Raw genomic sequence first — 63,032 nt, 5'->3', positions numbered from 1 at the left:
TTGTCAAACTAGTTTGATAGTGTAGACAGAGCTGTGGTGGTGGTGAGGATGATGTGTTGATGTAAAGTTTAAGCGGATGATGTGGTGTTGATGTTAGTGCCACCGTGAGACAACCAGATGTAACATCGAGTTGGTTTTTTACTTCCACATTATTGGTATTTTCGTTAAATTAAAAGTCCGTTGACTTCGTTGGAACACCGTGCATGGTGGTGGTGCGACGACCATGATTACTTCTACGTCACCGTGCATGGTTGTGGTGCGACGACCATGATGACTTATACGTCACCGTAAACGGTGGTGATGCGACGACCATGATTACTTCTACGTCACCGTGCATGGTTGTGGTGCGACGACCATGATGACTTATACGTCACCGTAAACGGTGGTGGTGCGACGACCATGATTACTTCTACGTCACCGTGCATGGTTGTGGTGCGACGACCATGATGACTAATACGTCACCGTAAACGGTGGTGGTGCGACGACCATGATTACTTCTACGTCACCGTGCATGGTTGTGGTGCGACGACCATGATGACTTATACGTCACCGTAAACGGTGGTGATGCGACGACCATGATTACTTCTACGTCACCGTGCATGGTTGTGGTGCGACGACCATGATGACTTATACGTCACCGTAAACGGTGGTGATGCGACGACCATGATTACTGCTACGTCACCGTGCATGGTGGTGGTGCGACGACCATGATGACTTATACGTCACCTTAAACGGTGGTGATGCGAAGACCATGATTACTTCTACGTCACCGTGCATGGTTGTGGTGCGACGACCATGATGACTTCTACGTCATTGATGATGTCGTAGGAGTTAGTTCCATGTCACCACCGTGCATGGTGGTGGTGCGATGCCCCATCGTAGATCTTGATTTAGTACGCCGAACGCAAACACAAGGACGTAACGCAACGTAAGTTATTTGACCAATTCATTCTAACTGTCGCTTGTCATTGGTCACAACTCGCTACGTACATGCGTTGCGTCTAGTGGGAACCAAACTGTATAAGTACGGTAGTTAATGATGACGAAAAAGCAATGGAACTAAAGATAGCATACAGCAATAATTTTCTTTTGGTTGTCTGAATTTTCGCGAAAACTGATGAAGCCATCCACATGAACTGATGACGTGACGACAGTCGTCATCATCATCACAACACCTAAGACCGATAACTGCGATGAGGGGGATGGGGGACAGACAATCTGCGAATGTGTTGTGATAGGACGATCGTCGTGGAGGTGGGTTAATTTAAAGAAATTACACCCGATATCTTAATTATAACAGAATATATTTACAATGAAAACGACGTATGACGTTTTTATGACGAATCCGTTAACTTGTTGAAAATCCATTTTTAAAATTCTTATTTATTAGGCCTATGTTTATAAATAAATATATGGAGAATTCAAGAACTTTTACGTAATATCTTTTATTACTTTAACAGACTTTAGTTATAAATATTCTGGGTTAAGTACGGTAGTACATAGTTCGGAGGTATTCGTAAATGTCATCGCCATATCGCAAAAAAAACCCCGCAAAATGGAGACCCTAAATTTATTAATCATACAAGAAAATGCCGCGTAAGACGCCGATGCTGTTTCCTGCAATATATTTCGTTTAGGGATCATGTCAGAATGATTCTACCGCAGATACTGCAGTAATTAGGCATAGGCCTACATCGTTACTGCAAAACTTGGTAGACGTATGCGGCAGTCGTTGCAATACACAGTGTGTATGATGATTACCCACAGAATACTTGCTTATAAATAATACAATAATAATAATAATAAAGAGATAAACAAACTGTAGGCCTAGTTACTACCGGTATATTAACTGCAGTAGAATAATTTTGACATGGTTCCTTATAATTATCAATTCAATGTCTATTTAGTCAAATTTCAACAGCTAAAGTTCGAGTGACAGTGTACTGCATCTATCAAAAGAACTGCAAACCACCACCCAGCGGCAATTCTAAATTCTAAGAAAAATATTTAGTGATGTTCTCCATTTTCCTGGGCTATGTAAAGACATCATGACGTTTAGTCAAATAGTAAAATGTCCTCTCCTATCCTCACCCAGCCCAGTAAACATTTTACATTGACTAAATGTTCTTAATATGAAAACATTATTTTGTCATAATATTATTAGCTCAAAACGTTGAGCCTCCCACACGGTCCAATATTTTCGGAGGGGTATACATTTTCAATCCTAACCCCATTGACGTCATCGTCACCATTACAGTAGTGACAACTGGAACTGACTATTGGATGTAATGATTGGCGGGTAAAATTAGATTGAGATTTTTTATCAATCTTTGATTGATAGCTAACTTGTAAATTGACCAATAGTATTGATCTGCTTATCAGTGGATCCATCCAATCAGAGGTCCCCGTTCATGAATGGACGACAAGCATATCGGAACCACACTTGCTACATGCTTAGCGAAATAGACCTAAGCAGGCGATACAGGTAGCCACTGTAGAGGTACATCCAGCCTACAGATTCACTAAATAATACCGGCTTTCATGTTATCATAGCCGGTTCAGGACTTCAACACTAGTTTTCTGGTGAATATATTTGGAACCTAGGTGTTGAAGATAGGACTGACAACTCGTGGGCGTACGACGGTAAGTAAAGTTCGTAACTTGTTGTTATCAGGTTTGTTGGCGTGTAGGTTTCTTTAACTGGGTATCATCGGCTCCCGAAGCTAGCCGGTCTGCGGGAGGTCCCATTTACCGTGTTTGCCAGTTATTTAGGCAGAAGGGAAGTGCAATTTCCTCGCTACTGTAATACCTTTGATTCTGTTATTACTGAAATTGAAGTAAAATCACATATCGGTGATTTATTCACTGTGAAAGTCAAGTCGTTCAATAAGATGAATATTTTCCCTAGTGAGCACGATAAAGCATGTTGCCGTCGTTTGTAAGACCTTTTTATAACTAATGAGAGAAGCTGCACGTTGAAATGTTCATTCTATGAACTATTGGTCAGATTTGGATAGCTACTTGTCAGCTGTGTTTATGTGTGAGGAAATTGCTATAGTCTAACAAGATTTCAGTCTAAAATTATACACATACATAGCTTAAAAATCTAAAGCTTCAATGTTATACGATAAGCTCTGTATTAAAGAAAACATATTCTGTAATCCGAATAAAAATAGTATTTTTTTCAATAATATATGAATATATGCATGCTGCATGAATATTTTATTTGCCATCGCATAACCTGTATCATAACGTCTTGGTTAAATTTGCACAGTACAGGATAATTATATGTGAGATTGTAAGAGAATTAAGAATATCCCTATTCAACCCCACCAAGTTTTATCGCAGGAGTAAGAACAAGGGTACACTAAACAATATACAACATACTGCAAGTTTAAATCATTCAACTCCATGGCAAATCAAGGCTACTAAATGCTCTGGTCACTCGCAAACATCCTGCATATAAACAGCAAGGAGTTTGAGAAATAGTTGAATACGCCTCTGAGCTGAATTAGCCATGAGATGCTATAAATTGGCGAAACTTCTTATAAATAAATTGAGGGGGTAACTTCATAAATAGTAATGATTGAATAGAAAGATTTATCTATTTTAATTTAACTTTTAAAAAGAATTGGTGTTTATAAATGTTTTTCACTTTTCCTTTACTGTTAAAACTTGTGACAATTTTTATGTCATTTATAACTTGTCACAGTTTTTGTCATTTACAACTTGTCACAGTGTTTATTTGTTGTGTCAACAGTAAAAGGAAGTTGCACTTTAACAACATAATCGATTTTGTTAAACTTAAAGTTTATTGGTTTAGTTGTCACCCAGTGATCTTATTACAGTTAATAAATTATTTTTACAAAAACAAATGAGAAGACAGTTAGGCTCTTTTAGCACTATTTTGCAATGTTATTGGTTTTCTAGGCCTATGTGCACTTTCTGACTAAGCCTAGATAAAATTGCTGATAGCTGTACAGTAGACATAAAAATCCTTCAGAAATCTGTTTAAATAATAAAATTTGGTGCTTAAACTGTAATACTGTAATGCTTTTTATCAAAGCGTTTCACAGTATAATGTGTTGCAGCTACGAAGTGCAGTAGATTATATGATATCATAACTTCATCTCCCCAAAGCGTCTATTTGTGTCGAGCTTCCACAATGTTCATTCGTTGACGACGGGCTGACCTGGACTAGAGGGTACATCCCCCTTCTTTTCAGATTCACCACACGGTAGTAACTGACTATAATTTCCAATGCAACATAACTGACATTTTTACTGTTTGTCGTCATTTCAGGTAAGGCTTACAACATTCATGTAGCCTAGCTTATGATGGAAGACCAAAGTGATGGATTTTATGATCAGCAAGTACCTTACCTAGTTCCACAGGTAAAATATTATGCATTCATTATTTTTAAATTATCAACTAATGGTAACTGTATCTTGGTTTGTTACTTGCTTTCCTACCCCAGTTCTTGGTTCAAGTCTAGTTGTACTGTAGTCAGATTTCAAGGTTTTTAACATGTTGGACACAGTTTCACTACAGTATAATATACTATTGGACTTTAAAAGCATGAAATGTTTAGGCATGATTTACCGCATTTATACACGATTTTGAGGCAGCCTTGGACTGACCCTAGGTCGGCAAATGATGTGTAAACTCTGATACTGCTTGACCTACTGTACAGTACTGCAGGTCAAACAATGATGATCAAGCTTAAAAAGGATACTGTTGACATTTCCATGTTAGTAATATTATAATGTTAATACACTAATTTACATTCCGACATAGTAGCATTATTTGATCATGCATAATACTGTACTATAAATTCACCTTGTTCAATTAAAATCCTTTTCAAAGAAGCCTATTGGATTATTTACCCACTTTTTCAAAATAATCAAGTACTGTACATTTAAAATTGTTAGTATCCTAAGATTTCAATTATGTTTTTATGTCTCCTGTAGTAAATCTCCTTGTACAAGTCAAAAGGTAGTAGTATTAACATTATGCCTGTCCTTAGTAATACAGTAGTTATCCTAAACGATGAACTTGTTAAGGAGTATAATTGTAATGTGTGTTTACAGTCATGGTTACTAAATCCAAATGTACTTGTAGGCTGCTTGAGACTCTAAACCTCTTATTGTAAGACTGTATAATACACTTTTTTTTTTATAAATTACTGTAGAAATCGACAAAAAAAAAACATTAAGAAAGAATTGGGTATTAAGATCAATTTTAACACAAATCATATAGTACAAAACAAAACCTATATTAGAAATACAAATAACAAATAGTAACAGCATCTGTTATTAAACCCTAATGATAGAATATGTGTACTGTAGACTTACAGTACTGTACTTCGCTAAGACTTTGCAATAGAATATTTATGTATTTTCTAGTAAAAAATTAATAGATATGTAATTATTGATTTTTATTTGCGAGGTTCAGAGAGCTTTTTATTATAAATGGATCTTATTATTTATTGCTTTAAAATTTACAACAAAATACGATGATTTATAGACTACTGTACTGTACCATTCCATTTGAATCTGTTTATTAATAAACAAACATTTGTATTTGAAGTACTATTGCACACATACGGAGCTGTCAACAATGTAGTTAAATTCCGTAGAATCTATTGTATATACAGTAGTGTGCTCAGATGTCCTAAATTCTGGTAGTGAGATTTGTACTAATAGTTTTTGCAATAAATATTAATATTAAACCACTTTTACTGTACAATGATCAAATTCGAGCCAGTGACCAGAAAAGTGTTCACATCAAAAATGCCGTTGAGATTCTGCAGGTTAAAGTTAACATACATTACAGCACCCACAAATATACAGTACAGTAGTCTGGATTCATATACAGTAGTACTCACCACTCAATCAATTCTGGGCTTGTATACAGTAGTAGTGTGCTGTATACTACAGTATATTTTTCATATACTGTATATATAGTGACTCGAGCGACTTAACATCATGGTGAGGAATATTGAAAAAGCAACTTTTGATCTGTAAAACTGTATATAGTACATTAGCGAAGCATTTATATGTCTTGTTTACCAGGATATTTTTTATAATAATATGCTTTAGATTTGCGAAATAAAGTTTAAAATGCAGTAGTATTGTACTAGTATTACTACTGGTCAGTAAAAAGTATTGATGAGGGACAAGATAGATTACTTTAATGCAATTTGAATTAAATGATTTAGACCTCCTACCAAGAGTCCTTGTCATTGCAAGTGTTCCGCATCACTGCATGTGTACTGTACCTTACAGTATGTTCAGACACAAGGCGTTGTTGAGGTGTAGAAATGTAACCAGCATTGTACAGTATGTCGACGATATGTAGTACGGCCTCTATTCCTGTTTAAGTTAATATCTTCTGGTGGATATTACAGAAATAAAGATATTTCTAAAGAGTTAGAACAATGTCATTACATTGTAAACTATATAGATTGCATCAAAATCTACTGTACAATACGTAACTGTATAGAATCATGACATAAAATTAATAGAATACAGTACAACTTAATTAATAAGCAAAGACACTTAAACATATTTAAATTGGTTAAATCATTAAATTCTTTATTTTGCTTTACATATTTCTGTATGTTGCTCATCTTTTTATTTTTGTGAGTTGATACTTGGTACCTTGATATTGCAGGTGTGCTGAAATAATAAAAATAGGCCTTAGTGTTAAAGGTAATTCTGTTACACTAAGATTGTATCAACTCTGGCACATTTTGTTTTAAAAAATGCTTATATTTATCCACAATACAGTACTCCTCTCATAAGATAGGATACTGTACATTTACCACCAAAAAAAAGATTTAGTTGAGTACCTGGGTTAATGGTCTCGTCCACAATCAGTGGCCTCCTGTGGCAACCATCCCATACCTCTACTGTTGCCAATTCTTTCTGTATTACTATATACTATATTTCAGGTAGAGAAATTAACCTGTGTATAAGGTTCAATTTAGAAAATATTACAAAAACAGTAATATTTAGTTTTTATTCTTGTATTTTTAGATTGTACCTGATGTGGATAGCAGTTTAAGTGACAGAGATCTCTGCTTTGGACAATGCAAGTTTGAAAGTGGTTACAAAAAACTCTTCAAAGAAGACTTCTGTGATTCAGCTGGTAAGTTTTAAAGTCTAGTTGATAACTGATGGTTGAAGAGTTTATTTGACCCACCTTGTAATGCGGTTTTGTTATTTATATCTACATTCAATTGACGTCATACCATACATTTGTAAAGAGAATTTATTATTATATAATCACAATGGTCCCATGGTTTCCCTGTAGAATTAAGGGTGTAATGTACATGTTTAGTAATTAATGTCAAATGATGGTCTATTTTTGTATTACCAAAAACACATATTCATGCAAACATTTACTTTTTATTGTTTTTAAGAATACAATAAAAACAATTCAAAATTTTGTCTTGAGAGTCAATAGAGTGGTATTGGATTGACAACCTATTAATGACACATTACCCTAATTAAATTCAAACAATTAATTACCTTTCAGAGAGTATCTGATAACAAGACTTATCTCTATGCATTAGTTCTTTTTCAAGGAAATTCCTTTCCTATGTCATTATAAGACTATTTAAAGGGAATTTCCAACTTGTCGTCATATACTGTAAATAAAATAAGGTGATTATAGTTTGATAAAGACAGGTTAAAAATCACCCTTTACAAACTTGCTTTTGTTAGATTTCAAAAGAAAGGAAATGAAAGATTATAGCTTCTTTTCTGTCTTACATCATGCTTGGTTACACAGCTTGAACACTTTTTAACTCTGCCACCAACTTTATTGTTTTGCGAACAAAATGGCTCATCTATGGGTTTATTGTTAAGACATGCACAGAAAGAAAAATTGTATGGATAATATCTAAATATAAAGTTTGTTTACTTTCCAGATGAGTTCAGATTGAAAACTTCAAAGAAATTAATATTAAGTAAAGTATTAGTGATATAATTGGGGGCTTAATCTGCCCACTTCTGTAATTTATCTGAACATTTTAAAATTACATAACCCACAATATTAATTGCATCCATATATTAAATAACCCGGCAGAAGTTTCTAATGAATAGCCATAGATACTAATGAATCAAGTTATAGACACACAGCATTACCTAATTACGAACCATCTTTTCAAACAGTATCATATTTAACTTATTATAGAAATGCCTTCACAGTATGATATTCCAACATTTGTTCACTTCATCAAGCGACGAGCGATCTTTTCAAAACACTGTTGGTAAAACCTTTCTGAATATAACTTTACTGTACAATTCACTAGTATAATACTTTATGAATTTTTGATAGTTACTGTACTATACTATACTATTTTGTGCCCAGCTTTACCTGGATAAGCATAGCAAAGTTATACATAGACTATTATAATAATAAAAACTGCCATCATTCAGATAATAACAAAACGAATACCTACTGTAACGAAACATAATAATGGACAGAATTAACGAAAATCTATAACCCTGCATTTAAACTTACATGTGTCGCTTCAGGATTGAGTCCACATTTAAATGTTTTCCCAAGCCATTGCACATACTGTAGGTCACTTCATTTAATGTCATCCCAACTAAATTGTTTATCAAGTACAGAACATTATTTATTTTAGTTTTTAAAATGTTTTACTGTTGGTGAATCACAAACGGTACCGATACAAATTAAAGGAAAACTTGGATTATTAAAACATCAAGGTGTCTAAACAAGTATTCAATTTCATAAATTATCAGTTAGTTTTAAGGTCTATAAAAAGGTTTTACTCGGTCTGTGTTTCTCTTGCAATTAAATAATGACGACAACAGTGATATTACTAACTGAAACCTCAAATCTATGCAAATGTCACATATTCAGTTAAAATTGCTTCATTTCCCTTGAATATTTCTTAATTTTTCTTGTCCAATAAACTTAGCTATGTCATCTTTACAAGGTGTTTATTGTACAAGACAATAACACCCTGAATTGTATAATACAGTTTTAATTTTTTTAATTTACAAATAATTATTCTTTTAAATTTTAATTGCATATTGAAACTTTATCCTAAGTTGCAATCAATATTTAATAACTCTGTAATGTAGTGTTTTATGTTTTTTTTATCAGAAAATTAACAATAATTATTTTAGATATTCCTGGGAATTGAAATGTAATTACTATTTTTTTGTCATTTATATTGTATACTGTATCTAATCATTTTACCAGATTATTTAATACAACTATTTATGGTACAGTACATTTAGAATCATTAATATGAAATCAGAATGGGATGGGAGCCTTTTTGAGAAAGAAACATGAACAGTATACCATGATGATACAAATTGAAGGTGTCTTTTTAAAGACAAGTCATTCAGGTCTCATTGTTAAATTACATGTTATGTTTTTAGTGTCCAGTGGCCAAGCAGTTTAGGCAGGGCTCTGCAAACTGTAGTTGTAATATTGGCACAAGTTGCAAGACTTTCCTCAGTCACAGTTTAGGTGGTAGTACTGTAGAACAAGTCTTAAGTTTGTTTCATCTTTTAATGGGTTTACCCCAGCGTGTTCTGGTACATCTTGTCAGAAGAGTGAGTGTGACCTGTGAGCCTTACAATGACAAGATATGAATTAACATCCTCTCGGATACATCTTATAGAATCTGTATAATACTGTTATAACATGCCGTCATAACAATGAATTTTAACTTCAGAGTTCAGATTGAAAACTTGAAACAAATCAATATTAATTAAATGTAAACCAACCAACCAACTTTGATTTGTACCTCATTAATTAATCATCCCATTCTTTTTGTTAACACTATACTATGCTCCTACTAAATATGAATATAGTTCTGAACATGCATAAAATAAATATGTTGGTGTTATACGCGTAACATTAACAAACTTTAGTTCAGTAAATAACTGTAGGAAACTGAACTTTAAATCTATCCTTAATGATTTTTCAATCATTCTATAAAACATCTGGCACTGTCAACAAAAATTGGAATGACAATTACCCCTCGCCCACAAGTACAGTAATAATTTAAAAGACAATTAATTATAAAATACACAGCAGAAACACCTCCTTTGGGATACCACATATTCAGAGGACACCCCTATTAAAAGGAAACTTTCCGTGAAATAAACGAGAGGACACCCTTCTAAAAGAACATTTTTTGGGTGGTCCTGAAGGTGGCCCCTTAATTGGTGTTCTACTGTAGGTAATATTCTTTCATAGTGTCCAGCCATTATCAATTTACTGATTACCACACTGTATGCGTTACTTTAATTTGTATAACAATAGCTAACCCAACAATTCCATACAGTACGATATACAGTAAATATTGATTGAACTTTATGTGTTATAGAATAATACATGGTAGTTTAGCATATTTGATAGTTTTATAGACATATATGGAAATTCTATGTAATCTTGGAATAAACTGATCACAAAAATACTTAATAAATAGATAGAAAGACATTGAAGAATTTATCAAATCAAGTTATTACATAGTCAAGTTCTTTGATTATTTGATGTACAGTAATAATACATTTGGTGTTCTTCGATATACAACAGGGATGTATGTATGTAAGATATCTAACAAGATTACCACCACATGGAGATCATAAGAAAAGGGTGGATTCTACTTAAAAACTAAAGCTGGGTCCAATAGTGTACATTGACTCCGCCCAGAAAATACTGTACAGTAAATACCCACCAGTGTTTTCACGTTATATTCTAAAGAAAACATTTTTTTTTTCATTATAAGATTATGAAAATAAAATGAGGAAAGTATCTCAAATTCATAAACTCTATATATGATAGGATTTACTGTTAATATGTTTATAATATACAGTGCTAATTAATAACTTAGTTCTTCAATTTTTGATAATTTTGTTGTAGTTAGAAATGAAATTTCATCCTGTTCGGAAGACTAGGAAATGAAAATGTTCCTGACTATGTCGTGGGTACTTTCAATATAAAGTTTTGACATTTCTGAAAATGGACATTTTAAGTCAATGTTTCCCCTTTGTGCACAATGAAAAGCTTTTCTTTTTAACTTTATCAAAGGTAGTGTTAATGGGTACTTAAGTTTGCCATTTTGACTCTTTTTATCAATGTGTTAAGAACTCTTACTAAGCTCAAGGACACTTTTACTGCCATTGTCAAGTTTAACTCATAAAATTTCCAGCAATTTAATATTTAGAAATACTTAATTCATTGGAAGAAAGTGACTGCTTATTACGTATATTGCTATTTAAAGTGTCTGTCTTAACTAAGCACACAGTATCAGTAGTTGGCTATTACAAACTAGAAATCTAGAGTCCATATTTGTAACTAAATAGAAAGAAAACTATTTTTTATGTCCTGAATAGTTTATTACAGACTTTTACTGTATTTGTAATTGTTTAATAAACTTACTCAAAATTCATATTTAATATTTCAACTTTGGTGTTAAAATTGAATTGTTTCCTCAAAATCTACAACATTTAACATGTGTTGCTTTACTTTATCTTTTAAACTTGTTGGTATTACAAGTTCTGGCCCAGATTGAGTAATTTAATACTTCCACAAGCAAGCCAATAAATCACACAAGAAATGCCTGCAAGCTTACAAAACATTCTCAAACAAGTCCCTAGGGTCAAAGTTCAGGTGACCTCAATTTCCTAAAGTTGACCTGCTGCCTGATTCGTTGATGTATACTGGCTTTTCATATCCTATTTCAGTCCCATACAGTTGCCTATAGAAAACGAGAAGCTATTGGCTATGTGCCAATATAAAAATGCACTGGTAGTGATTTTAAGAATCAACCATTATCCATTGAAATAGATCAATCCAATATTATTTCATTACTTGTTGAATGTTGGAAAAGTGAAACTACCATTTAAACGGGCATTTATTACAAACAATTATGTTTTTTTTTTTAAAAGACTATAGAATTTACAATTTAAAACTATAATTTTACTAAACTTTTTATGGCAAGACTTGTTTTTTACGATATACCGGTGTGCCCAACTTTAAGTTATAATATGGTGAAATTCACCAAGTGAAAATCTGTGTTCGTACTTGATACGATTTCTCTTCCTAAGTTCCTGTTTAGTTTTCTCTTACTAAGGTCTCGGTAAGATTTCAACCTCAGCAGAATGACTAGCTTAAAAACATTGAATGACATGTGTTTAAAATAAATTAAATTGCCTAATTAAAAAGTATAGTCTATAGTTATAGTAAGAAAAATTAAAATGACAATTTAGACTACTTCTTTGGTTGGACAACATAAAAGTTCAAAAACATAAAAATCATGATTGACTGATGGTATACTCATGAGAATGCGGTAATATTTTGTCACACCATATTATAATCATCGTTTCTTAGCCAATAGTTTTTCAGTTTGCCCTATCGCGAATCATGTAGTTGTTAGTTCAGTCATTCGACCATATTCCCCTCTGGCTGAATATCAAAGTTCATATTTTGTTATTTTCTTTTAACTCCAAATATTTATGTTTCAAAATTCAGGTTAAAAAATGTCAATCTGAAATCGTAATCAGTAGAAGAAGAGTCTGCTATAATAAATATGTTTTAATCGAACATTTTAAGCTCATTAATGGATAGGGTAGGATGTTTTATTTTACACTCAGACTTTGTTAATTACAGCAAACTCTGCTGGCTGTTTGCCAGCCTGTATTTTAACTATTTCAAACAACAGGATAACAACAATATCCAATTTTCTTTCTTTTAACCAACTTCCTATAATCTTAAATGTTCTTATTCATGGCTGACATAACACTACTGTATTTCATAACCAAATACAGGAACATGTTTTATGTGATTTTGAACTGTTGGGCCAACAGTAGGATTGTATTATAAAAGCTTATTGACAATGATTAAACTATGTTTCAGGAATTTTATCATAAAAAGAGTTCATTAATTCTTAAATTTTGTTTCTAGTTTGTGCTTTAACTTACCTAGAAAAGGCCGCCAATAGCCTATTCTTTCAAAGAGTGAGATATAATCCTATATATTTTCAGTATTTTGCCTTTGGATTTATTTATACACACAGCTTCACAATAATTGAAAAAAATTCATGAAAATAAAGCATAAACAATAAATTGTTTTTTAAAATGTATACTGTGTATTAAATCAACGCTGAACCATGAGGGACAAGGGACTACCAATAATTAAGTTTACTTAGCCTCTAACTATAAGTCAGAAATTCATAAAAATTATTTATTCATTTATTAATTTTTCATAATAATATCGTTTTCTAAATCTTTGCTAATAAATCTAAAAAATAATCAAATTTTCCTTTTTTTTGTTTTTTCTAGAGTTATTTCAAGACCTTGACCAATTACAAGATGAATGGTTTCCAGATGGTATGTACCATTTATCACTACAGGGGTGTTTTGTTTTTTAGTTTAATAAAATATAATCAAAACTTATTAGAAATCACTGATGATTGACCAGGAATTTGAAAATCATATCGCTTATCTAGGAGGTGGGGTGAAGTAAATTACTATGGGATGGGATGATTGTGGTCAGGTTGCGGTACTGTCAGGTTGCGGTATTGTCAGGTTGCGGTGTTGTCAGGTTGCGGTACTGTTATGTTGTGGTACAGCGTAGGCCTATACAAAAGTAGGCCTATATATAATTGTGGAGTCCTGCTGTATATAGTTTTTATAGAATTGACGTTTATACTTTAATTTGTACATTGTATTATAAAGGTAAATGCCATGCTTTCTATGGGTTGTTATCATTTTATTTTTACAGTCATTTATAGCTATAAATGTCACTTAATTTAATGTTTAACACAGAAGAGCTATCTTTTATATTATCCATTATTAAATGAAACACCTTGAGTTTTTGATTTTTATCATCTTTCTTTCAATCAATTATTATCCTTCTCCTACATATCAATGTAAGGTAACAGTCGTTTTATGGTCGACTATTCAAATATATAAATGAAGTGTTTAAAAGTCCAAAGGTCAGTCTGATACATGTTATAATGAGGTGATTTTGGCTGATATTTCTGAAGTATAAACCCAGCCTAGCCACTAAATTGTGGTTATGGATAATTGCCTTTCCATATTTGGTCATGTTGATTTTCAACGATTTGATTGGACACATTGGTAGCATGTTTACTTTGCAGTAAGTAATTCATTCACAATAAGTTTGCTTTGCAAACAATGGCCATTCAGGTAATTTTGCTAACTTTCAAACTATAACAATGGACATTTGTACTTGAACTGCCAGAAGTATTTTATTGATCCTTTTTGCTAACTGTCAATAAGTTTTAAAAAATGTTTGAAATTTATAATAACAGCAACTCAAATTAAGATTGTAAAAGATAATATTATTTTCAAAAATTTATGAAAATGTGATCTATTCGCACATTTATCTGATAAAACTAATAAAACATTTGATGAAATGAGTGTATTTAAAACACTTGACATTTCAGACTCTTACTGATTGACGTTGCTCAAATCAAACTGAAATATTTATATAAAAATAAATTCTAAATTCTGATGCAATAATGTCTTCAGTGGTATATACAAGATCTTTAGAATGAGGATGCTGACTGATTGTAATACGCTCATCTCATATCACCATGCCAGTTCTGAGATTAAAACTCTGATCCAAATGACATTTTCATACTTGAAATTGAGTTTGTTATGCACAGTGTTTGAATTCTTATAAAATCAATACAAATTGGGCTTTCTTGAGTGGAAAATCAACTCCTCATACCAAAACCTCACTAATTGTCGTACTGCATAATTTAAAATACCTAAAATTATTATATTAAGTCTATTCAATGCCTATGTTAACTGGATAAAACCAACATAGGCTTTTAACCCTATGAGGAGAGAACATAATTTATTACTGTTTCAACATCTCAAAATAAAAACGAAGGATGCAAGAGATAGTGTTTCCCGAGGAGAGGGGGTGGGGGAGAAATTGAGGTAAAGTTGTACCTGGTTAATAACTTAATGGAGAAAAGGTCTGTCGGTTTATTCAACTAAGCAGCACTATTCAGCTATTGATTAAGTTCAGTTATCTGAAAACTGGCTAAAATTCTCTCATGGCTAAATTAGTCCAATGGTTACTTTACTGACCACTACCTGCTCGGTAAAACTAACCATGCAGTCCACAATCGAACGTGCGTGTGAACACATGACCTTCACCAATTCGTCAATCATAGTTTTAATTTCAGAGTTCAATTTTGGTAAAAATATAGTAAAACTGTCTACATGGTGTGAACAACGGTCACATTTACCATTTTCAAGTCCAGTGTGAACAGGGCTATAAACTACTAGTACCAACAATGCATCTGGTTTGTGTAATTTCTTCAAAACAAAAAGATTATTCAAGCTCTTTCAAAAATGTTTTTATACAACAAAATTTCATATTTATGAAAATTACAAAATCATTGATCATTTCATTAAGTTGAGGTGACAAATGGAATGATAACAACCTTGAAAACATTAGATATTTAATGTACAATATAATCCAACCAATTATAAATGGATTGTATACATTCTTATCATTATGTTTACACAATTAAAAAATACACCCTTAGCACTTAACATTATTATAATATGCTTATACTACTATTTAATTTTATTAATTTACTATTATTAATATTACATAATTTATCCCAATTATAGCTATTTGTTTATACAATAATATTTTTAGTTACTGTGGCATTGTGTATCCTACAGCCAATAGGCTTACATTACTTACACATTTAATAATTGTTATGGTATTGTCAGTAAACCTACACGAAATAAAAATTTTTTTTATACATGAAGATTTCTCAAAAGGTATCCAATGTCTTGATCGAACTGGACTTAATTTGTACAGTAGCCGTCCAAAGCCTATTTTGTATGGAACCCCTTCTGCTTGTTTTACATGAAGATTTATCAAAGTTATCCAATGCCTTGATCGAACTGGACTTAATTTGTAGCAATGCAAAGCCTATTATTTTGTAGTCACATTAGTTTCATAATCATCTAATGGGAAAGTTATATCATTTTTACTTATAATTAAAACAATTTTGTATTATTGAAAAAAATGGAAAAGTTTAGGAATTAATTATGACAAGATTATAGCACTAGAAGTCAATCAACTTAAAATCTTACTAAACATGATGAAAAATGCAAATTTTCAATATTTATACATTAATTATGTAATCCTTTTTATATACTTTTCACTGTATTTAATCATAATTTGAGCAAAGATTATCAAAGACTCTTTATTATTATATATTACTCCATACAAAATATTGAATTTTAATTCTGATTTTGGCTATTTTTGAATTAATTACTTTAAATCATTATTAATATTTTTACTTAAAGTTAAATGTATTCTTCCTGTAGTTTTGTCATATTCATAGATTTCTAAATTAAAATTTGGCAGTATTACATATAGACATATACATTTAATGGTATAGCAAAAAATTCAATTAAAAACTATGTTTCTTAATCCAGATTGATCAGGAATTATGGCTATTCCTAATCTTTTTAAGGAAAATGTTCGGCCATGCTTTTCTGTTAACCTGGACCAAGCAGAACCGGACCGCTACTGAATTATCAATTTTAGTTTCTCTTTAATTTTTTTTTGCACATGGTATTTACATTTCAACATTTTCTTGGTACCTTGTTACCAATTTATTTTATTTATTTTTTAAATTTTTTTTTTTCATCAAGACCAAACGCAACAAAAGTTGCCACTTAAAAAGGTATGAAACAGAAAACAGATACGATAAATACCATATGAGGCAAACTTAAATAAAAATATGTTAAATAGTAAAAATTAGCCTATTGAGCACAATTATTTTTAAAAAGTATACAATGAGTCTTAAATAAAGGATAAGTACTGTACGTTATTATTATTATTCAGGAATAATTGTAGAAACCCATTTTAGCGCCTTAAATCTACTACAGAATCATATCATTTTGTTAAAGGATAGTTTATCTTGATATATCCGTTAGGAAGCCTTTACTTTCCTTAACCGCAACCTTTGAATGGTTATCCTGTTTCTGGTTTCCTCTTTAAAGTTCATTCAGGAATTGTAGTTCAAAAAGCAATAGCTTCTACACTGGTACATTACAACATTTTTTCGAAAAGCTTTTTATCATTTGTTATATTAATATTTTAAAGGTGAATTGAAATACTCTGAACCAGATTATGCAGTAAATATGATAAATAATAAAATATGAAACATTGAAGATTTAAAAAGTATGCGTGAGTGTGATAAGCCAACATCGACATTCAGATTGTTTGCTTGATATGCCAATGCCCTCCATTACACTACTGGGGCTTTTATATTAAAATTATCAAAACTATATACAAATGATAGATTGATAGTTGAAAACTACAAAAAGAAATCACAAATTTTAAAAGTTTTCTTGTTTCCAATGTTTTATTTTGATGCAGGAAATATCCAACTTTTAAGTTCTAAAGTTTTTTTTAAATTACAGAAATAGTATTTACAGGACATGTGCACATGCATATATATCCTTATTTATTATTAGTAACTGCAGTTTGCTGTTCAATCTGCACTTTAGGTACAAGCCTATTGTTAAGCTCTGTCTACACTATCAAACTAGTTTGACAAGAAAAGTGTGATGTGCCCAAATATGGTATTGAAATGCTCAAATATGGTAGTGATATGACATGTCCATATACATGGACACATCACATCAAGTTTGATAGTGTAGACAGAGCTTTACATTAAAACACTTTATACAGTAATCACACAGAACACTTATATATTACTATTTACTGTAGTCATTACTTAATTTGTATACTTTTATTATGTTGTAGATCATAGGTTAGATTTTTTACTATCATATTGGGATTGATAACTGCTGCTGTTACCACTATGTCTATGTTTGTGTTCATGTAACCATGGAATCAAGTCAGCATCAGGTCCCATGATCTCAGAGGAACATCTAATGAACTCTGATTACAGTAGTTTATTTATAGACTCTTACATATTGTATTGATGATCTGATGATACTTCAGATTTACTATTTAAACCATGATTATGACCAAAAACTCTGCTGGCATTTATGTGAGATTACACCATTCTTTTCTTTTTTACCAACAGTAACTTACTAAAGAAAATATGTACTTTAGACTTTCTGATAACACGCGTGATCGTAATTCTATAGGCCTAATTATGTGCCAATATATAGTAGGGATATGCGCAAATATGGTAGTGCCATGACATCATCATGTCCATGGGCACATCACATTTCTTTGTCACATAAAGTTTGATAATGTAGCTTAAGGTATGATTAATATTCAGTACTATATTGATAGTAATAGATTGTACTATAGAAATATATTAGGTTATTAATTAAAACAAATAGCAGATAATGAAATAGCTAGTTATGCAGTAAAGTATTGCATCATTATCAATTGTATCAAAATCGTTGTTTTATCTGTCAACAGTGGCCATACATTATTGATAAGAGAATCTGATAACACGTGTATATTATCACAGAATATGAAAAGTGTATGTTCTAATAATTTTATTGAAAGGTGTTTACTTACTTTTACTACTATCAGTATTTATTATTATTTAATTATTGATAGAAATTCTAAACTGTAAAGATTGCTTAAAGAAAACTGTATTCCAAGCAAGATTTAACTCATACACTTCTGCTTGAATTTGTAGTGCTTAAATATTTTATTTTCGTAATGTATTCCACTCTTTGGAGAGAGAGAGGCTATTGTTGGTTTGTCCAGATAAGCTCACACTACGTGGAATTCACAAAGACTATAGGGTCTAAAATATCTCCAATTGTCAATTTTAGGGGAAAAAAACATTTTTATAGTGGAATGTCAAACTTATTTCCGTTTTGAATAGTTAGAAAGTACTAATACCAAATTTCTTTAGGATAGACTTTGGCCTACTTAACAAAACAAGACAAACAAATGCAACAATGGCCAGATAATAGATTGCTTCCTTTTTGCCATCTCATGAATAATTCATGAGTTTACGGACAAACAATCTGTTGATTGTGATAGCATGGTTGTTGATAGTGTAGACTCGGTGGTGACAAATATGAGGAAACCATTCACTACCAAACCATGCACCACTGCATAGGTACAATTGATGATTAAATGCATTACTGCTCAAAAATACAGAGAAGGTTGAATTTAAAAGCATCTTTTGGAATTTCATCTCATCTACCTGAACCATTGACACCATACCTCAAATTGTAATGTGCTATTGATATGTTAGAATAAATATTTTGTTAGAAACTTGGTATTCTGTGTTATACTTTCTATTCTAAAAAGTGTTACAACTCTTCGTTTCAAAATTTATAAACTTTAAAAAAGATAGGACATTTTTGTTTGGAAACACACACACAAGTGACACACTTTGTAAGAGTGTCTAAATACTCAAAATTGTTCTTATTTCATTCTTCACCACCTCATTCCCACCTCCCCCAAATTATTATATTACAGTAAATAACTCTTATAGCAGCATTGTCAATTATCCTTTTGTAACTTTATATTTTTTGTAATAATAAATTACACAATAAATGAATGAAGACAGTTTTCCTAGCAATTCTTAAAACACTATTTAGGATATCACACATGTTGCCATATTTAATTATTAAAACATAAATTTAAATCATCAACAGTTTGCGAAAATGATGAAAACAAAAGCAGTTTTTCTGTATGCATTAAATCATTTATTAATTGAATTTGACATATTTGATGCAGATAATTTGATACTAAATGATGAAAGTAATAGATTTTGTAAGGTATAGTAAATTGTCAATGCCATGTGATTTGGATAAGATTTAAGATTGTCAGTTTCATTGTTTTGCTCATCCTCCGGGGAACATTTCAAATCTAATAAAAATATTGTAAAAATAATATACGTTGTAGGCTTGAAATGGATTTATATCCTAATGCGTCTAAAGTCTGTAAATTCCTTGGAATTTGATGGATTTAAGCAAGAAGATGAAGCATTTTTACTGGCAACTAATCCTAAAGATGTGATATATATTTTTATTGTTTTGAAGACTATGTTAGCATCTATATTTGACCTACATGTTGGATGTTTCTAATGCTTCTTAAAAGACGTATAACCGATTAAAGGGATTGAATTTAAAACTCTCTACAAGCATTATAATTTATTCAGTTTAAAACAAAAAATACTGAGTAAAATATAAATAAGTATTAACCTTCTCTAAGTTCATTTTCCTTGTAGTGTTTAGATAGAATGATTTGTACTTGTTATCCATGTTTCAACCTATATGGCTTGCTGCCTTTTGCTTAGAAGCCATTCCATTTTAGTAAAGTTCATTTTTTCTGAATTATTCTAAACGGAAATATGGTTAAGAAAATTTCTATTTCAGTTGTTCACTGATGTGATGCGCAATAAAGATCTTTTAAAAAAAAAATGTTTTTTAATATTATTGGAAAGGATCGTTCGATGGTTTGGTCAATGATAGGATGGGTCACTAAAAGGATTGGACACCAAACCAAAATGATTTTCACCTCGGCTACTTTTTATCTAAGTTCTACCAAGGCAGGATGCTGAGCTCTGGAGATCAAAGGGTTTATCTATGTCTGCGACATGGTCAGTTCCATGCCCTCTAAACAGGCACCGCGCCAAATCAGTGCATAGTATAGTACTGTTGGTATTTGTCGCAGCCAGACATAAGATCAAAGGACTGTTACGGGTTCCTATCTTGGCAAGGCGAGCTCAGCGTCATGTTGTTAGATTGCCTTGGTTCTACCACCTAAATTATTTTCATTTGACACACATCCACCGTTTCAGAGAAATTTGTTTAACTTCCTACTTTAGTATTGTATATTTAAGGTCCACCAGCAAGCTTTTGGTTAACTATATCCCTGATAGCTTTAGATTTTTTTAAATCTTTTTATCTAATTTTGATTGATGCAGGTGAATGATTCTGGTAGTTGACCCTTCATAGTTCATGGCACTCCTTCTATTAAAGGAAGATACTCCAAAATCTTATATCCTCTTATCTTTGCATTTTGTAGATTCATTTTCTTATCAATCATAATCATATTTTTTTTTTATTAATCTGGGTTTAGATATTCATTTTTTTAATCTTGAATATTTATATAACATGTAATCTGGGACTTTGTTCAAAAGCGAATATTGATATGGAGTTTACTGTAGAACAAAGATTGCAAGAGTATTGTTTTGTTAAAATGTAATATGTTAATTCCTTTGATCTAACTATTTTAGGGTTACAAAACTTGATTGCTTATTTAAAACTGGTAAGAATAAAGATAAATTTGATTAAATATTCTTTGTAATTTTGTCTGCAGGGATTAATAATTAATTAATGGAAGCTTGATATGGTAGATTGTCTTACCTAATCATATGATTTAGCAGAGCCCTAATATAGTAATACAAAGTATTTAAATATTTGTTTTATCCTATCATCTCTAAAGCTCTTTCTACACTATCAAACTTTATGTGACAAAAAATATTGTGTGCCCACTTTTGGACATGATGATGTCTTGGGCTGGCCTAATTATACTGTATGTTCTATTTTCCAACAATGTTCATATTCTCAATGTTTTTTTGATGGTACAAAATAATGTAGGAGTTTTTGGACCTTCAAGAAAAGTCTAGTTTTCAAAAAAAAAAGTTGACAGTACTTATTCCACTGCACCCTGTATTAAACCCACCACTTTATAACTTGTAGACAGTTAGTAATTCTATGCTTTGATGATACCAACATTCACAGTGATGTTAGTCACGAGAAATAAAGTGGTGCGATTTTCGCGAGGTAACAATCTCTGTTCAAGCCACTTCAAAGGCCTCTCTGAATTCATTTGGTTTTGTAAGTTTTTTGTGCAAGTACTCAAAGAATATGTATTGTTTACCGTTGGAAAAGCTTTGGATAAGTTTAATTAAGAAACAGGTGGATGACAATCATTACAGTTAAATCTATTTCCTGTTTTTATTGATTATATTAAGAAAGTTTAGTTGTTTTGAAGTATACATGTGCCGTCGTATCGATTCGAAATTACAGTCTAGTAAACAAATTTTCTTGTTTCCTCCCAAGAACAATATTCTTTGATCAAACTCATTGGAGTTTAACACACTCCAAGACATCCGTTTTTCTTTTGTCTTCGTCAAATTGGTAATAATAAATCTATAAGCATGATCGTTGGGTATTGATTACTGTTGTATTGGCTGGTGGCCTCATACAGGTTCATTAACATAATTAGTTACGTCATTAACTTGGTGGTTATGGTGGTGTTGGGTTCAAATCCTGACTGATATTGCAAGATGATTTAGGTCAAGACTATCTTAAAGTGGTATCCTTGAAAGAGGACAGTTATATAGTCCCGGACTAATCCTATACTATACTGTATGTTTATGTAGAGAGAGTGAATGAATTCAGTTATGGTTATCCTTGGCAAAACAAAGCTAATATTTTTATAATTTTGTATTAGGAATGTTTATTCACATGAAAATATTTTAATTGGATTTTAACAGAACTGTATGTCAAAACAAAATGGATTCTGTTTTGGAAATTAATGTTTGAATAGAATTGGTGATGTCATAGTTATATTGTTGTTGATTGTATCGGGTGATGTCATGACGTTCTTTATCTATTGTGAAAGTTCATCCGAGTGAATATTAATTGTAACTGATATTATGATGAATTAATAATAATTATGTAATAGGTAGATAGACCTCCCTAGGCTATGAGTTTGCATAGTGTTTTTTGTGTAATTAGCTCAATACTAAATTGTGTTAATGATTATTGTTAGCTAATTAGTAGTTAGAATGTTATTGTACAGATATTACATTAATATATATGTATGGTAATTGTTAATGACATTAACATACTGTAACATGTTATACATATTGACTATACGTTATATGTTAATTTCGAAGTGATAAAGATGTACACGGAAAATTAGCAAGCTTTTCTGTATACAATATATATTATTAAAACGTTATAAATTACAGAGTAACCTTAATTGATAATTCCTAATATAAGTATAACATTCTAAAATATTAAGTAAATTATTTAAAATCCACCACTGTTTGTCCGATTTATTATGTAAAAACCAACTTTTTCTCATGTTCATGATATTCATTAATGTAGGCTTGTTTTTCGAAAATGAATGTTTTGACTATATTTATTTATATTAATTGTTTTTAATATTTGTTTCTTTACTATTAGGTTTATACAGCGACCATGAAGCAGAACAGTTTGTACCAGATCAAGCTGATAACTGTAAGTATTTTATTTTTTTAATTTAAAAGGAGGGGAGGGGGTTGTGTGAATTCTCAATGTTTTTTCATACATGTAAGCCAGAAAATAGTGTGGTTGTTATACAGAAGGTAAGTTTGAGGTAACTGGTAAAGCCTAGCGTGAAATGAGAGAGAGTTAGAATTTAAAACTATGCTGTTTATCCAGATAAATAATAATAATTTATCTATTTAGTAAAATTCACCTTGTATTGTTAATTACTTTCAATAGATTATCTATGTTTATATATAATCATCCTTGATTCATTGGAAAACCTGATAGAATAGACAGACCTGTTAAAGAAGGTGCACGCACACAAACAGCTAACGACAACAAAAAACAAATTAGCGAATACCTCCTAGAATGATGTTAATGACATGAAATTCTTTCTTGGATGTTAACTTTCTTAAATTTGCCCTTTCCCCAATACCCCAATAGCAGCGCCAACATGTCTAGTAGAAATCGCCTTCACATCCTGCTTTTAATATTATATAACTACTCTATTACTGTATTTGTTATTTTTATTTCTTATTATGACCTTTTATGCTTCCTAAATTCATAATATTACAGTGGTCTGCTGGTAAACTTGCTTTGAAATCACAATTGCTGGGTTCAACTCTTATACAGATATTGATAATAACAGCAACAGTATTTAATATGTTTGTGTTGTTTAAATGAACTTTTAAATCTATACTAACTTATTCACTAATACAGAACTTTGTAGAACTCTGTAATATAAAAAAAAACAGAGATTAAAGTAAAGTGCCTAAGAGTAAAAATTTATGAGCCAGTGTGCGGAAGTAATGTGTGTTTTGCACGTGTGTGCAATGTTCATAAAAACACATTCCACAGAAATCATTTAAAAAGTTTTGTTATTACGTGATGATTTTATGACTCATAATTTGCATAAAGTTTAATGTCATTTTCTAATCTTCTTTCTTTGTTTTTTCATACTTCTTTGAAAATATAAGCAAAATTCAGAGTTACTTGAATACATTTTGCTTTTCTTTTCAAAGAAGAATAAAATAATATAGTGTTCTATATATATATTCTATTTTATGCAACAGCACAACTTTTCCAGAAATTGATGTGAAGAGTTTAAGCTCATCTAATAGTTACACACAAACAATACATTTTACTTAAGTAGAAATGTCATACCTATTTTCATTATGTAATATTAAATAAACTTTCTGAAGAATTTGTAAAACAACTGTTTTAACAGTTTTTTTTGTAAACAGCAAGAAACTGTGTCAGTTGCCTGCACGAGGGAGTTCTTTAAACTCCAACGGAAGCAAAGAAATGTTGGTGAATTATTACCCAACATATTGAACAATAAAAAGATTTAAACAAAAATTCCCTCTCTAATGGTTATATGAATACAATTGCCGTGGTAACACATCACAATCATGTTCGTTCACAATATTTCATTACCTCCTTCTTTGTTACAACCTGCAGGACTTCCAAGTTTAATTTTCTTTTTTTTTTTTCGCCCTTGACTAAATTTATAACTTTACATATGGGACACAACCTATATGTAACTTGTTTGTTGGTAACTTTACATATGGGACAGTAAAAGCTATATGTAATACAATGTCTCTTGTAATCTTTAGGATAAACTTTGCCAAGTTCTAATAATTGGGATTCAGAATAAGTTTCTTCATCTTCATCACTTTTTTATCTTACTTTTTGTCACTTTGTTTCATTTAGTTTAGTTTTTATTTTAAATTTTCAAGAGTAGATGTCATAAAAATAATGATCTTGTACATGAATGAATCATTCACGATGTCCGTCATCCACGCTGAAATAAGCCCTTGGATACTTCATAGCAACAGTAATTAATTAATATTAATTATTTATTTTAAGACTACATTATGTCTATTCATGTAATGATATCATAAGTAGATTTAAGATGAACATACTTAGTCTGTTTTGATACAGTAAGAATTAAGTTAATGTTCCTAATTACAGTATAATAGCATCCTATAAAACAAAACAGTAACATGGAAATTAACTTATAAAGCTTTTATACTTAAACTAAACCCTATAAACTAAAGATGTTATAGCAGTACATTGCCTAATGTTCAGTTTTGGTCTATAGTACTGGAGTATATAACATTAATTGGTAACCATCTTGAATGTACTGTATTGAATCTGCTTGCCACACCAGGGGTCTGACTAACAGGGTCATCGCAAAAGGCATCGTGACATGAAAAACTTAATGGACTCTGAAACTAAGATATTGAATAAGATAGAAAATTTACTATAACATTATGTTCAACACAAGAGAACGGTTTGTTATTTATACTCTCAACAGGTTATTGTTAATCTAGTTCAACATAGAAATTAAAAGCCTTCATAAGAACAACGCATTTACTAAGAACATGCTTACTTATCTGTCAAGTTAGCTAATCTACATGATTTGCCATAGACGTAAATATTGAACCATCAATAAGCCCTCAAGCTGATTGTGATTAATTTATAAGTATGTAGATGTTATGTATATTTAATTGTTACCACATCATGCAAGACATTAGCACTAATAAAACATTTATCTGTAAACACGTTTGTAGATGATTCCACTGAATATATGTGATCCTATGCATATTGATTGTTTAATCTCATGAGTAAAACATGTTCAATTAGTTTACAAATGCATTCAAGTTAGTTATTACAAGTTAGTCTCTATTAACTGTTTAATTGTACACTTTATAATAACAGTGTAGAAATTTGTGTTGATAGTGATAGGCATATAAAAAAACACTTTGAAAATTGGTTAAAAATCTAAAAATAAATTGAATAGCAATTGTAAAATTAAAAATTCTATATATAAAAAAATCTTTTATACTTCATAATCTCTTGGTTTTAGATATTTAGGCTTAATATTCATAAAAGAACAATATTTTGGTATATATGGCATGTCAAAAAAAATAAAAGCTGATGCTGGTGATATTCAGGTACGTAAAAAGAAAGTGCTTCAAGTTTAATGCTAGTATTCTTGTAATAAGTTACTGAGATCAGTTCGAGAACGAGTATCCACCAATGTTATGTAAAATTAAATCAATGATCAATATTGATGGAATTAAAGCAACACTTAATCTTTTTATGGCAGTTACAAATGAAAAGGATTATAATACCTGACCCTAAACGTGTTAAAGGTTGGCCTTACACTTCATGATTTCAATAAGGAGTCAACAGTGCTAAACATTGAGATAAGTTTATCAAGTTACGATTATTATGATTAATATTATGCATGAAAGTCCTTGGAAATTGATATAGGCCCAGCTAGGGTAGAGTGCTTAAAATATTTTAATGACTTGTTAAAATTCATGCCAGATTTTTAAGAGTTTATCAATGCCGAAAGCATATAAGCGTAAGAAAAATTGAAATTATTTTCGACTGGGAAGATTTTACATGCTAAACGTCGAAGGGAAACAGACCTACTAATGATTTTAGCCGTCAACCAAACATTGCTATGATTTGTGTCCTTTTAGAAAAATGAGTGATACTCTAAAGGTTTTTTGCTCAAAGCCAATTCATTTCCATCTTGTTTCCCCCAATTTTCTTCTTGACTTTTGGTTATTTGTATAAAATGTTTAACTGTTATTAAATAATGTATACCTGTCAAGAATTTATATACAGGCAGGTATAAATGTATAAATATGATTCATAAATTCACTTAAAGTATTTGCCTGAAGGTATCTAGGTTTCTTGCTGCCGGCCAACTCATTTCAATCTGGTTGCCCCCAATTTCTCTGTTGTTTTTTTAATGACTTAATTACATGTAATATAAATATTTGATACAATATTTAATATCTGATAGCCAACAGGCATGGTATACTTCCTTTTGTGTAACAGAAACATCGTTAAATAAGGTATGTAGAAAAATCAACTTCCGTTGTTCACTTAAAAAGTACAGACATTTCAACATTGCTATATGCTTTAAGTATCCATAGGATATAGCCAGCTTAGGATATTGTGACGGATTGTGACTCAAAATTGATTAAAATTTGTATTCTTTTGAGTCAAGATGTGATTTTATAGAATTGATTGCGTATATCAATTTCTTAAGTGCTTTTATGTTTCTGAATGTAGTTAAAGAAAACACTTGGTGAAATAGAATGGTTCATTGATTATACTTGGTGAATTCCCCAGTGTTTTTGGGATTTAAGGTTGTGATTTATGGAGTTTTAAAGCCAAAAATGAATTCAACACTTGAAATGATATTAAGTGATGCTTGTGAAGCGATAATTTATTGATTTTATTGCAAGAGTTATTGTATGGCTATCTGGGGAGTCGGTTACTTTAAGTTCTTTACTCACTAAAAGTATTTCACAACAAATCACACCAATAAATTAGCAAAATGATTGTGAATAGAATTGTACGATACAAATTAGGTAGAAGTTTCATATCAAATCAGAAGTTTGTTTCTAATTTCTTTGATTACTTCAAAGTTACAAAATGAATTTGAATTTCCATTTCTATTATTCCTTGATTGAAGTTACATAACCATCATCGTTGGTTCTTTAACTCTCCTTTATTCTAGAGAATTGAATATGGCTGCCGGATTCTGATTCCCTCATTTCAGGAAAAGTTGAAATGCGGATGTATTAAAAGGATTAAAATTTAATTCAATTTATTCAAAATTACCCCCAAAACAAGGAAAAGATATATAAATTAATTCAAAATCATAAAAGTTTCCAATATATAGTAATCCCATTAGATAACTAGTTTGAGCATGTTATAATTATTAAAGAAGATTTCACTGATTTTATTTTGAGAAATAAAATAATTGAATTGAAATGTTTTTTGGTTTCTTGAAGTATTTGTTTAATGAACAGTATTGTTACTTGTAGTATATATATATCCTAAGAATCTGGCTATGAGGTAGTTCTGAAGGCTTTCTTTTCACCAATTAGCACTATACAAGGGTTCATTAACATGTTCAAGGGCATCTACACACTCTGAAATAAAAAAACAATGCCTTTAGGTGTTGTATTTCCAACCAAACAAGTTACAAGTCACAATAATCGCCTATGACCCTAAAGTACATTATTACAATTAATATATTTAAGAAACAATATTGGCATTTATTTACCACCTTTACTTTAGTCTACTCCTTAAAATGTTTACATACTGTATGGAGTTTACAGCTTATGTTTGGAGCTTAACATTTCCTGTCTGAGAAAAAATAATTAGTAATTAGTTCCACAGTAGTATGTACTATATACCTTACTCTCAGTGAACTATATGCTTTTAAATTATGCATTGGTTTGTTTGTTAATAATTTAGTTGTGATGATAACAAGTAATAATTAATGTTACTTTCCATAATTTTTTATTTATTTATAAAGTTTTCTAATGAAAACCAAATATTATTTGCAACACTTTAAAGATATAAATTTGTTGTTGGATAAGCCAGTTTTAACATCTTATATTTGTTCCTTTGACCAAACCTTTGATTTATAAACAACAATTTACCTGGTAAAACTATATAAAGAAAAGAAAACTAGAAATCAATGGGTTTTTGGTTAAATTTAACTGTTTATTTTAGTTTTTTTCAATGAAATCATTATTTTTGGATGCAAAGGTGAATAACTTTCAAAACTACAAAATTGCCTATTCAAAGTTATAATTGATTCAACTTTATTTTTCATACATTTTCAATTATTTTATTTCGGAAGTCAATAAATACACTTTGAAATAATGAGGGGAACAGTACACCAAAAATAATCACACAGTAAGATATAAACGGATACATTGAGAATATAATATTTCATTACAATGATACACCTATTAGTTAAAAAGTAAGATATATTGTTATCACATATGACTTATATTTAAGGTCGGTGATGAAATGATTGCAAACAAATAAAAGACTATAAAAAGGTGAGTTGGAGCAGAAGAACTATGCCCTTAGGTGAGGGAAACATTTATTCAACATATTGTGTTTGCACGATGAACCCATAAGTAAGAGGTCTATGCGATTGCTGTATAAAAACACTGAACAATAGAACAAGCAACGTTCCAATGCACACGTAAACGTATTGGAATTAATTAGTATTATACAAATTTCTTGGAGTATACTTGCCAATAGTTGATATAGATCGATAGTTTTTAATTGTCATTTATTTAAATATTCCTTTTTATGATATATTTATACTAAAATTACATATTTACTTAATACTTATTTACTTATTAGTTTCGTGTGTGTATTTTTTTTTATTGATAGTGTAGTTGTAGAAACAAAAAAGGAAAATATCTATACTGTAGGTAATTAATTGATTTGCTATCTTCTTTTTACTTGAAGTATACCGTACATTGTAAGCTAGTTGATAAAGATCGATATTTTTTATTGTTGTTTACTTAAATTTTTCGCTTTCTGATATATTTACACTCAAATTACAGCACATATGAAAAGACTATTTAACTTTATTACTTCCTGTCATAGTAAGTAAGTAGATTTGTTTTTTTGTTGTTTGTTATTGCTGAAGAAAAAATAAGGAAACTATGAGAATCAGGTAATTGGAAGTGTTATCTTCCTTTTACTGCCTATTCAAGTTTTTGTCATCCTCTGTTTTGAGTAAATCCTTCCTTTTAGCGCTAATATCAAAGTGTTGATTTTATTGATTCTAGTAATACTAGTTTTCATTACAAAATAATATTGAATTATTAACCTAAGGACCTCTGCATATTTTACCATATATATTTGAACACATTTAACAGACTTAATAATTATATATACTTTATAGTTTATGAATAATTAAGTATTCACTTCCACGTTATATCTTTATAGACTGTTAAATCAATGCTATATTTTATCATATTGTCTCATAATTAAAACCTTTTTGTTGCAATTCTAAAATTATACAAATTGGTCTCGGTCTTGTTTCCACACATAGCCGAAATGTCTAATTTCAGATTTCCCATTTTTCACATTAAAAAAAAAATGTTTACCTTAATACTAATAGAAAATATCTTCCTTAAATGTAATTAAATTTAACAAAATAAATAAACACATTCATTTACTTGATAAATTATTTTTAAATGTCAATGAAAAGTACCAACATGTTTAAATTTGACTGCAGTTTGTAGAAAATTGTACTTTAGTATTTAAACATATTAAAACACTAAAGTTAACAATGATACTGTAGTACTGTGAGTGGGAACAAGTAATTCCAACGAAAATTTAAACATTCGCACTCAATATTTTTAATTCATTTTTCAATGCATGTTAACTTGTTGTATATTATTAACTATTTTTAACCTTGAATAAATTAATAGTTTATTATTCTAAAGAGCACACTTAAAATTTGTTGAAGTGCATTCTTTTTAAATGAATATATTTAAAATTTGTGAATAATTAACATTAATTTGAGGATATGATATAAAGTGATAATAACAAACAAACAACTTAAGTTTAAAAAAAAAAATATTTTGTAAAAATCTTAACTTAGTAATAAATATCGCAAGATTTGCGTCATACACGATTGCATGTGTGAAGCTGTGACTTGATCTAATGACTTAATAAGTGAATAATTTACTTATGTCATCTAACATAATAAGTTGAACATTGACATAACAACAACTTGTCTGTACGTATTGAAAATAATTAACATCAAATAATGGGCAAGGAATTTTATTTATACTGATTTACAGGGCCATAGCCAGCATGAGGCAGACGAGGCACTCACCTAGTCTGAAATTTTCACCAACAACCCCAATTCCCCAGCACAGATCATACTTTGTATTGATACTTATATTTAAATCATCTTTGCCTCATCTGTTTTTAACCTCTTGTTTCCTCCTTGATTTACCATTCTCTTTGGTTACCAATTTCTTGATTGTTAGTAAATGCTGATGATTCATGAAGTGTGTTAAATGGAATATTTTTAAAATTATTAAGTAAATAACGATTTAATATCCTGTCCTGATTATTTATCCGTATTTAATACCATTACACTTATATTCGTTTATTTACTACATTCTGTAAGCCGAGAGCAAGATTTAACCTGGATGATGTCGCAATTTGGCAACGGTTTTAATCCAATATCAAAATAAGGAATTGTACAAGAGATTACTAAGGTGCCAATTAAATTATCGCAATGTCTTGATAGAAAACAGGGCAAATATTGACGATTAACTAAACTAGCTGGATATGTTTAGAAATTAAGACTATTATATACGCTACTCAGTGTAAGAGACGAGCTCTATAGTACTACTAAAAAAAACTTGTTAAAATACCAACCATTATTCACTTTAATAAAATACAAATTGAGATTGCAACATTTTTAATTTTTTTTTTATCTATATTTGTATTTGTAGTAACCATGCATTTTTTATATAAAAAAAAGGAATAAACACTTACAGTATTTTAAAAATAACTCTCATGTCAATAAAATTGAATTGAAAATTTTTGTTTCAACTTGCACAAAATTAGTACAAAAACCCTACAAATGGTACAATTAATACAATTGTATGTTGTGAATTATCTTTATTTTAAAGAAGTTTTGAACATATTAAATTAAACCTTGGTTGTTCATCTGTTGGATTTTGAATAAATCCACTCTGTGGTAACCATTAGACAATAAGTCTTAAAATCTTAATTGAAGTCTGTCTTAAATATTCTAAGAATCAGTTGTTTTTATCTGTCATTTCCTCCCTATTTCTTTGGAATAAATGCAATGCTTTTTTATTTATCTTTATATTAAAGAACACTTTGAAATCCAAGAAAAATACTGTAAATAACAATTACTAAGAAAATATGACATTTTGTGAAAATGTTTAGTCTTACCAATACAAAACATACTGGTTCACCCCTGTATTTAATTGTATAGGCCCTCCATCAACTCTTTTTATTATAATTATAATAGGACAAAATGTATTGACACTTGAATTGTACTTTCATGTTCCCCTTTAACTAAATGGTTTAACCCATAAAGTTAACCGAGAATATTGTTAAAGTCATTTATGAGATCCCCTGGGGTCACAGCTACAGTATTTGCCAATAAACTCTATCTGCAAGTTCAATTTTAAAATGTCTGTTGTAAGAAATATTCAAGTACTTTAAACTATAATGAATATAGTACTTGAAAAGTGTTCTATACCTTTCACTATGAAGACATTTTGTATGAAATGCAAACTGTTTATTATTGTTTCAATATTCTTGTTTGTTCATTCAAGTTTAAAAAAAATTAAAAGCGATAAAAAGAATTATGTTGTTGTAATAGCTTTGAAAGTTTGCCAACGAAGCTTTAAGGGACCTCCTGCTTCACTTAGCTTATGCGTTGAGTTGCGGTCGGTCGTTGGCTAGTAGGACAGATAATTATCGGGAAGCATTCACTTTCATGGCCTTGGGCTGCCAAACAAATCAGCTTGCTTCTGGAAGTTTTCACTTAATAAGATCATACAATGGTATGCCTATACACTGTGGCTTGTTACTAATGATAACAAGAGGAATGTAAAGACTCAAGTTTTAGTGGTGTAGTTACTGCTTTGTGTTAACCACATCATACAGTTCTATTTCAGGGTTTACCCAGCTACCCATCCCACAACCCACATGTTTATTTGATACCCATAATGTATTTTACTTGACAAATTTATTGCGTATTATTATTTAGTCTAGTAAAAACTAGGTCTATGATGATTGTTAGCATTAATTCTTGTCAGGAATCCCTCACAGATCCCAGTAAATAAATGATGTGATTTCATTATTGTGTAATTGTTGTTATTTGAGTAAATCTCTTATAAATAATGTTTTTTAACACTTTTCGTTGTCGTTTTCCACTTTATTTTTTTGAAGTAAAACAATTTGGTATGTTCTATTGTATTGAAAATTCAGCAATACAATTTCCTTTTTTTAAACATTTTGTTATTTATTTATTGAACCTCTGTGTATATGTACTATTTTGTACTACCATACTTTGTACTACTATACTTTGTTCACTAAGATTTATAAATGTAAGTCAAATCGCCTGTCCGATGCAACCTATAGGACAATTATGGCCTGGAAACGTCCATAACTACAAAATATAATTTTAGCTGGTACTGTACAGTAGCCATTTGATTAAATGCAGCGATGACTAACAGCATTGTAGGCCCAAGGATTCCATTTTTTAAACTATAGAGGGCAGTATTAATATTCTGCTAAAAGTATTTAAAAAATTAGTTAAACATGATAATATGGTTACACATATTTTTTAATTAGTATCACCGACGTCGTGTCAATTTTCTCGCATTTTTTTTCGCCTTGGTTTCAGCACTTTTGAATTAAAATATTTTTTAAAAAACGAAAGAAAGAATAAATAAGTTTATTTAAAGTTATTATATATTATAATTTAATCACTATTTGTTTGCCATGTATTATTTAATTATTATTTTTAAAAACGTTAATGTTTCACAATACATGTATATTATACATTTGATATACATTAAATGTATGTATCCTCATGCCACATTCTAATGTCTGTTTTATTGTTTGATACTGTCAAATAAGGATGTAATAATAGTAATGTATTTATGATGACCTACAATAGTGGCATATTTACATGATAAAGACATATGTTATTAAATGTGCAGGTACTTAAAATAAAAGTACAGTATTTTTGTTCACCCATTGCATACTGCACAAACTTCAAGTTTATCAAAATTATAATACCAAATTGTACCATTTTCTTAAAGTTTATTGATTTCCAATTAAAATATTCTAAACACAGATTAAAATTACAGAAGATCCAAATATGAATACCTGTTTATTACAGAAATCGGAAAAAGCTTGTTGGAAGCTTAGTATATTTTATAAAATAATTTAATTGTATTCTAGGATAATCCACAGTATAAACTTGACCTCAGTAACTTTGATATTGTTTTATTTTGAGATTTAATGTTTTTAACTTTGCAATATATCTTTTATTATTTCCTTTTTTGGCTGCAAGTTGTCTTTTAGTAATTTTTCTTGTATTGACGATTGCTATAAAATATAATAGGCCTATACTGTATCATACAGTATTGTCTTTGTTATTATTATAATAGATAGGTATTTATAATAGGTTTTACAGAATATACCTGCTGTGTAAGAAACATTGAAAATACGATTAGGTTTAAGAAGTCTTTGCTCTGCTTAGAGAGAATATTAGAATAAATGAATTTGTCCATTAATGTTTTGTGTAGATAAATATATATATACACAACAGGCAAAGAACATTAATTCTAAACCGCCCGGTGATATACTGAAAATTAATCAATTAATTTGAAACGATAAGATGAGTAAATCTGTGAGATTGAGAAAAAGTTGGCCCATGTCTTTTCTTTATATGAATATAGTATGGATAATATCTTAAATAAAAGAGTGAATGAATAACACTAAGCAAATGAATACGGATATATAACGTTTGCTTGAATCAACAGATATTGAGTTTCATCTCATCATTTAATTACTACCAAAAATGTATTCTCCCAGATGGCCAGAAATTCCATGTTGCTAGAATAACTTAGCAGATATTCAATGAAAATTGGTTGATAAATTGAATTATAGGACGTAACCCAGGCTAAGGTGTACTGTCAAGTGTTGATATGTACAAGAATAGGTAGCATTATAGATCTATGTTTTATAACAGAATAAATATAAAATGAAGACGTTTGTTTCCATATTCATACCATGGTTGTTTCTATATTCATATTCATTTTTTAAACAAAATCACCAGCTTATTTTTTTGTCATCATTTAGTCATTTAATTTGCTTAATTTCATTCCAGACAAATAAGGAGTGAAATGTATCTATGCATTAATGTTAAGTTGCTAAATAAGATACATTACATTATGCCATTTCAAAAGTATAAAAGTGAGTTTCTTCATTCTTCTGCAAATCAAGTTGTTAGATTTACAGATACATTGAAGATATTCCAGTATAGTAATTATAATATGTAGCTTTTTTTGTTGATAAATACATTTTCAAGTTACTGTAAATACACAAATCTTCTATACTATATTTTGGTTGTTGTCACAGATTAGTACGACTTCATATATTATCCATTATTTAAAGTAATTTCTTCATGAAATTCATTATTTAGTAGTAATAAAAACCAATGGAATAATGTTGCATTAATTAATATCTTACAGTGCTTGCTAGTATCAAGATCAAACCTGAACCAAGAAGCCCATTTTGTCAGAAGCCATGCTCTCACATGAAAACTCCTAAATTTACATTTGATAACAAGTTTGAATTTGGTGAAAAAGCATTTGTGACCAAACCAGCATCTGAAAATCACAATGTGCCTGCAATGGTACCCCAACAACAGACGCAGCCACAGACCCAACCACTTCCACAGAGTAACCCAATGGTGTCGCCCCCAATACTACGACAATCTACAACGCCGCTGCCGCCATCGGTACCTGACGTCAACTACAATTTCATGATGAAAGATAACATGCATCAACAGACAATGAAAGATCAACAATTTATGACACCGATGGGCACACCAAATTATAGAGATAAAAGGTATGTTTTTGCAAAATCATTGTAATAATAATATTGATGGGTAGAAGCTATTATAAAAAAAGCAGATGATTTTTAAATCATAGCTACCTAATAACAATGATAACATCATTACAAGAATATGGTATTTTAGCATTTAGACAAAACAAAACAACAATTGAACTCCTTTAAAAGATAAATACTGAATACTGAAATTTTTATTTTTAGATATTTATTTATTCACAATTTTTTGTGGTCTAATCAGTCAAAAAGACTGAACTCTTTTAAGACCTTGGCTACAATTAGTACATATAAATATCAAAGTAACCATATTTATTAAATTTTATAAGAAATTATTAGGTGCCCAAGGAATAAAAATAATGTGTAAGTCATTGATTTATTTAAGGGTAGTGCCTACCATGATGCTACCCCCATTTCTTACTTTGACACACCCATCTTACAATTCTACTACAATGTGTCATTATATAACATACAATGCTACCCTGGGTGAAAGAAAAAAGTCAACAATGGTTAAGAACAATAGGACAATCTATGATTGGTGCAAATTAATAAGGTGTATCCAAATTAGATAAACAGTTTCTACCTATAAAACTTTGAGAACTTCTGGATAGTTTCAGTTGTGTTTTAGCTTTTGCTATCAAGGTTGTTAAAGAAATAAACTTTGCAAGTTAACATAATGTATTTTTCTAGATTACTTCGTCAATCTACTGAGCCCTGTTTCAGCCCTCCTCTTAACATCGACCAGCGCCAGTTTAGACGACAGAATTCTGAGCCAGTATTTATGAAGTCGGATTCCTTGGATTGTCAGTACAACAACCAACATTTCATGAACTTTGACATCAAGCAGGAGCCACAGGATTTTGGTTATGAATCAGGTAAGTGTTTTTTTTATATTAGTGCAGTTTATTTTACATTTTTTGAGAACACATTTATTGAAATTTTATAAGTCAACTCTCTTAAACACCCTTAGCATTGGTGACAAGTATCTGGAGATGCAATATCTGCTTTTCATAATGTATTTTACAAATAGCAAGAAATAATTCTGAAACTGGTTTTGGGAATGTTATAAGTTTTCTGGGTGTTTGTTGCCTTACCGTATTATCACCCATAATTGAAATATTTCCCTTAAATTCCATGTAATTTCACTTATATTTAAGGATTTCAAAATCTTATAGGTTAGCATTTCCCATAGCCTATTTAAAAGGGAAGGAATCCAAAATGAAATATGGCCACTGGTTTTGTGACCAAATTTCATATGGATGCTGGGCTGGTGAATTGGTAGGCTTCAGGGCTTAGTATGGGACTTAGAAACTTGAAAATATCATAATAAATAGTTGATTACTAATAAATGTATATTTCTTTGTTGTAGATGCATCTTCAAAGTCAGGATGTTACAGAAGAATGGAAAATCATTACACAATGCCAACAACTAACAAAAATGAAGGTAAGACATGGAATCTAAAAAATCTATATTCCCCAACATATCTCTATCATGTTTTTAAGCATTATCTATAAATAACATATTATATACTTATTCTTTGGTAAATGAATTTTAATCTGAATATATTATATTGTTCATTAGGTCAAATTAAGTCGCTACGAATGAAACTTAAAAATCTCTTTCAATTCTCAACTGTACTTTGTTTACTAATATATAGAAACATATGGTGTAGTCCAAACCTTCCTGTGCTAGTCTTTATCGGCCATGCAAACATTTAAACTATATTGCTCTTTACATTCTTAATGAGCGGGTATATTTAAAAAAAATCCCAATTGTAACGACATAGTTTTTTCAAATAATGGTTTATACTTGCATGGCAAAGAATGTAGCAGAAAGAAAATTTGCATAATGAACAATTTCAATATGTCATCATAACATATATTAATATTTACTACATATTGAGTGCATTTTTGCTGGTTTTATGTACTAATGTAATATTGTTTTTTTGTTGACAATAGTAGGGTACTAGTAGTAAACCTACTAACTAGCCCACATGACTTCCTAGCCAAACTTTATACTCATCTATCAGCCTATTACAGACCTGGTATTGTTAAATGAGTTGCTTATTTTTCATGTCACTATCCCACAGAGATTCTGTTTTACATATCGTGCTAGTACAGTAATATATCAATTGTATAATCAATTAAGATTAATCAAAATATTTATTTGATCCATGTGAAAAATATAGCAATTTATGATGGAAAAATTTTGAGATTACCAAATAGATAGCAGTCACTAGTTAATTACTGCTCGTTCTTCTTTCTGTTAAATTCCGTATTCCGGAAGATGCTTTTATGTCTTATTATACTCATTAATATCATCACCTTAATGATGTGTATTCAGTGATCTGTAAGCTAGATATTTATTAATTGTTGACTATTGTTTATGTGACTTAGTTGCACAGTACAGTGTCCATAGTGTTATTTTTGGTAGAAGCCCTGGTCCTAATTATTAGTTGTTATCAACTATTAAAAGGCTGTCTTAATTAGATATTCTTCATTTGTGGAAGACCTGCACATTTATCTATATTTGTTCACTACATATCATAATTAATTTTTTTCATTCATCATTGCAGGTCAATTTGAGAACTGTAGCCCAAGATCGAGTATCAGTCCTAGATCAACTTTTGAAGATGCTGCAGTACCGGAGAAACTCGCCCCTGTCAAGACTCATTTACCTGGTAAGAAAGGAGACTAAGCATGTTACCTTGTAACAATAACAAACCAGATGATTGCTAAAACATACATAAAACCCTTCAAACAATGTTGCTAGACAGTTTCTAAAATGCTCAACAAATTTCATCCAAAAACTGCAATCATACTGTTTTTTCATCTAAATCTTTCAATATTTTTTTAAAAATAGTGAAACCCAAGACAGAGCCGTTTACAGGACCTCCATATCAGCGACGTGGATCTCTCCAGTTGTGGCAGTTTCTGGTGACACTTTTAGAAGATCCAGCTAATTCAGGTTACATCACTTGGACTGGTCGTGGACTTGAGTTTAAACTCATTGACCCTGAAGAGGTAAATAAAGAACTAAAACAAAAATTTTTAACATTAGTGGGTTATTACATGTTATTACACATTACATGTGTTACTATTAGTACTACTACTACTACCAGATTGTGAATTAAATAAGAAGCACACACAAATAATGTGTATATTCGTTTTCTATCTTCATATTGCATGCTGTTCAATATAAGTTCTATTGCACGTTAAAAGTTCTGTTACATGGTAGCTTTTTGTAAAAATTCTGCTCTATTTTTCTCAGCTTTTTAAATAGTAGGCCAGAAGTTAACGACCTTAAAACAAATTTTTACAACAAGCATACTATCTTTATTAATTTAAAAGTTAGGAAATAGGTCTACCTAATCAATTTGTATAATATTTTTCTTAATGAAAATTGTTTTGTTTTTTAGGTGGCAAGGAGATGGGGAATACAAAAAAACCGACCAGCAATGAACTATGACAAACTGTCGAGGTCTTTGCGATACTATTACGAGAAAGGCATCATGCAGAAAGTAGCTGGTGAGCGATACGTTTACAAATTCGTCTGCGACCCCGAAGCACTTTTTATCATGGCGTTTCCAGATGGTGTTCGACATTACACAAGACATAGCCTTGTCTCGCAGCCGCCTCCTCCGGTAATTAAAGAGGAAAATGGCGTGGTACCGTTAATGCAGTATGATCAACGTTTATACTCACATGAAATGGTTAACACACAGCCATGTCAGCCTCAGTACCATTGTCTTTATTAAGAGACTTAATGATATACTTGTAAATAGCATTGATAAATAGAAAATTCATTATATTGATCAGAAAGAAAGTTATTTTTTTGCATTTTGTGTTTTTAAGTATTTTAATTTTTCAAGCGGTTGTTCGTTTTCTGCGCTTTGTGTTTAAGATTACATTTAATAGGTTTAATGCTATACCAATCTCATTTTACATATTTGTTCTTTGTAGCGCCAGAAACAATGTTGTCTAAACCTATCATGTTCTTGTAATTTACGTGCATCAAATTGATTATATAATATTACTGGTAGATGGGTTGAACTGAGCAATACCTTTAGATAAAAACTGGTACATCCTAAAAAAAAAATTACTTAATTAAGAATCTTAATACGTTATTACAATATGTTAAATTCAATCTCAATTAATCAATATATTAATTAGTTATATTCACTAATTAATATATTATAAAAAGTAAAAGTATAATATTCAAGTGTAACTAAGTTACTATTTTTGGAAATGCCTATTAAAAGACAAAATTATTTGTAAAAGCAACGTTTTGTTTATTATTCAAATGTTTAAATTTTTATCATTTCGAAAACAAAATGAAAATTGTTAATAATATCTCACATCAAGAATTAAGAACAGTTCTTAGCTATTCTTTTAACTACTTAGTCTTCAATGTTTGTAAGGCCAGATACACATTTCACCTAGTACTGAAATCTGTTCATGTTTTCATTATGTTGTGGGATCCTTTGAAAGGGCAGGGTTTCTCTGACAAGAGAACTAACTAAGAACAATTCCAAAATTGTAAAACTATACTATACTATCAAAGATAGTGCATTACACGAAGTTTAATGAATTTTTCATAAATAAATTTCCCAGAATTATAGTCATAAATGATAATTATGTTAAAGTACAATCACGTGTGTAAATTATGTGAAGAGCCCGGTGTAGTCTCATATTGACTGATCAAATGCATGCTTAGAATTGAATCTGCGAACGTTTTTTGAGAAAAAAAACCTAAGATGCGAACATAAAATGTTACAGTGCTGTTTATTGGTTTTAACATTGTGGGTGAAAGGTCATGGCATATACAATTTTATTATATAGTTTACTTGGAAAATTATAATGGAGAATGTGTTAGTCCTGTACATTTATTATATTAAACGTAACATGGCTGAAATAATGCGTCACTGTAATATAGAGGTAATTGCGGAGAAATATAAATATATCATTAGATACTACCAGCTGTATAAAGATTGCAACCAGCCATCTTCGTACCTGATGTATGAAGATAAGTGGTTGCAGTATGTAAAATAACATTTATCATGTGGGATTGTTTGGGTATGAATGCATGACTGGTTTTATACATTACAATAGAGAAAGTATCTCAGGGGACGGATCCAGGATTTTTTAAGGGGGTGGAGAGTGTTGGGCTGACATTATTATATTACCGGTAGTAGTAAAAAATAGATATCAAAAAGTAGTTCATAATTTCATAATATCCCTGGATCCGCCCCTGTCTCTTAAGCTCTGTCTACACTATCAAACTAGTTTGCCAAAAAAGTGTGATGTGCCCAAATATGGTAGTGATATGACATCATCATGTCCATATATGGGGACATCACATTTTCTTCACATAAAGTTTGATAGTGTAGACTGAGCTTTAAACAAGAAATAATAACAAATATATAATAGAAAGAATGTAAGATATGTTTTAGTTCAGCATTGTGTACACAGTTATATTATCCTTACTATGTAACATCAGTTACAATAACAAAAAATGTTTCCCAATCAGCGAACTAATAGAATTTAATGTAAAATGTACTGCTGGTACGTTACTCATTAAAATATATATATTTTTTATTTTAATCTTAGTACAACCTTTGCTTAGATTTAAGTTTGAACTGAATTGCAAAAAAAAGACAATCACAATATATATAGCATAATTAAGCTATATGTCAAATTATATAATGTCATATATACAAGGGAAAAATCACTTAATTGGGGAGATTGACAGTTAGATCATATACTGTATTGCCCTGGTTCGTTTCACAGGGAAGCATCCCCTTAATAGGGTTGTTCCCTGAATAGGGGTTTCTCAAATGAGTTGTTATACTGTATAATTTCTGTAATGAATACTTTACTGTTTTTTCTTTATTTTGTTAGTACTGTAAATTGTGATGGTATGTTATGTGTTTTATCATACCAGATTCTCAGAAATATAATATCAGATTATTAACTGTTTCAACCTATGACCTTAAAGTCAGCACAACTTCATTTTAGTATTTTTATATATTTTTTTGTTCAATTCATTTTGCATTTGTTTCAAGTATATGTCCATTACCTATATTATGCTGCAGTATTGTCTCTGTTACTGCAGTACAATTTCTAAATCATGAATTCTGTAATAGTAAGCCTAAAATAGAAAGTGTTGAGTGTAAAACTGAATCTTGTAGATACTTCATCTACATCTTTTGTGTTTTTAAACAGTGCTTGGTACTGTTATTTTATTGTTTTCTTCAATTTTAACAAGTAACATTTATTAATTCTACTTAGTTCACTCATAAGATTTGGTAACACATCTGATCTCGGTTTTCTAACAATAATAATTATTTTTCAAAAATGTATTTATTGTTTTAATTCAAGTTATTACAAACAATCATTAATTAACACTTTCTTCATTTTAACATTGACATTATTTCTATTTCAACCGCTGATAAGAATGGTAACATCTGCTCTCAGTTTTCTAACACTATTCCAATAGTATATTTTGTTTATTTAAATTTTATCTTTTAAGCATCAATTTTAGGCAGGGAAGAGTGAAATTTCACTCTCCCTGATTTTAGGTTAACATTGTGGAATTGTATTATAAATAAATCAGTAATTAGACATAAATAATAATTGAGATTTAATCCTTATAAGACAATCAGTTTACCAGCAAATGTATTCCGAATGTTTAGAACAAAATCATGTTATATTTCTAATTAAGATGGTATGTTATCGTGATATTTTGTAAATGGTGGAAATGGGTAGATGTTGACCGCTAGTTCTTCCGTGGTAACAATTTAGGCTGTTTTTGTGGCTACATTGGTAATATGGTCAACTTTCTATGTTTAAGGTTTTTGTATCACATGACCCCGCTGTTTCAATAAACTGTTTTGTATATAAATTATTTGTCTTTACGTTAATTTTTGACGGAAAATAATAGGGTCGACGACGATTATGATATGGGATGATAATGCAGTTGGCGTTATGATGATGATGATCGTTGATGCGTTGGATGTGACGATTTATATGATGATGAAAGTGATTCGCAATGACGGTCGCGTGACGATGCGAAAATAATATTGTTTGGCATAACATGCGAAAGCAACTTTCATGCAGTGATTTCACAGATAATTTTACATTTTCTATAGTCTATCTAGGCCTATTGTAATATGTTTTTGTTTTAAAAGGCTGTGTAATGTTTTCCGTTTTTGCTGTGTAGAGAGAGAATGAGATTGATTTCTAGGTGGCGCTATAATACTGGCGTTCCCAGAGCCATATATGGCTCTGGGCGTTCCTGTATATTGAACCAATCAGAACATACAGATGGAACTAAGCAAGTCATGTGGCGCGGAATGTAACAGCAACAATTCTAACATGGCAGACGATTATACTGGAATAATTTAACTAAACAAATGTAATGGAAGGGGCATCGATGTTTGTCAACACTAATTCTGGGAAGTTAAGCAGGTATTGTATTCACCCCGTTTAACAAAGTGCACCAGATACTCACCTATCTGGGAACTTCTTCCCGCTTGGGGCAAATCCAATTGATATATATAAATCCTCTGGTAATACTGCTAAAAGCCGTAATATCCTTCTAACCACGGCAAACTCCGTGGCTAACTGCCCCGATTCTTGGTCTGCTCCAACCGTCTGCGCATGACGCCCAGCCGTCTATACGTCACAAGCACTAGAACCAGGCGCCCGCAGACGGTTGGTAGGTTCGGGCCATTCATTTAGCGGCCACCCCCTTACGGTCGATACTACACTCCCCCCGGTTTTGAAAAAGAGGTAGTCCCCGGGGTCACCTGGCCAGCGTTGCAGCCCAGTCCCTGAGACTGGGTTCAATGAATCGCTAACTGGTGATCCGAAACGTAGCACCCGGCCGTGGGCCTGGTGCAAATTACAACTAAACGAGCTTCTGTTAACTGAACTAAAAATAACCGTACTCTTCTTTTAATCTTATTAATAAACCAACAAAAACACTTCTGGGCCCCTTGGCGGAGCAAGACTATTCCGGGATCAGATCCCGGCCATTCTTCCAGGTGAGGTCCAGAACCTCACTGGCCTCCATCCCCGTAATCTTCCCCAGGGCTTCGGCGGCGAAGCCGATGAGGTAGGGAGAGCCTACCCGGTGGCCCGCCGGACGAAAGTGAGGGGCGTCCGTCTCCAGTAGGACCCGGCGCTCCGACTGGTACATGAGGTATCTGCAGGCCTCCTGCACAGCTGGGCACGCTCGCCCTACCCCCAAATTGAAACTGAAATAGGTCATTGGGAAGAATCTCAGGAATTCCTCCACAATGAATACCGATGACGAGAAACTGTGCAAAATCAGTTTCTGTCCACGGGGTACCCCCACCAGCCGAAGAAGGTCCAGCCCCCGGAGGTAGCATTCCTCCCCCGTTGGGTCAGTCGCCGCACCCCGCAGGTGCAGGGTCAGCACGTGATGACGCTGGGGGCAGAAACATTCCCGCAAGATCCGCTCCAGGAGCCGATCTTGTCGGGGCCAGTCGGTGATGGAACGGTTGTGGTCCAGACCCACCTCTCCCAGCGCCCGAACACTCAGGTTCTGGGCCAACCCCCGAAAAGTCGCAAACTCCCGCGCCGACACCATGCGCGTGGGGTGCAGCCCAACGGAAACATGGTTGTACGGCGGCGACTGCATCAGGTTTATCTCCCTGAGGGATGGATAAGTGGGCGGATCGCAGAAAACCGCGATTGCCCCTAGAACGGTGACCCTTGGGTCTCCTGGCTTTACAGGGTCTGCATCCCTCACCCGACGTATCTGATAGATTGGGGACAGCCCTAGGGCCGAAAATAAACGATCCGGGTGAAAATGTGCGTCAAAAGCGCACGGCGGAGGCGGGGTTTCCGGCACAGGGCCAGGACCCCGAGAGCCCTCCGTCGGCGCACGCCGCTTCCTCCCCCTTCTGTCAGCCGGCGTCTGGGAAGGCACTGGGACCTTCGCCTCCGCCCGTTCAGCAACTGCCATAAACGTAACCACCCCCACGAGTTTGGCCATGGCGGCCAGTGCTCGGTAATGTATTAGGAAAGCGGGGTGATTATCAACCCGTGTACACAGGTCCTCCTCCCTCCCCTTAAAAACCCCGTTCAGTTTGAGCATTGCTCCCTGGGTTTTAGGGTCCAAGGCTTCCCAGGACACATCCATGGGAAGAAGTTTCATTTCTTGCAGGCTCCTCAACAAATCGTGTGGTTCTTGTCGTCCACCAGGTCGGACAATAATGTGCGCCAGCTCGCTCAGGGCTTGGGCCTGAACTTGCGCACGGCGCCCCGTACTCCGGGATTGTGGCCGGAAACAAGGTGGAAAATGCCGGGCCTGCATATGTGCTCTTAGATGACGAATACCCGTAGCATCGCATCCAGGAAAGCTGCACGACACCCCCTCGGTCGATGGTGCTGGTTCTTCGTCCATGACCACTACCACTCGGCTAGGAGCACCTCGGTCCTCCACTGGCGCCTCCCTCGCGCCCGGGTCACTGGAAAGCGAAGCATCATCGGCTTGGCCCGTCTTCCCCTCTGGTTTTGGGTCACTCATTATTAACTCTGAAACGATAGAAAAATACAAGCAATTAAAATTGAATTGATTATTAGATAGTAGGCGCCGCCGAGACTATAGCTGGCTCTCGGCAAGCGGCACATTTGTAACGGTCAATATTGAGCGCATCTAGCTGCGAAATATTGACACACACCCCGTGGTACCAGATGTCACAATAATCACATTGGATCATAAAAGCCCCACCCCAGGGCCGTCGGCAAAAACAATACAACTCGCCGCCCGTGGTGGTGTCTGCCCGGTCCCCACTCGCTGACGCAGTGGGCAACTGGAAGGTCTGAAGCCACTTGGGTAGCAACTTGTCTCTGCAAGGCTTCAGTTTATCGTGATTTAGCACCATAACTTTGTTCCGGAACTGAACCCGGAAAAGTGAGGGAGTCAGGACCCCCACGATAACCGCCGGTCCTTTCCATGGAGGACACAACTTTTTACTCTTGCCCTTGGGCGTGCTGTCATCCAAGGCATACACCCGGTCCCCCAACCCATAGGAACGTTTCAGTACCCGAAGGTCATAGTCCCTCTTCATACGCCGCTGGGCTTGCCGGAGAGTGGTGCGAGCTACCTCATGTGCATCTCGGATGGTGTTGACCAGCTCCGAGACATAAACCCCCACCCCCGGATCCGGCCCATCTCCTTGCAATTCCCCCCCAAACATGAGATCAGCTGGAAGGTTCACTTCCCGCCCCAGCATCAACATATTCGGTGTAAACCCGGTTGACCGATTAACGGTCGCCCGCAATGCCCCCGCTATTTGAGGTAAGTGGACGTCCCAGTCCCGCTGCCTCTTCCCCACGAAGCAACGAACCGCATCCATCAGTGTGCGGTTATAACGCTCGACCTGTCCGTTGGCGGATGGACGATAACTGGTCGTCCGGGTTTTGTGAATTTGGAGAACTTTACAGAGAGAACCAAAAAGTTCGCTCTCGAAATTACGGCCTTGGTCCGAATGAAGCTCGAACGGAACCCCAAACCGACTAAAAAAGTTAGCTACTAAGGCCCTGGCCGTCACCTCTGCAGTCTGTGAAGGTAACGGACTAATTTCTACCCATTTTGAAAATTGATCCACCATCATCAGGATCTGGACGTTACCCGCCTCCGACTTAGGTAAAGGTCCCAGGAAATCAATGTGGACCCGCTCCATTGGCGCCCCTGCGTGAAACTCCGTTAACGGAGACCTGCCCTTACGTGCAGTCTTTTTGTTTTGATTGCAGATTTCGCAGGCTCGGATGTAGCGCTCCACATCTCTCCCCATCCCATACCAAAAGAACTTAGCTCGGAGGCGAAGTTTGGTGCGGGACATTCCCTGGTGCCCGGACGATGGGATGTCATGATGAAGCCTCAGAGCCTCGGCATGGAGTTCCCGTGGTAAAATTAGCCGCTCGCCCCCCATGTCATCCCTGAGAATGTACAGGAGGCCATCCTCCCCGATATGTAACCACTCTCGATTCAGCCATAGGTGTTTAGTCGCTGGACTGGATCTAAATAATTCCCCGTCTGGCGGTTCCCCCAATTCTAACCATCCCCTGATAACCGCTAAATCGGGATCTTTAGCCTGAAATTGCTCAAGCTCTTTACAGGAGTATCCCCAACACATGGATACCCGACCGTCGGGTTGTATAGCTGAAATCCCCCCCACATCGTTTTGAACCAAATTAATAGCACAACACGAAGGCCCCCGTACGACCTCGATCGTAGTCCCACCCGGGTCCACCAACCCCCCTTCATTAGGGTCCGGTTCTATCTGCCGGATTTGTGAGATCGGGACCACGTCATCTACGTCTTCCCGGAAACGGACCCACCGGCCATGCGCCCTGACACAATAAGTGCATCCCCCGCATGGTAAATCCCCGGGGTCAACTCCCTGCTCAAAGTGGTCAACCGGTTTGGCCTGACGGGATAACGCATCTGCATTCCCATGTAATACCCCCTTACGATGTTCCAGAACAAGATTATAAAGGCTGAGTTCCTCTATCCACCTAGCTAATTGCCCTTGGGGGTTTTTAAACGACAGTAACCAGACCAGGCTGTTATGGTCTGTTCTAACCCGGAAAGGTCTACCCAACAAATAGTGGCGAAAATGACGCGTCAGATACACCACCGCCAATAATTCTTTTCGGGTCGTACAGTAATTGCGTTGCTCCGCCGTAAGTCGGGTGCTAGCATACGCAATTACCTTCTCCCGTCCTCCTTGTACTTGTATTAGTTCTCCCCCTAACGCCAGGTCTGACGCATCGACATCTAAAATAAATTCGTCCCTGGTATTGGGAAGGGTGAGAACAGGAGGTGTAATGAGAGCCAACTTTAGGCCAGCAAAAGCAGCTTGCTGTTCGGGCCCCCACACAAATGGGACCCCTTTACCCAGTAATTCGTACAACGGGCCAGCCTTATCGGCAAAATGGTCAATGAATTCCCGGTGGTAATTAGCCAGTCCCAGGAACTGTTGCAACTCCTTTACCGAGGTAGGTACGGCCCAATCTCGGACTACAGTAACATCCGTAGCCGAAACCGATAAGGTATCCCCACCAACTACCCGGCCTAGGAATTCCACCTCCCGTTGGAAAAAGATACATTTTTTCGGCTTGAGCTTAAGGCTGCTTGCCCGGAAACGCTCTAAAACTTGTCGGACATTGCCCAAATGGTCATCGAAATCCCGTCCCATCACTACAATGTCATCCAGAAATGCAAGAACGGTGTCCCAGGCTAGCCCCCTCAATACTAAACCCATAGCCCGTGAAAAAGTGGCTGGGCAATTTGATAGCCCGAACGGCATTTTAACGAATTCAAATAGCCCGTACTTGGTAATGAATGCCGTCTTTCTCCTATCATTTTCCCCCATATTAATTTGCCAGTACCCCCATATGGCATCCAATTTGGTAAACCACGTGTTGCCCGACAGAGCGTCGAGACAATCCCGTACCAAGGGTAGAGGATAGGCGTCTTTAATTGTAACATTATTTAGAGCCCGGTAGTCGATACAGAACCGCACTGAGCCGTCCCGTTTGCGTACCAACACCGGTGGGGAGGCCCACTCGGACACTGAAGGCTGAACCACCCCTGCTTGTAACATTTTATCGATCTCCTTTTCCTCCTCCCCGGCAAAGTGCATAGGAGTTGGTCGGAGTCGTTGTCGGATTGGCGGCGCGTCCCCCGTATCAATAGTATGCTCGATCCCCTTCAGAGTTCCTATATCAAATTGATGGGCGGCAAAGACATCTTGGAACTCAATGAGCAGTTGTTTCACCCTATCGAACTCAGAATCGGACAAGGTTTTCCTTACATCCGCTAACATTCCTTCCAGGTGTTGTGGTACCCCACCCTGGTCCGTGGAGGATTTCTCTGAAGCGTCAACCCCTACGGTGGACACCGATCCCCCTTGAGAAGCATGATTACCTTCCCACTCAGTGGCATTCCCCACAACCTCTCCATGTTTCAGTGTTACATATCTGCCCGTAAGATTCGCCACGCAAACTTTGGGAACAGTCCCACCCCGATGAATAGTGGCTGGAATTAAAACTTTCCCCTGATTATCGGGCTCAATGAAATAATCGGGGAGATGCTCCCCTGTTACATCTAACCGGCACAGTATGTAACCCGCCGAAAACGGAGGAAGCACCCTGCGCTTGCCAACCGTCACCCGGGCAACCCTAGGGTTAACCTCCCCCACCTCTTTGCGAAGAGAAAGTGTACTTGTTCCCACAAATAGTAATAATTTCCCACAATCGATAAGAGCTCGATTGGGTATCAAAAAGTCCCCTCCCAGCAACATATCGTCATTAATCGGCGCCACGTACATATACTCAGTGTACACCTCGGAACCTAATGCGAACGTGACTGGGCCTACCCGGTATCCCGGCATAGAAGTCCCCCTACCTGCTAATTTAAAGGAAAGCTCTGCAATTATTGGTGGGGCAGGGTCCAGCTTGGCAAATACCCGGTCTGAAAGAATTGTATAATCAGCGGCGGTATCTACTACAGCTACCATGCGAAGCCCATTTACAAACACCGTGGCATGCAATGCATTCGCTGACTCCACTCTATTTACCACTATGCATGGTTCCCTTTCCTTTAAGCTAACTATATCCACGGACACCGCCAGAGGATCCCCACCCGGGTACCCCTGTCCCTCTTCCTTTTTAGCGCACGAGCCTTCAGAACGCTGGCAGTCGGTAGTCAGGCCCCGACCCCCGACCCCTATTCGTTTAAAGGATCCTCTTGTTCCCCTACCTGCCTGGCTTGCCGCGCTAATTTCGGACATTCCCTTTTGAAATGACCCACCTCATTACATTCAAAGCAGCGGTCCCAGGTAGTAGTAGTGGATTGGGGAGGAGGTGGCGGCCCTGAACCCCCACCCGTTCGGTCCCCGCCCTCTACTATCTCCAGAACCCTTTTTAACAACCCTTTAACCTGGGCTAAATCCGCCTCGATTGCCATCACCCTCTTACCTAACCCACCTGGTCGGGCCTCGGACCCACCTCTAGGTGGTGGTCGGTAAAATCCCCTATTTTCCATCCCTGGCCTACGCTCGACTAACCGGACCAGGGGCTCCCCCTCCCCTTCACTATCGTTGTCGTCCTCCGGTTGGACGGAAGTGGAGGAAAGCGGGCGTGATTGCGCCATCGGCCTAGCCGAGACCGTTGGAGACCTGGCCTGGGGTGGTAGAGATGTTATTTCCTTTCCCCATTTTGTTTCATACAGAGATTGGAGGCTGTTAAATTTGTCGTACTTTCTAAGCGCCTCGGACATAGTCGCGCAGTTTTCAAAAAGTACCAATTTCCCCACCCCCGTGTTACGGCACCCAATACAGAACTTCATAGCTGAATGTCTCTGTATCCATTCATTGGAAAGTGGCTTGAAGGCTTTCCTAGTTAGGGTTAATACCCGATCGGCCCATTCCCCTACGGTTTCTGTCTCATGTTGGGATGCCGTCTCTAGTTTGGCCTGGAGGACCTCAGGAAGTTCATCCTCCGTAAATCGTTGGTCAAAGGCATGAATTATGTCCCAAAAGGAAATGTCCCCATCCATGGTCACTAAATTGGTGTAGAGGTCCGCCGCAGCCCCCTCCACGCACCAACAAAACGCCTCCTTCATTTCCCAGGGCGAAAGATGATGCTCTTCCGAAAAAGCCCTAAATCTACGTTTAAAGAAAGCCCAATTATCCTTCCCTCTATATACCAGGCTTCTCGGGACATCCTTAGATCGGAAAGGTTCCCATCTTGGCCTACCCCCTGACCTATTACCACTAGTTCCGGCCCTTGGACCTCTATCCCTTCGGTCCTGGTATAATACTGGCCTCTCTTCGTATCTACCCCAGGGTTGTGGAACGACCCATGAATAGTCCCAGTCCTGACGACCTGGTCCCTCCCGTGGACGACCAGATGACCATCCATAAGGAGACTCGGACCCCTGGTATCCGTCCCACCTCCCCGATCGGTCCGAAGTCCAATCCGATTCCTGATGAGTAGGCCTGTGTGAGAGTCTTGGTCTGTCATCCCTTGGACGATATCCAGGACGGTCCCAAGTACCATCCCCAGGGAACCCGTTCCCTGATCTATCTCCACCCCATGAGTTCCCCTCTCTCGTATTTGCCCATTGTCGGCCTGTACCAACTTCGTAATTTTGAGATTCCCTCTGTGGAGCCGGATATCCCCCTTTTGATACCGGAGTCCCATATTCTTTATTCCCGCTAAACTCTTTCCCCCTTCCACATGAGGATATTTCCCCAGCCTTGTACCGGAGAGTCGCTGCGTAGTCTTCTGCGGAACCCACATGAGCCTCCTCCCCACTAGAGTAACCCTCTTCCTGGTTCTCTGGAGAAAGAGAGAATTCCCTAAAGGACATAAACTTAAGCTTTTGCTCAGTTTTCCGGGAACGAGTATCGTCATTCCCGGGACCCACCGCCTTCTTTAGGACACTTTTAATTGTATTGGCGCCCTTACTAACCCCAGCAGACCCAGACGATGCCGACCCCTGCCGCAGGACCATCGGAGACATAACACCTAATCTATGGTGAGCCTTATCAAATTCTACTCCCTTTGCCCCAGAGCCTCCCCTTTCAGCTCCACCCTCAGATTCTAAATGTTGGGCTGGGGAATGAACACTAAAATCATTCCGATCATCTACCAACGAAGACACAGAACCCAACATTCGACGAAAATCCTCGGGTGACAACCTAGGGTTAGGTGAAAAATCGAATCTGCTTAAGAATTCTGGCTTCTTACTCAGACCCTTAATAGAACTTAAATCTATTACGGATGAAATATTCCCCAATCTGGTCCTAAGGGACAAAATTTCGTCCGCCCGAACCACCCCTATTCCCGGAATATCGCATAATTGCTCGAGTGTACAGAAATTCACTCGAATGCGATTCCCGTCTATGGGCATGGTAATCCAGACGCTACTATTCACTAAAGAAACCCCGTACTTTATTATCACCAAACCGGGAATTTTGAACCCCGCCGCTGGAGATCGATTCTCGATTTCCAAAAGCGAAATAAATATTAATTTATCACAATCCCAATAGACACACAAATATATGTATCCAATTAAGTAATACTAACCCACCGTACCGCAATAACGCGGCAAATGCTTTTCCTACCGACCTTGGAAACTAATTTGCATAAATATGCGGAACAAGTGTGTCTTTTATCGCACACACAAATTCCTTAGGAAAACAAGCAAAAATACAGGAATAATTATCCTTTTTTGCTCGCAGCGCCAATATTGTATTCACCCCGTTTAACAAAGTGCACCAGATACTCACCTATCTGGGAACTTCTTCCCGCTTGGGGCAAATCCAATTGATATATATAAATCCTCTGGTAATACTGCTAAAAGCCGTAATATCCTTCTAACCACGGCAAACTCCGTGGCTAACTGCCCCGATTCTTGGTCTGCTCCAACCGTCTGCGCATGACGCCCAGCCGTCCATACGTCACAAGCACTAGAACCAGGCGCCCGCAGACGGTTGGTAGGTTCGGGCCATTCATTTAGCGGCCACCCCCTTACGGTCGATACTACACAGGCAACTTCACATAATTAAACGTAGGCTTGATAGATGATACATTCGTGAAGTGAGTAGACTTACCTTCTACAATAATAATTAATATAGCTAGCTAGGCCTAGCCGCTAACCCATAATTTAGGCCTGGTAGGGTACGCCACCTGCTTATCTGGCCTCTAAAGTAGCTTCTACTGGCTAGGTTAAGATAAACAGCTCTGGCAGTAGAGGCTACCGCCCTCCCGCACATGGAAACACTGTGACGTTATAGTTTTCCAGTATCCATCCACATCATCCTCATGGATAAGCTAGTCTATAGAGGATCCACATTTAATAAGTCTGGGATTTACAATTAATTCTCAATGCCTTTCTCAACTTCCTTACTAAATCCCATGTCAGAATGATAATAATAATAATACGAATTTGTAATGCGCCAATTCCAGCAGTAAGTGATCAAATGAGAGAGTTCAATTTGAAAGAAAAAGATGAGTTTTCAAGGCAGATTTAAAGGCGATAGTAGAAGAACATGACCTAATATCATACACTGTTGTACTACAATACTGTATAAGTATTTTTATTTTATTTCATAAGATTTAACAGTAAGACCAGACCGACATTTAGTATATTAAACAAATTAGTCAATTAAGATTTCGGTTTTTAAAAAAAGAGCACACTAGCTACTTCCAACCAGTATAACAAAAATTTTACCAAAAAAAAATGTTATGCAAACAATATAAGAAACATCAGACAGTACAGGGACAATGATTAGACAAATGGACCGACACGCACGCATCCGGTGCCATGTTGTAGACATTTATTGAAAATCAAGATTAATGTTTAAAACAAAATTAAAGCTACAAAACCAAGACGTGCGCCCTCAGTATAATTTGCCTCATTTTTGTGGCATTTTGGATTGATGGCGCTGTAACTGATTTTATCAAAAATCTTTACTTTTGACTTGAATTTACCTAAAGAAACCGTTTATAAGTTTATATCATGTACAGTAGAAGAATATTCAATCGTTATATCTCTTTTAAATAAAGCAATTTATTTTTTTTTTCTTTACCTTTATTTTTACACCGTTTTTGTGGCACTAGGCATAATGATTTATTGAAAAAAAAATCCTAGAATTGTGAATGCTAGGTCTGTGTAACGTTTTCTCACTTTCAGTGTCATAATAGATGGTAATATATTCAAATGTCTCTACATAAACTTAAAATTTGGGATGACATTTGTTTGTTGACCGTACAGTAGATTTGAACCTCGTGTTAATGATAGTGGCAACTTGATGTTATTCGCGCTAATCGACCATGATAAGCTTTAATGGTTGCGCGTTTTTTCGCGTTACAAAAGGAGATCTAAAATAAAGCAATGCTTTCGATTTACGCGAATACATTTTCCTTGTAAAAACATCATTGGACAATATAGTTCCTGGTACATATTAGAAGATTCATTTATGGAGGTACTTTAAAAATCCGTGGTTGTTCTTTGGTTATAAATCAGTATAGGAGATGTCGGGAGATTTCCCTACGCATTTACATTTAAGAACAAATGCTCACTAAAAAAATTCCCTCAAGCGACCATTTTGTTTATAATATAAGCTTTGTAGCGATATTGTTTCAGTTAGCAAATTTATACACGATTGTTATCAAAATTTCTTTGAAGATCCGTTAACGACAAAATGCTCTTTGGGGAATTTACGAATAGAGAATGAAGACTACCTAATCCCATGTGAATCAAACTGATGCAATAGCCAGGGTAGTGCTGGGTGCCTATGCCCTCTAACCACAATCGCTATTGTTGGCTTCTTACAATAGCTAAATTGTCTACACTATAATAGCGTATCTGAAGACTGGAATCACTTCAATATAGTTCTTTTAATGCTTTGTGTTCCACTATCAGGTTCAAACTCTTTTCAGCGTACCCGTTTCGCTAGTTTTATTAAAATATGTATGATTATCGTAGAGTTATACCCTATTGTCTGTCCATTCAATCGTGTATGCTGTTTAAAATGGTCGCATTGTGTGTAAAGTGCTTAGTAACAAAACGGATGAAGATAATATAAAACCGCTTTTGTTAATGAGGATTTGTGTAAATTTTCACTATTTTATTGTAGGTTACATATTCAAGTTCGAGGCCGCTCATCCCTAGTTCTTATATAACCAATCGTATTTAGGTCAGTTAGTATTATGTCGTTCAGTAGGGCCTATTCTCACGTACAACATGTACGAAATAACCACATCAAGTCTTATAACAGTTATTTTATAAATGCATAACATACGTTGATTCACCCGTACCAGCACTGAACCATCGTATTTTTTACTGTTGCTGTACCGTACGTAACGTAACCATTCTAACTAGCGTCATCACATTAGTAACATTCCGAAAGAGACACGTTGATTTAAACGTTATTACTAAAACTAATTAACGCTTCACACATTATATATCGTAACAACATACGTATCGTAATATTCTTTGATTTGTTACGGTACTGAGAAATTTCCATAACACTGGTAGAGTAATCCAATGATGTTAAAAAAAAGAATGAAATATAAATTAATTCATTTGAACCGATAAAGATTGGGAAAATGTGAGAATGAGAAAACCCAATTCAGGCGTGGGGCCATTTTCCAACCCAAAAAAATGCGTAAGCAACTGAACCTAGGCTTTCGTGGAAAGATTAGGCCTAGTGAAATAATTTAAAAAACCCACATTTCAAAAGCTGTGGTCAGGGTAATATTTTCCCCACATAAACGGTGATGTTCATTGACAGACTTCCTGTTTTTAGAGACACCAAAAATAGACACTCATTACGAAATAAAATGAAAGTAGAACAGTGTAAATTCCCACTTTTTGTATAATTCGTCAAAAATAATTAACAGTACACCACACTATCATGCCCACATTTGATTACCACAAAAAAAAACATGTTGGGATCGAACCATAAAGCTGAACCCATTATTCAGAAATCCGCACTCGTAAATTGCACTCAGTGAATGTGCCCGTTTTTATCGTGTGTAGGCCTAATTTATTTTTAGACCTCGTACGGGAGTGTATTTGAAATTAATTAGTTTTTCTTATCACACAGCAATTAATCTTCGCCATTTAATTGTGTTACAAATAGAAACATGCAATGAGATAATTAAATATAGAATGTCTCCCAAAATAGAGTTATAAATCATTAATGGCTAATTGTGGTTTTACTCTGCTCCCACTGGAAGATGTCAACAGAAAAATCTTGTTTCATTGCTCGTCTATGGCGCGCCAAGCTGTCATTTATTCTCATCTAAACTTTTCAACCACTTTTGACCAGTGATTTATAATCCTCTAATTTGCTGTTGTCGTGAGAGAGAAGTCAATTATGAATGTTCCTTTGATTTATACATTACAGAAGAAAAATAATCAAATATTTTGCAAAGTAGGCCTAATGTATGTATTAAAATTACTAAAAACGATGACGTCATCGGTCATTTTTATGCGTACGTAAAATCCAGGGAACGTAAAATCAGGGTACGTAAAACAAAGGTTTTACTGTAATATTATAGTAGCTGGCCTAGTAAACATTTCAATAAAAAGTGAATCCATACACTGACAGTGCATGTTGCACCGTACGGTTTTGATTTAAATCGTATAACGCAATGACAATGTAAGACTTTTATCACAACTCCTAATATTTATTTACTTTATTTCATACTCATCCAACAGCGAGCGAGCACAAACTCGCCAATTACAGGATGAGATAAACTATTTTATAGTCTATCGTGCTTATAAATTAAGTCTCATTTGAGGCTTAAGGAGTGGGGTTGAAAGAGCCGTGAGTAACCCTGGCACAGTCAGGATTGAACCCCGGACATTGGGATTGGAATGCAAGCACGTTAACCACCAAGCTACAGCTCCACTACTAATTTCACTTGGGCTTTTGATAATATTGCCATTTATAAATCGTTTAGATATATAAACAAATCGTGTTTAAAATAAGCTAAAATGAACTTTATGTACGCGAGTCAAGTAAACAGAGCCACGTGGGAATGCCGACAGACGATCGATTTTCCCGCCGTTTAATATTTTTATTCGACAGGTTACATATTTACATTGTTACCTTTCGAGAAGGTGGGCCATAGTACAGCTTTTTCCTGTCGTAATGAAATGGATATCGTGACACCTGATTCGCCTTTTGTTGGTTTTAACGTTTGAATAAAAGATGATCATTAATTTAGAGTGTGAAACAGCTAAACTAATAGATAGAACAAAATGTCAATTAGGCCTGTTTATTAAAATAACACAAGGGATTGGAACTGATGTATTGTAACATTCCCATTTGAACAGAACTACCTTAATTGTTTGACAAATAGGCCCTATTCCTCTCTCCAAGCCTACGTCACCTTCTACCCGAACCCTAGCCTTTCATGGTACCACACCCAACCAATGCAGTTTCTCTTGGATGTCGCGAAAAAAAAAAAAACGCAACACTGTTGGACATTTTACACGCAATTCATTCGTTGGTTGCATTGACATTACTCATACATTAAATTACCACATACAGGTTTTTTTGAAGATTCAGGAAGTTATGTTTGTTATTCAGCACATTATTATATTAAATAAAAAATAACAATAATGTAAACATATTATTCTTCAACGTAACGCAAAACAACGTAAACGTGGCACAACGCAAGTCCGTTGAACATCATGCAGCTTGGTTCCCACTATGACGCAACGCAAGGACGTGAACGTAACGCAAGCGTGTTGACCAATGACAAGCGACAGTCGAATAAATCCATCGCTTGTGATTGGTCAAATCCCTTACGTTGCGTTATGTCCTTGCGTTGCGTCTCTAGTGGGAACCAAGCATAAACGGCAGAAACGTCCGATCACCAACGTTTTTCAAACATTCAGAGTTAGTTTTCTATTCATGATTAAGTACAATAGGGATGTCTGTACTTTTACCTCTTAATGAGAGGTACGTCAACTTCATGATAGACATTCATCTGTCTCCATTATTCCCAGAATCCGTTACCGTATGATACCATTAGAATTTACTATCGGTATTGTTAAGCTCTGTCTACACTATCAACTATGTGTGACAAAAAAATGTGATGTGCCCATATATGGTCACATCACTACCATAGTTAATCATATCACTACCATATTTGGGCACATTACTACCATATTTGGGCACATCACACCATTGTTTGTTTGATAGCTAGGCTGGAAAGCTAACGAAAATGTCGATTTCATTCAACGATAGTACCACCTTTGCAAAGTTTTCTTTAAGTTAGCTTATAAATGCGAGGATTACAATTATCCGTTAAAGGTCGGGTATAATACTCAGCATTATATGAATGACCAATTGTGTGTATAGTTCGTGACTCAAGGGTGTCTTGAGTGTACATAGATGGGATCAAGAACGTAATAGTAATACCTTCATTATAGGTTCATAGAGAAGCCTGTCAAACTGTCACTCAACATGATGGACCACTTAAGTATGCTGATTGAGAGCCTCACACCAGGTTAATTCAATCAAATATTAGCTACTTTTGCTAGAGAGTTGCACCGGACCAGAACTGTTCCACATTGGTTGTAATCAGTACAATGCCCTATTGTAGGCCTGTATCAATTGGGATTGTGGTGGGGGAGACGGGGAGGGGGGTTGTCGGGGCTGGATGATCACATCAATATTTAAACTGTGTGTGTGTGTGGTTTCTCTCTGTCTTAGGCACTATGTAGGCACTGGCCCACCCTAAATCAATTTCTTATGAAGTTTGTTATATCGTATGTTCCAAAAATTTACGATCATAAACCAACACAATTATTACGAATACTGTACTTACCATTGCAGCTGAAATTTAACACTAGCAGCATTGGTAGTGGTTACAGCATGGAGGTAAAAATTTACCTCCATGGTTACAGTATCCCTGCTATGATATTTAATTCGTATTATGACGATTATATTTTAAACGCATAAAGCAAAACAATAGTTAAAGAACATTAAATTCTGTGACTGAAATGATTACCACATTTAACATTGAACTTTAAAGTAATGATTTGAGACATTCAAGCTACACTTGTCATATGTTGGCGGTCTATCTATACAGACCACTGGACAACTAAGGAAATAATATTTCCTGTTGAATCTGTGTTTCCAACGGGTAAAGAATGCAATCAACATTTTAGTTTATCGTCAAACCACCACATACTATTTGTTTTGTAAAGTTCCCTGGCGTTTTATACGCATAATCACGTAGGTGCAATGTGCAAAATCGGAAAACGGTAGATGAGTACGAGACGGATTTGTCACGACATGACTGGTAACAAATATATCTGTTTATGAGAGCATGGTCAATCAGAAGGGGCGGATCTGACTTGCAAATATACAAATGCCTATTTTCTGCATTTTACCCAAAAAAACCCCGTGGATATCAAACGTGTACAAGTTGAGACAACTGACGTACATACGTCTTATGAAGACTACCGGTACTATGAGAGAGGTCTGTACAAACGCGCAATACAAAGTCCTGTTTTAGCTTACGTGTACCATATTCTGAGGCATAACAAACTGGCATTCAATCCTAAATTTAAGCTCTGTCTACACAAACTTTATGTGACAAAAAAATGTGATGTGGCCATATATGGACACGGTGATGTCACATCACTATCATATTTGGGCATCGCTGCCATATTTGGCCATATCGCTACCATATTGGGCACATCACACTTTTTTGTCAACTAGTTTGATAGTGTAGGCAGATCTTTAGTCTTCAGTTTAATGGCGTACTTTTATTGAAAAGTCTTGTTGCATATTCTAATTAGTTCAATCAATTGAATGTATGGAGCTGGCATACGGTATGCAGCAGTATCCACACTTAACTGGAGGGAAGGGCAACCTGATAATCCGCTATTATTTACTGAGATTAAGATTTGGTCAATTGGTATTGATTAGAAGATTAGATTTAGTTAATCACTCTGAGTACACAAATCAAAGTTAATTCTGCATTTTTGGTATTATACGTCGGCTAAGGCCATTAACCACCGTCGAGGGATGCACTTAAATGTCGACGCATGAGTGTGAGTATTCACATGTCTGGATGGCTTTGAGGCTAGTTCTCGAAATGGCACTATAGTACTGTATGCAATAAAGTATAAAGTATAGACGCGTTATTTATCAACACATATGCATTGGTAATATTCCCTTTGGTTTCAAGACTATACTGCTTTCAATGTTCTGGAATCGTGCCTGTAAATTTTCCAGAGTTCCGCCTGTCTTTAAACTCGTGCACTTGCCAATTTTGTTGTATGCATAACAGGGATTAAAATTCGAACACAATCCCCAATTCACCCGTAATAGTTCACATTTTAAATAAACGTAATTAATATATAAATTGCAGTGAAATTGGGTGTTAATAAATATAGTTACGTCGTTTATTCCATTGACACGTGTTTGAATGCCTCGTTACGGTCTTTTAGGCAGAAATTTCTAACACGTTTAAGTAATGGGGCCTTATTCCCATACTTTACCGTTGTTTTCTTTTGAAGAGCATCGAAACACCTGCATAAAGGAACCCTGGTTGCATTAACTTTATTACCTAGGGCTGACTTTAGCGTTCTGTTGAGCCTGCCAAGTCATCCGTTATTCAAGTACTATAGCTCCCATTCTAGGCAGCTTGTCTTCAGGCATAATTTTAGCGAGGCGATAGCTAAGCTCTCAGTACCTTTTTAGAGGGTGGCGCTGAATCTCTGGTCTTGGTCTTGCATCGCGTAGTGGTCACATAATGTTCGTGAGAATCCATATGCCTGAGCGCGCAGGCACCTGGGTAACGACTGCCGTACAAAATGCAACAAGTGGGGCGAACTAAATGTTATTGTTCACTGGCCTGGATCTGAAACGAAAAGTCTTTCTCAAATAAATAGAACCGACTTTTAAACTATTTAACCGTTTGCGCTAATTAAGCACTCTAAAGATTTAAAATAGCAACAGTTTCTTGAAACAATGCAAATTAAAATTACATCAGTCGATCATTTAGAAAAAACAATAGAGGAGTGTATTGAACCTGATAAGTAACGGCGTTTAGTTCATTCAATGCCAAATTTGTTGAGTATTGAGTACTAAAAATCACATTTACTGCCCGCTATTAGGTGTCTAAAAATCGCGTCCCATGCAGGACTAGTTCCCACGTGTCGAGGGTAAAGTTGAGAGCGTTCACGTTGAGTCTTCATTAAAAAAAATATAAACATGATTTTCCTACACCAACCTGCTCGACATGTATGTGTATAATTTGCGATATCAGTATTTGACAAATTGCTAACCGGAAACCAATGATAGATATTCGTGACAGTATTATAAATATCGGATTATAAAAAAAATCATCCGCAGCCGATTTGATTGATCAAACTTAAAGATTTAAGCACACGGTTTTAGAAAGAATGGTCTAAGAATTTGTAACTATAGCGTAGCAATTCGGTCAATCCTGAAGTTTATCACTGACCGAACATAGATAGAACCATAAACTATACCATAGTGTTATAATAACCAAGAAATGGCACGGTATATTATTGTGGTGTTTCACTAAAAGAAGATGGGTATAATACTGCGTACCTAAATTTGCCTATAGATCATAGGCCATCATTGCCATGATACAACATCACATGTGAAACCTGTAATCAAATACCCTATTTTTATTTATTGTTTTATTTTATTTCATCATCACCCTACAGTGAGATACGTCACCATTAACAGGGCTGAAAGGCTAATTCTGAACATAACCCAACACATTCATTCATTTATTTAGTCAAAATTAATTCAATAACAATATTATTAGGCCTATAGAAAAGATACAAGAGCAGCAAGTCAACTTTTATTATTTTTATGACGTCATCCCACAGAGGTTAGTGTTTCTGACATTACACGGTTTCCCGTCTCCGTTTACCGTCCCCCATCTTGCAAGTGGTATGCAAACACAGTTTTCCGCTTTGCCCGATCTTATCTAGACATATAATGACACTCTTTTTAAACAATTACTTTATACCTACGTTCTAACTATAGTTTCAGAAAAAAACACAGAAAAATACAAACCAAAACCAAAACTATAAAATATGATATCTATACCTATACTGATAATAATAAATATGCGATTCAAAAGTGTGACCACGTGGTAACCACACTATGTGGTGGTTTTACGTTTTCAGTTTTCAAAAGAGAGCGGTATTTTGTGAATGAACGACAAGAGAAAGCATACAAATTTAATCGAAACCACCAGATTATTAAAACTGATAATTTCCCAGATCGATATCTTGAGCGAGAACCGGGTTTATTCGAGTTCACACACGATTAGCGGGATTTAGGACCTACCGAATGCTCTTTTGTATTTTTGCGAACGATAAAAATCATTAATTCAATTATTCCATTCTTTAAATGATGAGAATATTGATATTATGACAAAGATATACTACGCAAGTTAGATTGTCATACACTGGCCTTTTGTCTTAATTCTCACAGTAATTTCTTTGTTTTTTTTCTATATTACTTCATTGTTGAAAAACGTAACCGAAGTATCCGTATTGCCTTAAGCGATTGCTTGATTATCAAATAAGAATGAATAACTGTGTATAGAGTGTTTCTGATCTCTGAACCCCCCTCATAAATGGGGCAGGGGAGACTGGAATACAATAGAGACGGATGCATGAACAATGCTATGGGTGTAAGTATCCACTGATATGAACTGTATGGTGCCAAATGTCAACATAAATTCATGTTTCATTTGATATCCTGTGTGATAATTCAATGTATCGTTAAATAACGTTGGTAACCATTAGAAGGCAGTTTGATTCTGTGGCACCAATTGAAATCGAGAGGTTTTTAAATTACTCTGAATGGAGTAAATCTATCTTGGTTTCTTTATATTATTAGGTGAAAATTGATCTTGCTACAGTATACTTTCTCGCCGTATTTAAGTTTGTTTGCTATTATTATACTTCTGTGGCCGTATTCACCAATCACACTTAAGTGAGATATTTCACTTAAATATTAAGTATTTCACTTAACTCAACCAATATTTAAGTATTTCCGTAAGAGTATGTGTGAATGGTGAATAGGGCCACTGGTCTTCTTCACAGAGGAAACCTCATAAAGTTTGGCTTTGCGATTTAATTATAAAATCCCCTATTTTTATTGGAACCGAATTTGAATGAGCAAACTATTTTACCGTTTTCATTATAATATTTGGCAATTTACTTACGTTACTAGTTAGTTTGGTATGTTGTGCAGATGGTTTGACACTTAGCTAAGATGATGAATTCCGAGTACCCATCAAACTTGTGACTGTTGACAAATTAAATCGTGGAATATTAACTTTGACTCTTATGGAAGGCAAACACCGCCAAAATATATTTAAAAAGTATGCCCTGATGTGAGACATGATGCCTGGATAAATCAAAGGTATGCCGACGATGTCACCTTACCTGGTCATTTACAGTCCATTAAATAAGCATTGTTCAAAGTACGCTTAACACCTTTTATCATTATACCTTCATTTGACTAGAAAAATATTAGAGTTAACTGCACTTCGCTGTGACCGAGTTGTAATAGTCACCGTCCGATTATAATAATGCTGAATTGAATACATTTCTTCTGCTACATTTGCGCCAATGCCATTGACTTTCGTTCATCCGAGCTCGGCGATTAAAAATAA

At 34.6% G+C, this 63,032-nt stretch overlaps 1 protein-coding gene across 1 annotated transcript; it reads left to right on the top strand.

Annotated features, from left to right (window-relative positions):
• The first annotated feature begins 2,454 nt into the window (after positions 1-2,454).
• On the top strand, positions 2,455-42,681 carry LOC144841506 (ETS translocation variant 1-like). Its single transcript, XM_078697863.1, has 11 exons — positions 2,455-2,643; positions 4,303-4,394; positions 7,041-7,152; positions 13,338-13,385; positions 23,220-23,273; positions 35,402-35,780; positions 36,468-36,652; positions 37,147-37,221; positions 38,354-38,458; positions 38,641-38,801; positions 39,197-42,681. Exons 2-11 carry the CDS (start codon positions 4,335-4,337, stop codon positions 39,533-39,535), a joined length of 1,518 nt encoding a protein of 505 aa, XP_078553989.1. The 5' UTR covers positions 2,455-2,643; positions 4,303-4,334; the 3' UTR covers positions 39,536-42,681.
• Positions 42,682-63,032: the final 20,351 nt, after the last annotated feature.

This window comes from Antedon bifida, chromosome 1, assembly GCF_963402885.1.
Source record: "Antedon bifida chromosome 1, ecAntBifi1.1, whole genome shotgun sequence".
In the NCBI taxonomy this organism is placed as follows: domain Eukaryota; kingdom Metazoa; phylum Echinodermata; class Crinoidea; order Comatulida; family Antedonidae; genus Antedon; species Antedon bifida.
This window is presented reverse-complemented; position numbering and strand designations above follow the sequence as displayed.

Coding starts and splice junctions, on each gene's coding strand:
- LOC144841506 (XM_078697863.1), top strand. CDS start 4,335: ATGATGGAAGACCAAAGTGATGGATTTTATGATCAGCAAGTACCTTAC. Junction 36,653..37,146: donor GGATTTTGGTTATGAATCAG/GTAAGTGTTTTT, acceptor TCTTTGTTGTAG/ATGCATCTTCAAAGTCAGGA. Junction 38,459..38,640: donor TGTCAAGACTCATTTACCTG/GTAAGAAAGGAG, acceptor TTTTAAAAATAG/TGAAACCCAAGACAGAGCCG.